The sequence below is a fragment of the Phocoena phocoena genome, chromosome 10, assembly GCF_963924675.1.
Source record: "Phocoena phocoena chromosome 10, mPhoPho1.1, whole genome shotgun sequence".
In the NCBI taxonomy this organism is placed as follows: Eukaryota; Metazoa; Chordata; class Mammalia; order Artiodactyla; family Phocoenidae; genus Phocoena; species Phocoena phocoena.
Genome location: NC_089228.1, coordinates 50,948,060 through 51,020,148, shown reverse-complemented (window position 1 = coordinate 51,020,148; position 72,089 = coordinate 50,948,060).

The window sequence follows — 72,089 nt, the reverse complement described above, 5'->3', positions numbered from 1 at the left end:
CCAAAATCCAAGTTGTAAGCCACTGTGGTTTATTACCTTGTATAGTGGAGCTGACAAGTGAGAGGTGGTCAGGAGGAATTCTGGAGATGAGTTCATATGTGTGCAGTAAACTTTATATTGTCTCAGAATGTGCCTAATGCTGCATTTGAAAGGCCAGAATGGGATAGACAGGCTTTACAGTGACTACCCCTCATGGGACTTGCAGAAAGGCAGAGACTGACGGAAAGTCTCCACTCTGACATTAACTTTCTTGGTGTGTGAAATATATCATACACATAAAAGAGTGTATATAACATATACTATGAATGTAAGGAATAATAATAATAAAACACCCCTGAACCCACTATTTCACTTAGAAACAGGTCATTATCAGGACCAAAGAAACCTCCCTGAGCCCCCTGGTCCCATTCCATTCTTGTCTCCTTCCAAAATACCCCATTATTCTCCATTTAAATGAATATTTGCCTTCCTTTTCTTTATAATGTATGACATATGTATGTAATCTAAACAGTATGCTCTTTAGTTTTGTCGTTCATATGAATGGAATAATACTGCTTCGGTGACTTGATTTTTTCTTTCTGCATCAAATCTTTGAAGTTCGTACACCTTGCTAAGTCTAATGGTAATTCATTTCCATTGCTGTATAATATTCCATTTGTCTGAATATTATCCAGTTTATTTATTCATCCTGTAAATGGGCATTAGGTTTGCTTTAGGTTTTAGTCTGCTGAGGGCAATGCTACTATGAACATTTCTATATGTGTTTCATATTATGGAGCACACATGCAAGAATTTCTTTAGGAAATATTTTTATGGGTGGAATCCTTGCCCATAGATTGTGAACACACTGAACCTTAAGAGGTAATGCCAAAGTACATTTCAAAGTGGTTGTACCAATTTACTTGTTCACCAGCAGTGTCTGAGGGTTGGTAAGGCTCTATATCCTTGCTAACCCTTGATGTCGCTGGGTGAGTGGATTTGATAGGCTATCTCTTTGTGGTTTTAATTTACCTTCCCCTAATAACACTTGAAAGTTTTTTCGGGTTTTAATATTATTGCCTCAGACTCTTCTTAGTTACTATGGGTGAACGTCAAATAGACTCTTCAATGGGAAAACCTCACTGTACGTGCCTTATTTATCTCCATCATACTGGTAGGGTTGGTGGATGAGCAACCCAAACACAGAAATGTCCTCCTGGGATCCAGGTGGACACATTTATGTCTCCACATCCATCAAAATTCCATTCATTCTTCTGGGTTTTGGAGGCAGAGGGACTCAGGCTTATTCATACCTCATTCCCACCACAAACCAGCAGAGGGAACTTAGGCAAAATTATTTCACTTTTTGAAACTCAGTTGCCTAAATAATAAGATGAGCACAGTAGCATCTCTCTGTGCTGGAGGTTGTCTGTTGATTCTAAGTTCTTCCTTGTTTTGCGGGGGCTGGAAGGCTGAAAACTACATTTTCCAGGCTCCTTTGGTCAATAGGGTTCTGGTTTGGATCCTGCCAATGCAAGACATCCATGCAGACTTGGAAGGCACAGAAGAGGAGAGGCAGTCATTGCTCTCTGCTTGTTCAGGATGGCCACACAGATGTACAGTGAACATGATGTTTGCAGTGACTTGAAGGTGAGCTTCTGGAAACCCCCACTTCATGTGGCACTCAGGTGAGATCATTGAGATCAGGTGAGATCACAGGGGCTTCCTGTGATTCAAGTATTTTCTGATTTCAAAGTCAGCAGTAGTTCTCACTGACCATCAGTCCCCTGCCCTGTATTTAAGAATCTCTGTTAATACAAACTCCCTTTCTGCTAGAATACCTAGAGTGGATCTATTCATCTGACTGAAATCTGACTGATACACACTCCCTTATACTACCTAACTACTTCAGGCTGTTGTGGAGATGAAATGGAATAATTCATGTAGAGCACCTACGATGAGCCTGGCATGTAGTGGGTGCTCTATAAGCATCCATCTTTTTTCAGAAAAAGGATCATCTCCCACTTTGATGTACAGAAATGGAAATGAATAGAGAATGGTGAAGGATCTTGCTTCAGACAGTAGATAGGAGACCTTGAGTAAACCTTCATTTAAAACTTTGTTTCCATGACACCCAGGCCAAGGCTCTAACACAGCTGCTTTAGCACTGCCAGATCTGCGGTGAGACTCCCAAATGTCTGGAAGCCAGCGTTGCGTGCCGCTGGCCAGGCTCGGTCTCCACCAGGTGTGTTGGAGCGCTAGCATCCTTCCCTAGCTGTGATGGTGCCGTTCTTTATGATGTTCACTCTGAATCTCATTAAAACATCTCTACCCAGAGTTATCCCTTCATCAAAACCCTGCTAATACCTGCCAGGAGATTTTCTGAACAATTTTCTAAGTTGAGTCAATGAATAGAAACCACCTCCCTCCATACTGTTGAAGCATCACCTGGAAGCAGTTGGTGCAGCTCTGGTTCATTTCTCCACTGGCCTCACGCAGCTTTGAAATAGAACACACTGTGACTGGTTAACAATCAGAAATGCCAACAGGTCTGAACTCACTTCCACAGGCACCTTTGCTACTGTGTTTTGGCATTTTTAGAGTCCTTCAAGAACAACCGTAGAAAAGCTGGGCTGCAAATCAAATTCTATCTGACTTCAGAGTTCTTACTTTTTTACTGTTGGAAGAAAATGCTCCACTGAGAGAAGATGTCACCCTCTCCCTTTCTCAGCACTAGCCAACTGGATTCTAATCCCCACCCTCTCCAGGCAAAGCCTGCCTTTGTTGTCCGCAAGTGCCTCCTTTCTGAGTCCCCTCTTCTCTGTTAGAAGCCCCCCACACTTCAGAGATTCAGGGTTCTCGAGTGAACTTATATCACGGTGCCCCCCCCTCCAAGGAACACCTGCATTTTAAGGCCTGTGCCCCCTGCTGTGGAAGATCTGCTTACACATTCAACGGCCATATAAGCGCCTCGTGTGTAATGGGCACTGTGATCGGCAGCAGGGACAGGACTGAGCAAGCCTTCCTGTTCTCCAGGAGGTTAGTAGGAAAGACACTGCTGGGCAGTGCCAGCTTGGCTGTGAGAGTTCAGGCTTGGGGGGTCACGGCTGTCAGGGAATGCGTGGGCTTGAAGGGAGATTTGGGCAAAGCAGGGAGGCAGTCCACACCGAAGGTGAGGAGCCGTGAGTTTTTGCCACACCTTGGCTGCTGAAACACCTCATGAGATACTCGTGACCTTTCCAGCTCAGGGGACATGTGGGCAGCAAATGTGGGGTGGCCTTGTCTGACAGTCCAGCTGCAGGACAGCCTCATGCTGAGGGAAGCTGGAGGGTGTGCTCTTCACATGCAGGGAGGGGCACCACCGGGAGAGGGACTCACACAGGGAGGCTGTGGGAGGAGGAGCTGGGAAGAGATGGATGGGGAATGATATGTGGCCAATCTCTGTTTCGGAACAAGAGAGGCTGCTCATGTCAGCAGAGGGCATCAGTGGCCAGGGGCCTGTTGGTTTGTCCATCTGTGTGTCTGCAGTTATAAGAAACCCTATTCCAGAAATGGAATCCAATCCCTTGCCCCGTTTATGTTAGCTTAATACAAGTCAAAACCAATGATGTGGGCTGTATCTTCTGTGTTTTATCACTGAAGTTTGGTATTTATTGCTTAGTGTTTTGAGAATACCTACTTTATGGGGTATTTACAGGGGGAACTAGTTAGACAGTTTTTGATTATAGAGCCATCTCATTTCCTGGCAAAATACTCCATCTTTTCCTGCTATCTTTTTTTTTTTAACATCTTTATTGCAGTATAATTGCTTTACAATGGTGTGTTAGTTTCTTCTTTATAACAAAGTGAATCAGTTATACATATACATATGTCCCCATATCTCTTCTCTCTTGCATCTCCCTCCTCCCCACCCTCCCTACCCCACCCCTCTAGGTAGTCACAAAGCACCGAGCTGATCTCCCTGTGCTATGCAGCTGCTTCCCACTAGCTATATATTTTACGTTTGGTAGTGAATATATGTCCATGCCACTCTCACTTTGTCCCAGCTTACCCTTCCCCCTCCCCGTGTCCTCAAGTACATTCTTTACGTCTGTGACTTCATTCCTGTCCTGCCCCTAGGTTCTTCAAAGACATTTTTTTTTAATTTTTTAGATTCCATATATGTGTTAGCATATGGTATTTGATTTTCTCTTTCTGACTTACTTCACTCTGTATGACAGACTATAGGTCCAACCACCTCACTACAAATAACTCAATTTCATTTCTTTTTATGGCTGAGTAATATTCCATTATATATATGTGCCACATCTTCTTTATCCATTCATCTGTCAATGGACACTTAGGTTGCTTCTGTGTCCTGGCTATTGTAAGCAGTGATGCAATGAACATTGTGGTACATGACTCTTTTTGAATTATGGTTTTCTCAGGGTTTATGCCCTTTAGTGGAATTGCTGGGTCATATGGTAGTTCTATTTGTAGTTTTTTAAGGAACCTCCATACTGTTCTCCATAGCAGCTATATCAATTTACATTCCCACCAACAGTGCAAGAGGGTTCCCTTTTCTCCACACCCCCTCCAGCATTTATTGTTTGTAGATTTTTTGATGATGGCCATTCTGGCAGGTGTGAGATGATACCTCATTGTAGTTTTGATTTGCATTTCTCTAATGATTAGTGATGTTGAGCATCCTTTCATGTGCTTGTTGGCAATCTGTATATCTTCTATGGAGAAATGTCTATTTAGGTCTTCTCTCCATTTTTGGATTGGGCTGTTTGTTTTTTTGATATAAGCTGTGTGAGCTGCTTGTAAATTTTGGAGATTAATCCTTTGTCAGTTGCTTCATTTGCAAATATCTTTTCCTATTCTGAGGGTTGTCTTTTCGTCTTGTTTGTAGTTTCCTTTACTTTGCAAAATCTTTTTTTTTTTTTTTTTTTTTTTGCGGTATGCGAGCCTCTCACAGTTGTGGCCTCTCCCGTTGCAGAGCACAGGCTCCAGATGTGCAGGCTCAGCAGCGATGGCTCACGGGCCTAGCTGCTCTGCCGCATGTGGGATCTTCCTGGATCGGGGCACAAACCAGTGTCCCTGCATCAGCAGGTGGATTCTGAACCACTGTGCCACCAGGGAAGCCCTGCAAAATCTTTTCAGTTTCATTAGTTTCCATTTGTTTATTTTTGTTTTTATTTCCATTTCTGTAACAGATGGGTCAAAAAGGATCTTGCTGTGATTTATATCATAGATTGTTCTGCCTATGTTTTCCTCTAAGAGTTTGATAGTGTCTGGCCTTACATTTAGGTCTTTAATCCATTTTGAGTTTCTTTTTGTGTATGGTATTAGGGAGTGTTCTAATTTCATTCCTTTACATGTAGCTGTCCAGTTTTCCCAGTACCACTTATGGAAGAGGCTGTCTTTTCTCCATTGTATATTCTTGCCGCCTTTATCAAAAATAAGGTGACCATATGTGTGTGGGTTTATCTCTGGGCTTTCTATCCTGTTCCATTGATTTATATTTCTGTTTTTGTGACAGTACCATACAGTCTTGATTACTGTAGCTTTGTAGTATAGTTTGAAGTCAGGGAGCCTGATTCCTCTAGCTCAGTTTTTCTTTCTCAAGAGATTGCTTTAGCTATTCGGGGTCTTTTGTGTTTCCATACAAATTGTGAAATTTTTTGTTCTAGTTCTGTGAAAAATGACATTGGTAGTTTGATTGGATTGCATTGAATCTGTAGATTGCTTTAGGTAGTTTAATCATTTTCACAATGTTGATTATTCCAATCCAAGAACATGGCATATCTCTCCATCTACTTGTATCATCTTTGCTTTCTTTCATCAGTGTCTTATAATTTTCTGCATACAGGTCTTTTGTCTCCTTAGGTAGGTTTATTCCTAGGTATTTTATTCTTTTTGTTGCAATGATGAATGGGAGTATTTCCTTAATTTCTCTTTCAGATTTTTCATCATTAGTGTATAGGAATGCAAGAGATTTCTGTGCATTAATTTTGTATCCTGCTACTTTACCAAATTCATTGATTAGCTCTAGTAGTTTTCTGGTAGCATCTTTAGGATTTTCTATGTATAATATCATGTCATCTGCAAAGGGTGACACCTTTACTTCTTCTTTTCTGATTTGGATTCCTTTCCTTCTCTGACTGCTGTGGCTAAAGCTCCCAAAACTATGTTGAATAATAGTGGTGAGAGTGGACAACCTTGTCTTGTTCCTGATCTTAGAGGAAATGGTTTCAGGTTTTCATCACTGAGAATGATTTTGGCTGTGGGTTTGTCATATATGGCCTGTATTTTGTTGAGATAAGTTCCCTCTATGCCTACTTTCTGGAGGGTTTTCATCATGAGTGGGTGTTAAATGTTTTGAAAGCTTCTTCTGCATCTATTTAGATGATCATATGGGTTTTCTCCATCAATTTGTTAATATGGTTTATCACATTGATTGATTTGCATATATTGAAGAATCCTTGCATTCCTGGGATAAACCCCACTTGATCATGATATATGATCCTTTTAATGTGCTGTTGGATTCTGTTTGCTAGTATTTTGTCGAGGATTTTTGTGTCTATGTTCATCAGTGATATTGACCTGTAGTTTTCTTTCTTGTTACGTCTTTGTCAGGTTTTAGTATCATGGTGATGGTGGCCTCATAGAATGAGTTTGTGAGTGTTCCTCCCCTGGTATATTTTGGAAGAGTTTGAGAATGATAGGTGTTAGCTCTTCTCTAAATGTTTGATAGAATTCGCCTGTGAAGCCATCTGGTCCTGGGGTTTTGTTTGTTGGAAGATTTTTAGTCATAGTTTCAATTTCCTTTCTTGTGATTCGTCTGTTTATATTTTCTGTTTCTTCCTGGTTCAGTCTCAGAGGTTGTGCTTTTCTAGGAATTTGTCCATTTCTTCCAGGTTGTCTATTTTATTGGTATAGATTTGCTTGTAGTAATCTCTCATGATCCTTTGTATATCTGCAGTGTCAGTTGTTTCTTCTCCTTTTTATTTCTAATTCTGTTGATTTTAGTCTTCTCCCTTTTTTCTTGATGAGTCTTTCTAACGGTTTATCAATTTTGTTTATCTTCTCAAAGAACCAGCTTTTAGTTTTATTGATCTTTGCTGTTGTTTCCTTCATTTCTTTTTCATTTATTTCTGATCTGATCTTTATGATTTCTTTCCTTCTGCTAACTTTTGGGGGTTTTTTGTTCTTCTTTCTCTAATTGCTTTAGGTATAAGATTATGTTGTTTATTTGAGATGTTTCTTGTTTCTTGAGGTAGGATTGTATTGCTATAAACTTCCATGTTAGAACTGCTTTTGCTACATCCCATAGGTTTTGTGTCATCGTGATTTCATTTTCATTTGTTTCTAGGTAGTTTTGATTTCCTCTTTGATTTATTCAGTGAAGTCTTGGTTATTTAGTAGTGTATTGTTTAGCCTCCATGTGTTTGTAATTTTTACAGATTTTTTCCTTTAATTGATATCTCGTCTCATAGTGTGGTGCTTGGAAAACATACTTGATACAATTTCAATTTTCTTAAATTTACCAAGGCTTGATTTGTGACCCAAGATATGATCTGTCCTGGAGAATGTTACATGAGAGCTTGAGAAGAAAATGTGTTGTTTTTGAATGGAATGTCCTGTAAATATCATAAGTCCATTTTGTTTAATGTGTCATTTAAAGCTTGTGTGTCCGTATTTATTATCAATTTGGATCATCTGTCCATTGGTGAATGTGGGGTTTTAAAGTCTGTTACTATGATTGTGTTACTGTTGATTTCCCTTTTATGGCTGTTAGCCTTTGCCTTATATATTGAGGTGCTCCTATGTTGGGTGCATAAATATGTACAATTGTTATATCTTCTTCTTGGATTGATCCCTTGCTCATTGTGTAGTGTCCTTCTCTGTCTCTCGTAATAGTCTTTATTTAAAGTCTATTTTGTCTGATATGAGAATTGCTATTCCAGCTGTATTTTCATTTCCATTTGCATGCAATATCCTTTTCTGTCCCTTCACTTTCAGTCTGTATGTGTCCCTAGGTTTGAAGTAGGTCTCTTGCAGACAGCATTTATACGGGTCTTGTTTTTGTATCCATTCAGCCAGTCTATGTCTTTTGGTTGGCGCATTTAATCCATTTACATTTAAGGCAGTTATCGATATGTATGTTCCTATTACGATTTTTAAAATTGTTTTGGGTTTGTTATTGTAGGTCCTTCTCTTGTGTTTCCTTTGTAGAGAAGTTCCTTTAGCATTTGCTGTAAAGAGGTTTCGTGGTGGTTAATTTTCTTAGCTTTGCCTCTCTGTAAAGATTTTAATTTCTGTGTCGAATCTGAATGGGATCCTTGCTGGGTATAGTAATCTTGGTTGTAGGTTTTTCCCTTTCATCACTTTAAATATGTCCTGTCACTCCCTTCTGGCTTGTAGATTTTCTGCTGAAAGATCAGCTGTTAACCCTATGGGGATTCTGTTGTATGTTATTTTTTCCTTGCTGCTTTTAATATTTTTTTTGTATTTAATTTTTGATAGTTTGATTAATATGTGTCTTGGCGTGTTTCTTCTTGGATTTGTCCTGTATGGGACTCTCTGAACTTCCTGGACTTCTTTTCCTTTCCCATATTAGGGAAGTTTTCAACTATAATCTCTTCAAATATTTTCTCAGTCCCTTTTTTTTTCTCTTCTTCTTCTGGGACCCCTATAATTCGAATGTTGGTTCATTTTATGTTGTCCCAGAGTTCTCTGAGACTGTCCTCAATTCTTTTCCTTCATTTTTATTTATTCTTCTCTGCAGAATAGTAGTTATTTCCACTCTTTTATCTTCCAGGTCACTTATCTATTCTTCTGCATCAGTTATTCTGCTATTGATTCCTTCTAGAGAATTTTTAATTTCATGTATTTTGTTGTTCATCACTGTTTGTTTGCTCTTTGGTTCTTCTAGGTCCTTGTTAAGCGTTTCTTTTATTTTCTCCATTATATTTCCAAGATTTTCGATCATCTTGCTATCATTACCCTGAATTCTTTTTCAGGTAGACTATTTCTTGTTCATCTGTTAGGTCTTCTGGGTTTTTACCTTGCTCCTTCATCTGCTGTGTGTTTCTCTGTCTTCTCATTTTGCTTAGCTTACTGTGTTTGGGGTCTCCTTTTCACAGCCTGTAGGTTCATAGTTCCTGTTGTGTTTGGTGTCTGCCCCCAGTGGCTGTTTGTTTCAGTGCATTGTGTAGGCTTCCTGGTGGAGGGGACTGGTGCCTGTGTTGTGGTGGATGAGACTGGATCTTGTCTTTCTGGTGGGCAGGTCCACGTGTGGTGGTGTGTTTTGGGGTGTCTGTGGCCTTATTATGCTTTTAGGCAGCCTCTCTGCTAATGGGTGGGGTTGTGTTCCTGTTTTGCTAGTTGTTTGGCATAGGGTGTCCAGCACTGCAGCTTGCTGGTTGTTGAGTGGAGCTGGGTCTTAGCCTTGAGATGGAGATCTCTGCGAGAGGTTTCGCTGTTTGATATTATGTGGAGCTGTGAGGTCTCTGGTGTACCATTGTCCTGAACTTGGCTCTCCCACCACAGAGGCACAGGCCTGACACCCATCCGGGGCACCAAGACCTTGTCAGCCACATGGCTTAGAAGAAAAGGGTGAAAAAAAGAAAGAAAAAATAAAGTTATTAAAATAAAAAATAGTTAGTAAAAATTAAAAAGTAATAAATAGAAAAAAAAGAAGGAAGAGAGCAACAGAAGTAAAAAACAAATCCACTAATGTTAATACATGCTATAAATTATACTTTGGAAAAAACAAAAATAAAGGACAGACAGAACTGTAGCACAGATGATAAAAGTAAAGCTATACAGACAAAATCAGACAAAGAAGCATACACATACACACTCACAAAAAGCGAAAATGGAAATATGTATCATTGCTCCCAAAATCCACCACCTCAATTTTGGGATGATTCATTGTTTATTCAGGTATTCCACAGATGCAAGGTACATCAAGGTACATGGAGATTTAATCTGCTGCTCCTGAGGCTGCTGGGAGAGATTTCCCCTTCTCTTCTTTGTTCGCACAGCTCCTGTGGTTCAGCTTTGGATTTGGCCCCACCTCTGTGTGTCGGTCACCTGAGGGCGGCTGTTCTTCACTCAGATAGGACAGGGTTAAAGTAGCAGCTGATAGGGGGCTCTAGTTCACTCAGGCCGGGTGGAGGACGGAGGACGGAATGCTGGGCGAGCCTGCGGCAGCAGTGACCAGCATGACGTTGCAACAGCGTGAGGCGTGCTGTGCTGGGAAGTCGTCCCTGGATCACGGGACCTTGGCAGTGGGGGGCTGCACAGGCTCCCGGGACAGGAGGTGTGGATAGTGACCTGTGCTTCCACACAGGCTTCTTCGTGGCTGCAGCAGTAGCCTTAGCATTTCATGCCCCTCTCTGGTGTCCACGCTGATAGCTGAAGCTCACGCCCATCTCTGGAGCTCGTTCAGGTGGTGCTTTTAATCCCCTCTCCTTGTGCATCCCGAAACAGTGGTCTCTTGCCTCTTAAGCAGGTCCAGACTTTTTCATGCACTAGCCCTCTTCAGGCTCTGTTCATGCAGCCAACCCCAGTCCCCTCCCTGGGATCTGACCTCTGAAGCCCAAGCCTCAGCTCCCAGCCCCCACCCACCCCAGTGGGCGAGCAGACAAGCCTCTCAGGCTGGTGAGTGCTGATTGGCACCAATCCTCTGTGCAGGAGTCTCTTCACTTTGCCCTCTGCACCCCTGTTGCTGTGCTCTCCTCTGTGGCTCTGAAGCTTCCCCCCCGCCACCCCCTGTCTCCGCCAGTGAAGGGGCTTCCTAGTGTGTGGAAACTTTCCCTCCTTCACAGCTCCCTCCCAGAGGTGCAGGTCCTGTCCTTATTCTTTTGTCTCTGTTTTTTCTTTTTTCTTTTGCCCTACCCAGGTACATAGGGGTGTTTCTTGCTTTTTGGGAAGTCTGAAGTCTTCTGCCAGCATTCAGTAGGTGTTCTGTAGGAGTTGTTTCACATGTAGATGTATTTCTGATGTATTTGTGGTGAGGAAGGTGATCTCCACGACTTACTCTTCCACCATCTTGAAGGCCTTCCTACTGTCTTTTAGGGCAAGAATGAAGGGTGGTAATTTTTTTTTTATACCAGGGAGAATATTAGAATTGTGTTAAGGGAAATGGAATACATTTGGCCTTGCCTTTCAAGTCCCTGTGTGGTTTTCCTCATTTGTAAAATGGGAATGGTGCCATCTATGTCAGAGGGCGATTGTCCATAAATAATGAGATAATGGATCTGAGAAGACTTCTATACTCCAGTGTCAGGCTGGCTCCAAGGAGAGGAGGTCCCTTGATTCTAGGAACATGGAAGATCTTTGTCCAGTGGGTGTGTCAGAGCAGGGGTTAAGTTAATAAACAGCTTTACTCTAACCCACATGGAGCCCAAGGATACTCCTGTGCAAAGCAAGAGCCCTGTGAGCAATCTAAATCCATCCATCATGTGACCAAAAACTTTGTACTAGAAAGAGGGAGAAAGAAGTGGGCCTGGCTGAAGGTGGGAAGTGCTAACAATATGTTTGGTTGGAAGGCCTGCTCTGCCAGATGCCATTCTTGTTAGCTGTGCAAGCTGCACCTCACTTTGTCTGCTATATTTCTGTGGTGGGCATTGCTATTCTCATTCTAGAAAAGCTGTGGCTTAGAGAGTAACTTGCCCAATGGTGGAATATGCATTTGAGGCCAGATAGGTCGGACGCTGAAGCCCACCCTCTTTCTTCTGCATGGTACTGCATCTGCTGCTGCCCCAGGAGAAAGAAGACTGTATATAGCCACTTAAAGGAGCCTACAGTTATTGTTCCCATGCTGCTCTTTTGTCATGGAAGCAGGAAACACAGGAGGCCTTGCTAATGGCTGAGAGTCACAGGCACTTGACTCACGTGTCTGGCAACATGGTGATGTTGATCATCTTTTCCTGTGTCTGTTGGCCCTCTGTATGTCTTCTTTGGAAAAATGTCTATTCAGGTCTTCTGCCCATTTTTTAATCAGGTTGTTTGTTTTTTTTTTGATGTTGAGTTGTATGAGTTCTTTTTATGTTTTGGATATTAACCCCTTATCAGATATATCACTTGCAAATCTCTTCTCTCATTCGGTGGGCTACCTTTTTGTTTTGTCAATAGTTTTCTTTGCTGCACAAAAACTTTTTCATTTGACGTAGTTCCTGTTGTTTATTTTTGTTTCCCTTGCCTGAGAAGACATATCCAAAAAAATATTGCTAAGGCCAATGTCTTTGAGGAGTTTTATAGTTTCAGGTCTTATGTTTAAATCTTTAATCCATTTTGAGTTTATCTTTGTATATCTCGTGAGAAAGTAGTCCAGTTTGATTATTTTGTATGTAGTTTTACAAGCACCACTTATTGAAGAGGCTGTCTTTTCCTTTTGTATATTCTTACATCCTTTGTCATAGACTAATTGACCATGTAAGTGTGCATTTATTTTTGGGTCCTCTGTTCTGTTCCATTGATCTAAGTGTCTGTTTTTGTGCCAGTACCATACTGTTTTGATTACTGTAGCTTTGCAGTATAATTTGAAATCAGGGAGTGAAATTCCTCTGTGCTTGTTCTTATTTCTCAAGATTGTTTTGGCTATTTGGGGTCTTTTGTGTTTCCATACAAATTTTAGAATTATTTATTCTAGTTCTGTGAAGGATGCTATTGGTATTTTGATAGGGATTGCATTGAATCTGTAGATGGCCTTGGGGCAATATGGTCATTTTAACAGTGTTTATTCTTCCAATCCATGAACACAGTATGTCTTTCCATCTATTTGTGTCATCTTCGATTTCTTTCATCAGTGTTTTACAGTTTTCTGAGTACAGGTCTTTTACCTCCTTAGTTAGATTTATTCCTATGTATTTTATTCTTTTGGATGCGATTGTACAGATTAAATTAAAGAGGATTCTAATCATGCAAACAGAATAAACAGTAACAAAATGGCAAGGCGATACTCCTGCTTTTTCACCAATATTATGATATTAAAAATCTATTCAAAAACTGTTCTAAAGTAATTAGAACTTCATATACTGGGTGTGGAGATTAATTATTATAGGGGCTTTTGACCTTAAACAAATAGACTGCCAGTTTTTCACAAGTTCCCTGCAAAAATGAAGAAAGGAGCTCTTTTATAGAGGGAAAAGGAAGTTGGAAGGGAAGTTGGGAGCCTGTGCTGGCTTTTTTATGCATGCCACCCACCTCGGGCCCATGGAAAACACAGACACAACCTTTGTGCTGGTAAAATCTGGGAATACACACCTATACCAATGCATTCAACTTTAAAAGCCACTAAATCAATTTGCATATCATGCTTCCTGCCCTGTCCTTGGGCACAAGGGTCATATTTCTGTCCACTGAGTTTTACAACCTCCAAGAGACACATATTAGACTGAGTGGTCCAGGCCCCTCAACTTGAGTCTGCACACTTGAGTGAATGAGAGAAGCCACCCCATCAGTCTATTTCCTCTGGTCCCCTCAGGGACTTCCCCAGCAGGTCTCTGGCTCATCTCAGGCTCAGGGATTATAAAGAGTCAGTATGGCAAGCTCCATCAGGGTATAGACATGAGGGGAGGATGGTTAGCATCTTAACTTTTCCTCAGCCTAAGTGTCTTTAGAAAAGTCAGAAGTCCTTTAGAAAACAAACTTATGGCTGCCAAAGGGAAAGGTGAGGGTGGGAGGAGGCATAAATTAGGAGGTTTAAATTAGCATACATACATTTATATAGAGAAAAGGCATAATCAATAAGGACCTACTGTGTAGTACAGGAAACTTGACACAACACACTGTGATAACCTCAAAGGAAATAGAATCTGAAAAAGAATATATAGACGTCTCTGTATAAGTGATTCAAGTTGCTGTACACCAAAAAGAAACACAATATTGTAAATCAACTATACTCCTCTATACAATTAATATTAAATGACAAAAAACAAACAAAACAAAAACAAATATTCAATAAGTCTCTCAATAAAAAAATATTTTGCAAAAGAAGAAGTCTTGCCATAGACAACCTGGTCTTATTTCTGTCTTCTCTATACTTCCTTCCTGAGATCAACAGCCCCCAAATGACCAGGGTGAACCAGGCTTGGAAGTTGGCTGGTAGTGAGGGAAGACTCTGGTTACATTGACACTGATTCCCTGGCTGGTCCCTGATTAAAATACTGTTCAGGGATATTGTCTTCATTAAATAAGTTGCTGTATGCAGAATAGAGAAAAAAATGTGTGTTGTTGTTCTCCTCTGTGCTCCCCAGCCCCACTGCTCGCTACAGATATTTTGGTAGGATTTGAGAAGTTAAAAACCACTTGAAACACTAATAAGAATAATTTTTGAAAGAATTAATCCTGGGGAAGTTAAACAGGTGATCGCCCCTTTTGAGAGGGCATTAAAAGGACACAAGAAGAAGCTACTTCACTGAGGTCTCAATGGCACGTAGCCTATGAAATAAACAACCAGATTCTGAGAAATGTCTGCAAAGTTCTAAAAGTTCTTTTGGAACTTAGTTAACATATATTATTGACTCCAAAAAGAATGCCCAAGAGATACTCTCAAAGGGCTCTACTTAATTCTTGCACGGTCCTCCTCTGAGCTCATAGGCTTTTTACATAGCAGATGAATATCAAGCATTTAGATGATGCTCCAGCAGCATGACATGGCTTCAAGGCAGCTAGCCATCTGCAAAATGTCTAGAAAAGCAAGTGTGTACCATCTCCTTTCTTTCTGGCCTCTAATTTATTGGCAGAGAAATGTTAAGTGGATTTTTTTAAGAGTCACCATATTGTAGAAACAGATTGAAGGAAGATGGATTTGGGAGAGTAAAGTTTGCAGGAGGGAATCCAGGTCTCAAAAGGGAAGGCATGTGGCTAATGTCACAGCCCTTACAGCCTCCCTAAGTAGAGTGAAAGCCTCCTAACTGTAAAGAGCCACAGCACCAGCAGTATTTATTGAGCAACTACTTTGTACTTGCTTTTTAATGAATTGTTTCATTCAATTTTTAACAAACATATGAGTTGATTACTAACATTATTCCACTTTTCTAAGTGAAAAAATATAAGTAATCTTCCTAAGGTTACACAGCTGTGAAGTGGTAGAGTCAGAGTTTGAAACTATGGTCAGTCAGACTCCAAGTTATGGAGAAACTTAAAATGAAAACAGACATTGTTCAAAAAATTCATTAACCCTATGTTATGGATTTCATTGTGTCCCCCCCCACCCCAAATTCATATTTGGAAGCCCTAACCCCCAATGTGATGTATTTGTAGATGGCCTTTAAAGAGGATAATTAATGTCAAATGAGGTCATAAGGGTGGGGTCTGAATTCAACAGGACTGAGATCCTTGTAAGGAAGAGGAAGAGACACCAGTAGCATGCACGTACAGAGGAATGACAGGGTAAGGACGCAGTGGGAAGGTGGACATCTGTAAGCCAAGGAGAGAAGCCTCAGGAGACACTGAATCAGCCAGCACCTGGATGTTAGACTTTCAGCCTCCAGAACTGTGAGGAAATAAATTTATGTTATTTAAGCCACCCAGTCTGTGATATTTTGTTATGGCAGCCCTTAGCAAACCAATACACCCCACCATCGTTAATGGGTGGAGCATACTTTGCCATTCCTTGACTTACAGTTTAGTCATTATGATTTACTTTGGTCAGTGGAATGCTAGCTGACCTGATGTGAATAGAGGCTTAAAAAACATCTGGGTGGTTTGATGTTTGCTCTCTCGTGCCTGTGCTAGTGCCATGAGAAGGACATGTTCCTTTCAGCTGGTCCAAGGAGAGTGAGTCACACATGGAGTAGGGCCTTGCAGCTTGAAGTAGAGCCACCTGGCTGAATGTGGTCTAAGTCAGGCAATGCCAAGATGCTGTACTTTGAAGACAAGTCACCCCAACTGAGCCCCATACCCATGACAGTAGATGCTCATCGTCTTTAGCTCCTGAGTTGTTGTTAGGCAGCATTATTGCAGCAATAGCTAACTGTTACAGTAGTCAAAGATCAGAATAAAGAACTTTACATAATTTCTGCACAATAATTTCTCAGCCATTCATTAGGGGTTGGGATGGAAGGATATTTGGAGAGAAGGTAGACAAATGGCAGCTCTAATAATTCTCTCAGCTGTCAAATTAGGAGAAGCTATATTTCTCTAAAAATATGTATAAGGTGGAATAGAACCATTTTTTCCCCCTTCCTCCAGGACAATATTTAAATGACAAAAAACACACCCACACACTCACATAGATAAACAGAGAGAAAATGGGCTTGGTCTTGTTGCACTCAGTTATACTGAGTTTAGTGTCTTGAGTTTGTGACTTACTAGCTATGGGTGACCTGGCACGAGTTACATAACCTCACTGAGTTCAGTTTTTCTATCTATAAAGTCGGAATGCCAATGATATCCTTCACACCCATATACAATTTTGTCTCCTACACATTTGTTCTTCTCCCTCAGTTGTAAAATTCTGACTCAGAGCAGTACTCTTTATATTGCTTCATTATAATCCAGAAATCTTGAAGGGCTGGGGTAGGATAGAGAAGATTTGAGAAACACAAACCTTTGGGGAGGTATTTTGCTATCTGGGTGTTTGGAGATATTTAGCCCAGAGGGGCCAGCAGGACAGGTTGAGTTGCCTTCCTCACTGCCTTGGGTTGATTATGAAGTCTTGAATCCGAAATATGTGGCCTAATGAGGGAAGGTGTGGAATCCCAGACCATCAGCGCCGAAAGAGCCCACAGAGGTGATGAGTAATAGATAAGTTCTAGTTTGACAAGTTGGAGCCCTGATTAATAGTTCAGATTCCAAGTTCCAGAATTTCCTTGTTCTGTGCCCTGGACAAGTTACTTAGCCTTTTTGAGTCTTTGTTTCTTTATCTGTAAAGAGAGAGTAATAGTAATGTGTATCTTTTAGGGTAAAGCTCTCCATTATTATGAAAATCACATTAAACCAAGATTATCTAAAGCCCTTGGTACAGCATCAAGCTGCAGATAAGCACTCACAAATACAATCTTGGGATATTTAATTTATCCACTCCAATCCCCTCCTTTTGCTAATAAGTAAACTGAGGCTCCCTGAGGTGAGCTGACCTTCTCCAAGTCGCAGGCCTATGAAGTGTCAAAGCAGGACTAGACAGGAGAAAATTTTTCCGAGTGACATATACCTAAAGAAGAGGCATCCTAACCTGTTCAGAACTTAAGATAAATTATGTAGACTGAAGGCCCAGGAGAGAGGGTTAGATCTATAAATTCTCATTATTGAAAATGATCCAGCATCTAGCTTGTCATTGTTGCAAGAATACTCTCTAGTTTCTACTGGTAGCTTGGCTTCTTCACCTGTTATACCACCAGTGACAGGAAGCTCGTCACCTACTGTGACCATGCATCCCATCTGGAAGAGCTTATTACCAAGCTTTTCCTTATGTTGAGCCTTAATATAACGTTTACTTCTGGAACCACATTAGAATGAATCTAATGCTTTTTCCATAGCCTAGTCTGACTATTTGAAGACAGCTCTGTGTCTCGTGCTCTCACTTACTCTGCCATCCACACATTCATTCAACGAGTGTTTCTTGAACAGCATATTGGGATTCTTTTAGTGGTAATAAACAGGAAACTCAACTTAGACTTAACATTTCATTCATTCATTCATTCATCTTTTTGACAGATTTTTAGCGGATACATTTTATGTTCCAGGCACAGTTCTAGATGCTGAGGATAGAGCAGTGAATATAGCAGTCTCAACCTGTATGGAGCTTGCATTCCAGTGTGAGAAGATAGACAATGAACAAATAAATATATTCATCTCAATGAATAAACATATAATAATTCAAGTGAAAAGTGCTTTGGAAGAAGAAACAAAAAGAAGTAGTAGAAGAATGAAGGGTACAGAGAATCCCAAGGGGTTGGGGTATGGGAATATGGTACCATTTAGCTGAAAACTTCAGAAGTAGGGCACAACTCAGCTCTCCATCTTTTATCTGTGTTCCTCTCAGATCTGCTTTGTGCTAGACTAGCTCTTCTCATGTTAGAAATATGTCTCCTGGTGGACCAGGGCTATGTAGTTTCTCATTTACATTCAGGAGGAGATGGGCATTAGTTTCTATAGCAAGGCAACAGAATTTCTAAGCTCCACTCTGACAGAATCACCCCTGAACCCTGTGTCCAGAGGGGAGATCATGCACTGATTAGCTTTGGCCTTAGTATATTCCCATGTGAACTTTTAGAGGGACGTGCCCACTTCTAACGTTAGAAGTGTGTTCATTATCACCCAAAGCATATGACTGCCATGAAACAGGCGAGAAGGAACCCTATGATAGGGAGGCTACTATAGCATCTACTGCAAATACTATATGCAGGCACTTAGGGCTTATGGAGATAAATAGAACGTAACCCTCATCTTGCAGAGGTCACAGCTTAACGGATGGGTATGAATGAATAGATAATTCTGTAACAGGGATTACCATTCAAGCTGGTCCAAGACAGTTGTCAACCTTAGGGCAGGGGTATGAAAATAAAGGTCCTAGAAGGGTCATTCTAAAATAGTCAATATTATTCAGGATTTCTGTGTTCCCAGCTCTTCACTCTGCTGTCATTAACAACCCTACCCATGAAAATTTGCAGAGCTCTCATTTAAGGGGGGTATACTTCTCTGCCCTACATGATTTGCTTTGGCCAATGGGATATTAGCAGACCTGTAGCCAGTGGAGGCATTAAACATGCTTGAATATTTGGGCTTCCTTCCTGCACTCTGCCTCACTTTGAGAATCATGTACCTGGGTTAGCCTGCTTGTTTCAGGAGAGAGAAGAGAAACAAGTGAGGCAGAATCACCCCAGCTGAGCCATCTCAGTGGAACCCAAATTCAGTCAGCTAACACCACTCAACCTTCACACCCATGAGCTAAATAAATGCTTATTGAGGGTACCCATGAGGTTTTCTGGTTGTTTGTTATGCAGCATTATTGTGGCTGACAGATACAGGCTGGAAGAACATCTTTGTAGAATTTGAAAACATTCTAAATTATTTTAGTTCCTATTTAATATAACAAGAGGTAGGTATGGTCATCAAATTTTGTGTACTGGAAGTCTTTGCAAATGAAGAAGAGACAGGGAGAACAGCCCACTCTTTCTAGTCCTGGCAGATGTGGGAAGAAGACAGGAAATGGACATGTGGTCAGAAGTGGCAAATGGCTGGAGGAGTGAATGGGCTGGAGTTGGCATCCCTGCACTTTGGTCCTGTGGTCCTGTGGAAGGAGGCAAGAAAACCCTATAGCAGGGATGGATCCAGACATGGTAGAGACTCTGAAGGGTCTATGAGAGGAGTCAGTGAGAGGAAAGGCCAGTCAGCCGGAGAGCACCAGCAGGTCTTGAAGAAGCTGAGAGAGGCCAGTTGACATGTCACAGCAACCAGAGGTGTTCCGGCAGGTGTTGGTGGGCTTCCTGGGGTGGAACTGGCCTCACCTTGGGGGACATCATTCAGAAGGCAGCCCAGCCCTGCCTCTCTGTAGCCTAAACCATGGAGGATTCAGAGGGTACCAGGTCTGTTCAAGGACACTCCACTCTCCCCATCCACCGGCCCAAGGATACACCAGGAGGGGACGGGATGGAGCCTGGAGAGGGGCTTCACAAATCTGAGAGTCTGAGCATTTTCACCTCAAGAGACGACACATTTAGTTCAACAGATTCTTCAAATCTAGGATCAGACCCAAGAGCAACAGCTTAAACTAAATTTAGTTTTCTTTCTCTGCTTTACCAGCTGGGAGCGGGGCTTGTGAGGAAGAACAGGGCAGTTACTGACCGAATGAAGAAACCACATTTTCTTTGTACACAGAAGAGTAATGGGGATGGATTTTCAATCCTGCCACGATTACCATCCAGGGTGGTGAGGTCTGAAGTGGTGGAGAGCTCTGGGGTGCTGTGGGAGCTGCAGAGACCATCTCTGACTCAGAATGAAGAGGGGCAGGGCCGGGGGCTCCTGAGAATTAAGCACTCCTAACAAGCTGAATCTTACAGGATCCACAGCAGGTGCCCAGATGAAGAACCAAGGCAAAGGAGGAACTGAGGTGGGGAGCGGCCCGTGCAAAGGCCTGGGTAGGGGGAGGACACCTATAATTTCTCTGGCTGACTTGTATGGGATGACTTTTGAGTGTCCTTGTCGCCAGGGCACTGCAGGGATCTGAGAGCAGGGGAGGTAGGTGAACACATCCTGCCTGAGGCAGAGACTGCCTTTGCCTTCTCTTTCCTCCTCTCAGCCAGCTTGTGTAAATTTCCGAGGGATTTCACTTTACTTGTAGGAAACAGCAGGCGTGTGGGGCAGAGGTGGGCTGAGACTAGGGCAGTAGGTGAGACACTGCGCACACATATCTCATTTTATCCCCACAGCAGCTTTCTCATGCTGGTGTCAGTCTCTAATCCATCAGCATATTCTCTCGACTCTTATTATATTCAGAATACAACCAGAATCAAACCACTTCTTGTAGCTCCATCACTTCCCAACTTGCCCATTGGTCCAAGCCATAGCTATCTCTCACTTGGACTATTTTAATAGTCTCCTAACTGGCCTTCCTGCTTCCACCCTGCCTCCCCATCCTCCACACACGGTCAGGGAGATCCATAAAACACGCTGAAGTCTGGTTATGTCATTCCTCTGCACAAAGCCATCCAAAGGCTCCCCGCATGACTCACAATAAACCCAAAGTCCTCGTGGAGGTCTGCAAGGCCCTCCATGATCTGGCCACCCTCCTGCTTCCCAGTCTCATCCCCTTCTTCCCCCTGTTCTATCGACCCCAGTCACTCTGACTTCCTTGGGGTTCCTCTCACTGTTCTTAAACATGACAGGCACAGTGGAGTCTCAGGTCTTCTGCACTCTTTTCCTCTTCATGGAATGCTTTTTCTTCAGACATCCTGAGAATGTCTTTACCCTCTGCCATCACCCTGCTGTGCTGCTCCCATGCCCTTGTAACTACTTCCTGCCAATTAGGAGGTAAGGTCTCCAATCAGGAGTCTGAGCACCAGGGGGCTGAGCTGGTTGGGACTTCTGGTCAGCCCTTCATTTGAGCACTTGATCATTATGCACTTGGATGCAGGCCAGTGCAGCAGCCCCATGAGGAGCAGGGGCAGAGCCAGGCCCTGCTCCCCTTGTCCCCTCCCCATCCCCATCCTCATCCTCTTGGGCTCACCACTGTCAAGGGAAGCTCTAGTGGGCAGGAACTGTCAGTGCCTTCCTTAGGCCCATGGGATCTGGCCATTTGGCAGGCACTGGAGATAAACAAAACCATTGATGACTTCAGAGATCCTTGAGCAAGAAACAAAATGCTAGCATAGTGTGTTTATGCAGTAGTAGATGTCTGTATTAGTTGCAGCAGTATCAGGAAAGAGAAAGTGATGCTCTCTTAGGAGGAATCACAGAGAACATGTTGTCTGAGCGAAGTCTGCAAATGGAACGGCTTGGGAAGTGAACCAGTTGGGACCAGAGTGGGGATGAAGAAAAGAAAGCCAGTACTAAACTTCATGTGCAAAAGCTACAGAAAGATACAAACATTTGGTGATTGACTTGAGTTAGAGGCACCTGTGAGAGCCCTGGGTCTTACCGACAACTAGACACGCAGAGCCAGATCAGTGGGGACCCAGTGATCAAGGCTGGAGGCCGTATATAGGGACCGTTGGCAAACGCACAGCAGGAGACTTGATGGGAGGATTCGGAGATCTCACAGCAAAGAGCGCTGGAACAGAACCCTGGGGAACACCAAACTTCGAGTATATTCAGACAGAGACACCTACCAACAAGGCCCAGCAAAGAGACTATGGGGAGAAACTGGATAGAATCATGTTGCTAAAGACACAACTGAAAATGTCAGCGAGGAGTGGCCAAGAGCTAAAAATCCTGCAGGGAGGCCATGTTCAGACTGTGCATAGAATTTAGCGATTAGGAGGTCAGTGGTGACAGAGGGAACCACACGGCAGTCAATTAAGGCGTGTGGAACGGCTTTGAAAACTGTGGAGAGCCACTGGAAAGCAATGTCAGAAGAAGGCAGGCATCGGCCACCTTAGGCTGATCGGTTCAGACTGTGCAGTGAGATGGACGCCAAATTCATCACTCCAGATTTACAGCCTCTCAGTTGCACCCTGTGCATCAGTATTTTAAATAGACACCCCTGTTCTCACAATGAATGCTTTTTAACACTTTTACGTCCTTATCTAAAAATTAGCTTCTTGTTGGCTCCAGAAAATTGCCTGGAATTTGTCGCCTAGGAGCAAAAATAAAATGGGGGGCATAAGAAAGAATGAGAGAGAGAAACTGCGAGTTATGAGGTCGTTGCTATGCGGGAGTACATAATCCTGGCGACTGGGTAGCAGTGCCAAGTTGTAGAATATAGCCTCTGAAGAAACAAGCTTCAATCTTAAAGTCTGTTTTGGATAATGCCCATAGGGAAAGGGCTTCCAGCAGGACAAAATAGATTTTCTAACTAATACTTTTATCCTGTAAAAAAGAAAAGGAAACTAACAAAATATCATAAGAAGTAATGGCTGTTGAGAGAACCATAGCTAGAGGCTATGTGAATTTCAGTGAAGCGGTGCAGACATCCTAGTGGCTGCAGGTGACTGTGGCTGAGTGCAGCAAGGGGACAGCTTGGGAGAGGGTCATGGCACCCTGAGTCTGTCTGATTTGTAGTATCTCCTTATGATTGTAACTGAGCTCCATGCGTATATCTAGAGGGAAGTCATATGCGGATGTACATCGCAGCCATGACAAGTGTTGTTCCTGACTCAGGGCGGGGACATACCAGGCACATTCCTGCCTTGACACTGACTCTTCTGCTTGCTGTTTGCTCCTGTTTGCTCATCCCCAAATGTCCACATGACTGTTGGCCTCGCCATTCTTAGGCCTGTGCTTTAAGCATTGCCGTCTCTGTGAAACCCTCTCTGACAACCCTATTTAAAATAACACCTGCCTCCATCCACCTGCCCGCCTTCTCCTCTTCCCTGCTGTATTTTTCTTTGTAGCACTTATTACCTTATGATATACATTTTACCAGAATGTTAGCTGCTCAAAGCAATGGTTTCTGCCTGTTTTGATCACTGCTGTATCCCCCATGTCTAGTAGAGTGCGTGGCACCTAATAGGCACTCAGTAAATATTTTCGGAATGAATGAAGGAATGGACTTTGGCAGCCTGCCACGTTTTCGGTTCCAGATTGGAATCGTCAAGCTTCTAGAAAAGTGCTTCCCTCAGAAGGGTCACCATCAAGTCACCACTCAGCCTCCTTTCACCACCAGCTCTGTTAATCCTTCCTCTTCCTTCGAAGCGTGAGCAGCACGGCTCAGGTTTGCCAGGAGCTTCCAGGATGTTCATTCTGGGACTTTTCTCTACCATCATATAAACCTGTCCTCCTTTCAGAGGCCTGGCATTCCCAGACTGGAGCCATTCCAGAGACCTATGGGTATTTAGAACTTCAGAGCCTGAAGGAGCCTGGAAAGCCCATCTGTCCAATCTGCAGTTCTCTAGATGAAGAAACTAGAACTCAGAAAACTGTCCTAATATCCCTCATGCCACCCAATTCATTGGGCGAATGGGGCTTGCCAAGGAGAGGAGAGGATGTCCCGTGTGTTATCATGTGTGAGCCTTGCAAATGGTGTGGGTCTGGTATCACAAATCCCATGGATGGGTTGGAAAACAGAGGATCTAAAATGTTAAGTTACTTTCCCAAGGCTGCTCAGTTGCTGAGTGTTAAAGTGGGGATTGGGACCCAGGTTTCCTTTAATTCTAAACTCATGCTCCATGGACTAGATTCTGTTTGTGCTGGCATTTGGGGGGAAAGTCACATCCTGGGCCGCTGCACTTGACAGTGGGTCAGTGAGTATGCAGCCATGTCCTTCTCTGCTGTCAGTCCCGTTTGTATTTCTGAAAGAGGGTTTTCACCTTTCTTCTTGTTCTACCAGAAGAGGTGTTCCTCTTTTCTGTCTAGGGGTCAGTCCCCTGCTAAGTCATTTTTCTTTCTCTCTTTCCTCCATCTGCATCTGCTCTTCCTCTCCCTGGCCTCTCCTACCAGCTCTTAAACATGTTTGGTTTTATGTATGTCTCATAGTACAAAGGAACACAGCTGCCCGGTTATCCTACAGTCTCCTGTGGTGACAGTCTTTGTTCCTTCTTCTTTAATTCCAGGATTCCTGGATGCATCCTCTGCATTTCCCATTCCCTTTTCAACCCTCTGAAGCTCTGTCCTTACGAGTTTCAAAGCTCCCTCTGTCCTCCCCCATCCCCTGGTGGCCACCATTCTATCCTCTACTTCTAAACCTTTGACTATTTTAGATGCCTCATATGAGAGGAATCATGCAGTGCTTGCCTTCCTGTGACTGACTTATTTCACTGAGTATAATGCCTCCCAGGCCCATCCATGCTGTCAAAAATGGTAGGATTTCCTCCTTTTTTAAGGCTGAATTATATTCCATTGTATGGTCTCTTACTAAGTGTTCTGACTATAGCAGAAAGAAAGAAAGAAAAAGAAAGGCAGGGAAGCAGGAAGAAAGAAAGAGAGAAAGAAAGAAGGAAGGAAGGGAGAGAGAGAGGAAGAAAGGAAAGAAGGAGGGAGGGAGGGGAGGAAGGAAGGAGGAATGGGGGAGGGAAGGAGGGAGGGAAGGAAGGAAGGGGTGAAAAAAGGACAAGGAAACTTCGGTGATGATGGATATATTTATTACAGGGATTGTGGTGATGGCAACATAAGTGTGTACGCATGTCCAAACTTACCAAATTGTGCACATCAATTCCGTGCAGTTTTTCTGTATACCAATGATACCTCAGTAAAGCTGGGGGAAAAATAAGATACCTATCACGAGACACATTACCTATTTAAATAAAAGTTAGTTGCACACATGGAAAAAAGAGCCTTTCCTGCTAAGAACACTAGCAACCTTTGTTGGTAAGTCCTGTGACCTCTCTTCAGACTTATCTTACTTGACCCTTCTATAGCATTTGACATGGGAAACTATTCCGTTGTTCTCCAAACTCAGTTCCCTTGGATTATATATCACCATACTCTCAGGCTTTCTGCATACACCTCTCCAGCATAGCTGTTGTTTGCTGGTTCTCTGGTAGATTGCAAAGATAGCGTCAATCATCTCTTCCATTCCAGGGTGTGTGCCCCTGTGCATTGCGCTTTGCTGATCCTCGGTCAAGACATTGTGTTTATTTCTGTATCCACTGAATCTGGGCATGGTCACATGAGTTGCTTTAAGGAAATTAGCAAATAGGATTTAGAGAAATTAGCAAGCAGGGTCTTAAAATTGCTTGCACATTGGTGCTTGTCCTTGTATGACTGTGACTGGAACTCTGAGCCCACAGTGTGAAGGAACTGCAGCTAGCCTGCTGGAGAGATCATATAAAAGGGAACCAAGATACCTTGGTCTGCTAATTTCCAGGCAAGCAAGAATGTTTTAGATCAATGAGTTCATTTGAGTCATCAATTCACTGTAGCCATACGACCACAGGTAAAACCAGCACAGGAAAAAAACAGAACAAAACAAAACACCAAAACGAACCAGACCGAATTGGCAAACTGCAAACTATGCAAATGAAAGCCACTAAGTTGTGGAGTATTTGTTATGTGGAAATAGATAACTGATATAGCCTTCTATTCCATCTATTCCTTCCATTTCTGTGGTTTTTAAAAAATCTGCAAATGTCACACCCTCTTCTCCAAATATTTCCACTAATATCCACATTCTAACAATTCCTTGAAACAGTATAGCCAAACCAAATATTCTTCTGATTCCTTGATTGTAAAACCAACTGCCTGCTGAAACTTGGCTGTACCTCATGGAGCTCAAAATTATCACATTCTATGTGAAATTCACCCCTGCCACCCTAAATCTGCTTCTCCTACTATCCCTAACTCAGAGAATAGAACAAAAATCTGCACATTTTTCAATCTGTAGAGTCGATCTCTTCCTTGCCTGCTTCCAACTCTCACACTCAATGTTTAATCAGTTATCAAGTTCTATGAATATTCTTCCTTGATCTTTCTTAACATAATTCACCTCTCCCTGTCCCCATTTTCACTACGTTAATTCTGGCCACCATAATTGTCTGCCAGAATTACTTTCAGCATCTTCTTAAGTAGACTTACTTTTACCATCTGATTGTCAAACAAGTAAGACTTACTCCAAATATCCAGCTGCCAACCAAGCCATTCTTGAAAACAATGTATATTCTGCAATTTTGGGCTATAGCATTTCACCTAAGTCCATTATATCTCCTGTATCTAACTGCCTTTCCCCCTCTACTTATCAGTTATGGGGATATATGTGTTAAAATCTCTTGTTATGGAATTGTCTAATTCTTTGGGTAGTTCTGTCAGCTTTTGAGTTTTATATTCTGAGCCTATGGTTTTTTAGGTGTGTGAAGTTTCAAGGTGTTATATTTGAATTGTCTTTTATTATTATGAAGTAACCTCCTTTATTGCTAATAATACTTTCTACTTTAAATTTTATTTTGTGTAATACTATTTTATGTGCTGGTATTTGCTCCATTTATTGTTTTTATAAATTTATCTTACAATTTTTCTTTGCCTTCACATTTTAGATATATTTTTATCCAGCCTGACCATCTTTATCTTTAAACTGGTGGGGTTAGTACCTTTCCATTCATAGTGATTACTGGTGTATTTTGATTTATTCCCAATCTTTTATTTTACACTTTCCATTTGTTTAGTTTAGAATTTATTTTTCTTTTGGATTGAGTGAGGCTCCCTCTGTACTCCATTATTTCATTAGTTTTCTGCAATTATTTTGGGAGTTTTTCATTCTATTTATATTATTTAATTGGTTGCTCTAGAAATTTTTACTCCATATTTAATTTTAATAAGTCTAAAATCAATAAGTCGGCTTTCTTCCCTCAAAATGTAAGAGATTTAAAATACTTTATTCCCAAGTATTCTCCCAGAATGTATATAATATTGTTACTTAACAACTTTTTGTACCTTGTTTATATTTTATCATACAAATGGGGCATTGCTTTGTAAATTAAATATTCTTGGGTTTACCATTTTCTCTGCTCACTGTGTTTTATTAAATCTTCAGTCTGTTTGAAATCATTTTCCTTCTTTCTAAAGTATATACTTTAGAAGTTCCTTTAGTAAAGATGTGTTGGAAATTAACCCAGTTTTTTCTTGTCTGTAACTGCCTTTATCTTGCCCTCATTCTTTAAACATTGCCTTAATGGTTCTAAAATTCCTGGTTGACAGCTATTTTACTTCAGCAATTTAAGTGGTTTCCATTGTTACTGCTGGGAGTCATCCATCAGTCTAAGTGCCATGACACTGGAGGTAAGCTGTTTTTCTCTGGGTACCTTTAAAGGCTTTCTCTGTTTCTTGGTGTTTGGCAGATTCATTGCACTGTATCTCAGTCTGGGCTTCTTTTTATTATCCTATTCAGACTAGGGATGAGAGAGCTCATGCCTTGCATCAGTTCTGGAAAATTGTGAGCCATTGTCTCTTCAAATATTATCTATCTACCAGTCCATTATTTCCTTTTAAAATCCCTATTATGTGTGTCTTAGATCTCATTGCTTTATTTTCCATGTCTCTTAACCTCTAATTTATACTTTTTGGTTTTGTACAGTATTTTAAATTATTATTACTATTTATTTTTTGCATCTGTCTTCCTGCTGAGTAATTCTCTTAATTCTGGACTACTTCCAGTTCAATAATTCTTGCTTCAACTGTGTCTAATCTGTAATTTAGACTACACTTTGAGTTTTTATTTTTATTTACTATATTTTCCATTTCTATAAATTCTCTGGGAATCTTCATTTCAAATATACCTGGTTATTTTTGAGACAATCTCAATCACTTATTTCTATAAATGTATTACCTATATATTTTTTAGATTCTAATTCTAACCATTCTAAAATCTGAAGACATTGTGCCTTACTTTCCTCATCTGGAAAATGGGAGTAAAAATAATTGCCATTCAATGGACTGCTTTGAGGATTGAAATGATTAAGTATATGTAAAGTTCTTAGAGGAGCTCCTAGCACAGAGTAACCTATACAAGTGTTAGCTATTGTTGCTATTACTGTTGTTGCTGTTATTTGTAGAACTGATTTTGTTCTTTGCTGACTCCCTCCAAATGGCTTGTTTTTCTCATGTGCTGAGTAATTTTTGATTGTGAGCTCATGTTCCTCAAAACATTATCAGGAGAAATTTCTTAAGGCTTGTATATGTGTAAGCTGCATTTCTCCAGGGAGGATGGCTTTTTCCAAGCCATGGAGGTACTACCAATTCCAACTAGTTTAAATCAAAGTCTTGCCTTGTGTGTTTTCATGCTACATGGACAGTGTGAATTACAGCCCTAAATTTGCCTGAGGGTTCTATTGTGGTTATGAATTCTCAGGGAAGACTTGTTTCCCCTTCACCCAGAGATGGACCAAGATAGGCAAACTTCCTTAATGCCATTCTTTGCGAGGTAGGTTCTTTGCTGGTTTGCCTGGTGAGATTTTCACTCGTTACAGTCCCAGCATTGGTATGAGTATCAATGATTGTGAGTCCCACTGTGTGATGATCCAATATCTTCAGGGAGAAGAGAAATGGCCCTGGATCATACACGAGCTTAAGTATTTACTTATTTTTGAGAGTTCATTCTTCCCGGTCATTTTTGACTACTTTTCTTGCTGTCTCAGCCTTCCTTTAGAAATGTATTTTGAATGTTCTATCCAGGATTGCTGACGTTTTGAACTTGGAGATTTTCTTCTATAAAGGGCTAGATAGTCAATATTTTAGGCTTTGTGGGTCATGTGGTCTCCATCGTTACTAGCTGTGCTGTTGTAGCATAAAAGCAACCATAGACAATTCATAACAAGTGGGGATGATGGGTTTCCATTAAACTTTATTTTCAAAAGTAGGTGACAGACTGGATTTGACCCATGGACCTTAGATTTTCAACCCTTGTTCTACGGCATAGCTGGTAATAGAAGACAACAGAATAATGTTGCCTCCAAGACTCCTGGCAGCCACAGCCAAAGGGAAACCAGTGTTGCTGCCTGATTGAAACTTTCATTTTTATTTGGAGCTTAAAGTCTTAGAGGAGAAAAAACCTGTAGTGGCTTCCAAGGAGACAGCCCATGGGACGGGAGTTTGGGCAGAAGCTAGAGTTAGGATGTGGGGGAAACTTGAAGTGTTTGTTTGCCATCCAGGTTCTTTCTGATACAGTCTCCTGTCTGGTGCCTGTAGTGAATCTTGCTGGATCACAGATGCTTAATTTCTAAGTTTCTTCCATCCTTCCCATAGTTCATTAATGTCTGTACAACCTCCAAACATGCATGTCCCTCCTCTGCTGACAGAGTATCTTCCATGTCTGCAGTGATGGTTCAGGCCAGGATAAGTGCTTTTTCTTTTTTCATAAGTCAACTTAGGTCCTCATCATGAATTAATGCTATACTTTTGATTGACTCCTTGGGCCTAAACAATAATGTTATTTGTCATGTGAACTTAAAAGGGGGTAGAAGTGGGAGGTGACTGTATTTTATAATTTCCTGAAATCTGACTACAGAAACGTCACTTCTACAACAAAGGCAGCTTTGGTATACTTTTTGGAAACATAAAGGTTTTGTTGAGCTTGTTGTGAAGTCTTATTAGCTGGAGAGAATTCAAGCCTATTTTTGTGGTTACAGATGCTGATCTTGTAGGTAGGAAGGTGGGAATAGAACCTGAGGCTGCAGGGGCAAAGAAAGATATTTACTGAGACCCCAGCTCTAAATGTAGTTGCTCTAAATGTAGAAGCTGGGCTTTCCCATTCCCTTATTTGAAGCACTCTGAAGAGCTGGTATTTCCACAGGCATCTTTGTTAGTGGTGAGCTAGGAAGGCCTGTCAGCCGAGAGGTTAATCTTACTAATTAACAGAAAGTACACGTGCCTCAGAAAGCACCTCAGCAAGCTGGCAGAGTTTCCCTCTGTTTCATCAGGGTGACTCTGAAAAGGTTGCAGGCAAATGGCACCTTTCACTTTAAAAACCTAAACCATGGCTTTGTAACCATTTTTAAAATTAGAGTTTGAGAAGTCCATGGTGGTGAGAGTATGGACAATTGTGGCATTTTTTCAGAAACTTGTCCAGTGGAAGGGCTGCATTTGTAAGTGCATCATTCTTGTTCTCCAGTCCCCTTTGCCTAGCTTTTTTCCTTCTTTACACTTATTTTAAAAGGCTTTCTCCCCCCTCCTTCCAGTGAAAACCCACGTCTTATCTCTGAGTCTGTTGTGGAAGAACAGACTGGAAGACATCTGCCTCTTGCCTTATTTTTTTAAATTCCTCTAAACGATAGCGCCAAGTCTCCACCACAGAGCTCCGGCTCCCTGAACAAACCAAATGGCGGCTGTTGGCATCGTAGTGACAGCTTGTTAATGGAGGAATCCTTGACAGTGTGACAACCTGTGTGGGCTGCCTCGGGAAGCCAAATCCGCCCCCATACAAACCCCAGTCATTAACAGGTGGGGAGGAATAGCAATGAACTGCTGAGGAGGGAAAAATACTCCACCAAATGCATTATGTATATTAAAAAATAACTCCAGTTTGGTAATCTCTTTCCTAGTTCTTGTTAGCATTCTCTACTGGAAACTGCTTTGCTTTGGGGGTCAGAGGAGCCTGGATTTGAATCTGAGTTTGGCCACCTCCCAGCTGTGTGACTTTCTGGAAATTCCCTCACTGAATCTCAATTTGTGAATAGGAGTATGATCAGAGACTATTTGAAAAAGCACAGTCGTGGATGTCACCTATCTGTGTTCAATGGTTAACATCTCTTTTTAGGATGATTGATTGGCCTAACTGTTCTTGTAGTTCTGTCAAAGTTTGATTTTTAGATTTTGAGGCAATGTTGTTTCAATGCATTGAGTTTGAAATAGCTTTGTCTTCTTGGTGAATTGGGCCTTTCATCATTAGAAAGTGACCTCCTTTATCTCTAGTCTTTTTGTCTTAAAATTATTTTGTGGATGTTATTTGATATGCTGGTAGCTCAGTATTTATATATATATATATATACACACACACACACATATATATATACACACATATATATACACATATATGTATATGTGTGTGTGTGTATACACACACACACACACACACACACGGCTAATTCCATTTATTTTACAGTATTTCTGTGCCCTTCTGATGCGGCTATAGAGAAAGGGCAGGCTCGGGTTGGCTGTTTCTTGGTCAAGGCAGTCACACTGGTTGGGCTGACTCCCTTGCTATCCAGCTCCTTGAAGCCCCAAATATATATTTTTATATATACACACATTCTCTGAAAGAAAGCCTCTTGGAGCCTGCATGTGGTGGTACCACTCACGCCAGCCTCCGAGCACTTCTCTCCCTGTTCTGACCTATACTAGAAAGGATATAGAATGAATTTCTTAAAACTTATATCTGTAGCTCTTGGTATATGTCTAAGGACTAAACTTAACTTAGGAGACATTCAACACTGTTTAAAATAATGGTTTCTAAGCTTCCTTAGGTCTCAGGTCCCTTTGTGAATGTGATAAAGGCTATAGATTCTCTCCTCAGAAAAAATGCACAAATACAAAATTTTCAAACAATTTCGGCCTGTCTACCTCCTAACGTTCCAGAAGCTCCAGGTAAAGGAGCTTTTCTTTAAATACTCATGTTATAAAAATAAAGGGATAAAAGACAGGATAAAACATTTTTAAAAATGCAAACTTCTATGTCAGAATGGCAACCTGTGTAGCCCTGGCAGAAATTCATTGCCTCCTGTGGGCTAAGGTGGCTCAGACTTCGCAGGAAGATCATGCCCTGGGCTGGCTCTGCATGTGTGCACTGGAGACCTCAGCTGAGAATTAATCAAAGGGTCTAGAACCGGTGAACCCTATGACTCCCGCTGAGGCTCCCAGGAAACATCCTGCGAGGGAGGCCTTCATCAACCGGGGCATGCCCCAAGCTCCCCCTGAAGAAAATCCCAATTGAAGCTGAGCTGAGGAGAAAATGTAAAACACTGAAGAAACACCACCACGAGAGGTGGTCAGTAGGTGCAACAAATGGAAGCATAGATTCCTGAGAAAGCAGAAGTAATAAAGTCAGCTGGAAAAGTACATGCACACCTCGTTTTACTGTGCTTCAAAGATATTGCAGTTTTTACAAAATGAAGGTTTGTGACCACCCTGTGTGGAGCAAGCCTATTGACACCATTTACGGCATTTGCTCACTTTGTGTCTCTGTGTCATGTTTAGTGATTCTAACGATATTTTGAACTTGCTCATTGTGATTATATTTGTTATGGTGATCTGTGATCAGTAATCTTTGATGTTACTGTTGCAAGAAAGATTAGGCTTGCTGAAGGCTCAGATGATAGTAACATTTTTAGCAATAAAGTATTTTTTTAACATCTTTATTCTAATATAATTGCTTTACAATGGTATGTTAGTTTCTGCCTTGTAACAAAGTGAATCAGCTATACATACACATATATCCCCATATCTCTTCCCTCTTGCATCTCCCTGTCTCCCATCCTCCCTATCCCACCCCTCTAGGTGGTCACAAAGCGTGGAGCTGATCTCCCCATGCTATGTGGCTGCTTCCCACTAGCTATCTATTTTACATTTGGTAGCGTATATATGTCCATGCCACTCTCTCACTTCATCCCAGCTTACCCTTTCCCCTCCCTCTGTCCTCAAGTCCCTTCTCTACATTTGCGTCTTTATTCCTGTCCTGCCCCTAGGTTCTTCAGAACCATTTTTTTTTTAAGATTCCATATATATGTGTTAGCATATGGTATTTGATTTTCTCTTTCTGACTTACTTCACTCTGTATGACAGACTCTGGGTCCGTCCACCTCACTACAAATAACTCAATATCATTCCTTTTAATGGCTGAGTAATATTTCATTGTATACATGGGCCACATCTTCTTTATCCATTCATCTGTCGATGGACACTTAGGTTGCTTCCATGTCCTGGCTATTGTAAACAGAGCTGCAATGAACATGGTGGTACATGACTCTTTTTGAATTATGGTTTTCTCAGGGAGCAATAAAGTAGTTTTCATTGAGGTACGTACATTGTTTTTTAAGGCATAATGCTATTGCACACTTAATAGACTACAGTATAGTGTAAAGATAACTTATATATGCACTGGGAAACCAAAAAATTAATGTAACTCGCTTTTTTGCAATATTCACTCTATTGTGGTGTCTGGATCCAAACCTGCTATATCTCTGAAGTGCGCCTGTACTTTCATTATAAGTGCGTTTAAAATATTCAAAGTTAAAGAAGAATAGAAACTATAAAAATGGAGTTAATGGAAGAGGACAGATAAATTCGAAAAAGTAGCTATTTTTAGAAATGAAAAATACTGCCATGGGTGAGAGGGAACCTTAAAGGTTAAAGGATAGTTTAAAGAATAGACTAGACATGACTAAAGAGTGAATAAATAAGTTGGAAGAATTGCCAGAGGAAATCACCCAGAATGCAGAAGAGAGGACTAAAGAGTTGGGAATTATGAAAGAGAAGGTGGAGAAAGGAGGAGTCAGTGTGAAATTTGACCCTAGATGCACAGTGATGAAACGACAGTAGTCATGCATAAGGCAAAAGTTCTGAAAGTTACTAGGCAGAAAAGACAAATTACTTAAAGAAGTCAATGTCAGGCAAAAGGCAGACTGTCATCCTCAGTAACACATGCCAGGAAATAAAAAAGAAAGAAAGATAAATATCTCCAAGGCACTGAGGCATAATTGTGTGTGTACATATTTTACTAATGTAAATGATGCAACCCCCCCCCCCCAGGTGCCCCCCCCCCACAAACCACAAAGTACAGTCTCTTCAATAAATGGTACTGGGAAAACTGGACAGCCACATACAAAAGAATGGAACTAGGCCACTGTCCTACATCATGCGCAAAAACTAGCTCAAAATGGATTAAAGACTTAAATGTAAGACCTGAAACCATAAAACTCCTAGAAGGAAATAGAAAGGAGTGGTAAGCTCCTTGACATCAATCCTCCTGACATTGAATTTTTGTATTTGACTTCAAAAGCAAGGGCAACAAAAGGAAAAATAAGCAAATGGGACTACATCAAACTAAAAAGTGTCCGCACAGCATAGGAAACGATCAACAAAATGAAAAGACACCCTAGTAAATGGGAGAAAATATTTGCAAATCATATCCAAAAAATGTAAAGAACTCAAACAATTCAATAGCAAAAAACCCCCAAACAATCTGATTAAAAAATGGGCAGAGGATCTAAATAGACTTTTTTTTTCAAAGAAGACATAGAGATGGTCAACAGATACAGGGAAAGATGCTCAACATCACTAATTATCAGGGAAATGAAAATCAAACCACAATAAGTTACCACCTCACACCTGTTAGAATGGGTATAATAAAAAAGACAAGAAATAACAAGTGTTGGCAAGGATGTGGAGAAAAGGGAACCCTCGTACACTGTTAGTGGGAATGTATATAAATTGATGCAGCCACTGTGGAGAACAGTGTGGAGTTTCCTCAAAAAATTAAAAATAGAACTACAGTTTGATCCATCAATTCCACTTCTGGGTGCTTCCCCAAAGAAAACAAAACCACTAATTTGAAAGATATATGCACCTGATGTTCATTGCAGCTTTGTTTCAATAGCCAAGGTATGGAAGCAACTTAAGTGTCTTGATGGATAAATGGATAAAGAAGATGTAGTATATATCTACAGTGGAATACTGCTTAGCTATAAAAAAGAACAAAATCTTGCCATTTGTGACATGGATGGACCTTGAAGGCATTATGCTAAATGAAATAAGTCAGACCGAGAAAGACAAATACTGTATCATATCACTTATATGTGGACTCCATTGATAAAAAGTCAAACACATGAACAAACAAAACAAAATGAAACTCATACATACAGAGAGCAGATTGGTTGTTACCAGAGGGGAAGGGGGTTGGGAGTGGGTGAAATGGGTGAAGGGGGTCAGTTGTACGGTGACAGATGAGAACTGGACTTTTTGTAGTGATCACTTTGTAGTATATACAAATATGGACTTACTGTGTTGTAAACCTGAAACTAAGAAAATGTTATATACCAGTTTTACACCCCCCAAATAAAAAACTCAAACCACGAAACACAAAACCAACATCCACAGGAAATATACTCAAGTGTTGAATTATTCTTTTTGGTAAATTAAAAGTGGTTTTTTTTGTTTGTTCGTTTTTAAGATGTTAGGGGTAGGAGTTTATTAATTAATTTATTTTTGCTGTGTTGGGTCTTCGTTTCTGTGCGAGGGCTTTCTCTAGTTGTGGCAAGCGGGGGCCAGTGTTCATCGCAGTGCGCGGGCCTCTCACTATCGCGGCCTCTCTTGTTGTAGAGCACAGGCTCCAGACGCACAGGCTCAGTAGTTGTGGCTCACGGGCCCAGTTGCTCCGTGGCATGTGGGATCTTCCCAGACCAGGGCTCGAACCTGTGTCCCCTGCATTAGCAGGCAGATTCTCAACCACTGCACCACCAGGGAAGCCCCAAAAGTGTTAGTTTTATCTTAATACTTCGGCACTATTCACATTTCCTACAATAAACACGATTAACTTATATAATACAAATAAATTGTAAAAAATAATAATCTTTGTTGAAAGAATAGGAAACTTCTGTCTGTGTCTGTTCAAATTAAGCCCATTCTTTAGGGATTAGCTCCAGTGACACTTTATCCACAAGGCCTTGCTGCTGTTCCTTCACCTCTGCAGGACGGATTCGTCCAGTAGGCATAGGGAGCACAGTGCCCAGGGCCCCTGATAATATTTTAATTTTAATGCTTTTACAATCAGAAGGAAAAGCTGAATATAATAATAATGAGCATATGATAGGTAATACAGCCTGGATTGTATTTTATTTTCATTTTTATACCAATGCAGTGGTTAAATGTAATTTAAAATATATATTATATATTAAATATATGTATTAATTATCTTATTTTTAATGCAGAAGGAACCCATGAAGGCAAAAGTGCCCAGAGCCCGTGGAAGTCATAAAGCAGCCCTGTACCTCTGACTTCCTGTCTTAATTTTGGTTTCCCCAGAGGCAGGGTCTGAGAAAAGCCACTGCAGGCAGATTATTTGGGAAATGATCTTAGCAAGCAGACGTGAGGGAGCAGACAGAGAGAGAGAAAGACAGAGAGGGATGAAAAGCCCATAAAAGCTTGTGTTCTTAAGGTCACAGTTGTAGGCAACAGGGTTTAGTTTCTCCAAGATGTCCACTCCTAAAGATGTACAGAGTGCTTCCCAGTATTTCCCTCCCGAAGGATAGGCTGCCAGGCTATTTATCCACTGACTGGTGTCCTCCATTTTTTGAGCAATGGCCCCAAAGTCTCTTAACTTCCTTCCATGAGGCTTGTGTAAGCTGATTGGCTTCTGGTACTGGGGCAGAAAACCAAGTGTTAGCTCAAGGCGAGATGCTGTGAGCATGAGAGCAAGATTGCATGGCTAAACACAGCTGAAACGAAAACCAGAGCAGGGCCAAGGTGATATGGCTCAGATGGCCAAAAGTGTCTGCTGCTGTTCGCCTGGAATCAATCTCACATAATCACCATGCTCCCAAATGGTTTTATTCATACGTCTGTAAGAGCTCATTTTACATTCAGCCATGTTTCATGCATCCCGTAGTTCCTTTTGTCCTTGAAATAGAAATTCCTTGAGGTCACAAGCTATGGTCATGGCACAGAACCTTGCACATAGCAGATACTCAATACATATTGTTGATTCCATTTAACTTAAGAGGGTCCTGGACTAGGATTTAAGAGAACTGAATTCCAGTCCCCACTCTGCAACTAACGCACTGCTTGATTTTGGGCAACCCACTCAATCTCCTTGGATCTCATAACTATATCTGTAAAATGAGGGGCATGTACAAGATCTTCTCCAAGGTGCCCTCTGGATCTGTTGTATTATTCCCATCCATGCAATTCCGTTCAGCATTAAGAAAGCTCCAACTGCATTCTAGGCCCAGTGTTAGTTGCTGGGATCATAGAGGTAAATGCAGCACAATCTCACTGTGTGGAAACGAAGTGTTTCTTTGAGGAGAAAGACAAATGAAGAATATAGCACGATGTGGCAGAAGTAAGCCAGAGAGCTGAGGACACACAGTGGGATTTGTAAACAGATCTGGGATGTGTCAGGAGGAATTCTTGCAGAGATGACTGCTGAGATGATTCTTAAGAATGGGTGATAAGTGATGGGGAGAATATGGGAAAAACAGGGGAGGACACGCCAAACAGAGCTGGTCCAGGGAAGGGAGACAGGGAAGGGAGACATCTTCCACAAGGCTGAGGACAGCTTGCCTAGGGCAAAAAAGGGACGCTCCTAAGGCTCTCTGACTTTTAGACCCACACTATTCCCGTATCTCATTTTGCCTTTCCGAGGGTAATTGTTTGATACCGTCACATACAACTTTTAATGTGTGTGTTGGCTCCAAGATTGGGAGAGGAGAACTAGTTATGTAGACAAACTACAGCATCCATGGTGGGAGACAAGACATATTTTTCTCTGTTTGCTAGGAAAGGAGAATCACCTTCACTTTATTCCATATTTATTATTAAGCAACACTGTGGAAATGGGTTTTTTTTTACAGTGTAGCCATAGACTAATGGAGAGAAGAGGATATATTAGCCACTAGATGGGTCTTCATTCAATTTATGTATGTTCAATCAGTCCAGTGTTCCACTCTTTGATAGTAATGAGTACCTCTCTTTCCAGAAGTCCAAGTCCCTGTTATTTTCTCCCTATTTATGATGATTGGGTGTTTGTGTTACTCCAGGTAAAATACACTGGAGGTGGCTATTAGAAGCAGCTCTTCATGCTAAGTTCACCATGGGAAGCACACACTACAGAGACCCCAACCCTCTGGATGTAACTGCTGACATTTCCCCTTCCTGTTCTGCCTGAGTATGAGATCACCCCATAATTGTACCTCCTGGAATCATTTGCTGCTTTGGGAAGAAATGCTCTTTGCTGATAAACATCCCACTACACATAAATGTCATGCTGAAAAGGTTTCTGTTTTTGGAGAAATGGCCCCAATTTCAACAACCTGCTTCATTACAGAAGAGAAACAGATGACGAAACTTGCCAGAGTAGTGGCTGGAACACAGTCTTCCCAACATCTCCCTGAATGAGGAAGCAGGAGAATGCTGGAGAGAGACTTTTTTTTTGTAGAGAAACTCATTTTTTAGAAAAGTTTGGTTCAGAATATAAATTTGATGTTCAGTACAGGTATGAACACTGATTCACTGGTGCTGACGCCAGTCCTGGACATACAGTCGCTACTCAAAACTAAATCTGGCTGTCACCATTTTTCAACTGTACCATGGATATTTAGTCTTAGTAAAAGCCATCTGTGATCTTACAATGGAGGGGAACAGCATGAAAAGAATGTATTCGTTGAGACTCTATAAGTGCACTGGTTATTTCATCTTTTCTTTTACTAGTGACTGGACGAAGCATTTTACTTATGCTATCAATTCAATCAACACACATTAATGAAAACATGGAGTGAGTCATTTACTGTGAGGGTTAAAATATCATCTCATTCAGTCTTCACCTCAATATCAAGAAGTTAGGCATTTTATTATCCAAAGTTTGGAAATCCATTTCCACAGTGTTTCTTAATAATAAATATAAAATATCCAAAGTTTGTAGATGGGCAAATGAGGCTCAGAGAGTTTAAATCGATTGCCTAAGGGGGCAAAACTTGTAAATGACAAAGCTGGGATCTAAACCTGGGTTTGTCTGACTCCAAAGCTCATACTTAGGACCTCACAGATCACACTGTATTCACCCAGTAAATGCTTGTAAAACTGGACTTTTACAGAAGCAATTATGGTGACCTGATTGAGGATGGGCACAGGGCATGAGGGAGTAATAATCCTCAGAATCCCCGTTCTTTCTTCATTCCTTGATTCATTTATCAAATACTTCTTGAGTCGATATGCCTGTCAATACGCTACATTATCAGATTCAGAGATGAACAACGTGTGCTTCTTATCCTGGACTGCCTAGTCAGGAAAACAAAGAGAACCACTCCAAGTGCAGTAACCTATATACCAATTCAGGCACGTTCTACTGGTCAATGGCTGAGTCATCATCAGTCCAAAACTTAGTGTCTTAAAACAGTAGTTGTATTATTATCTCTTATGGTTCTATGGCTGTTGGACCCCTCTTGGGACCCCTCATGGTTTTGCCCACTGATGGTGGTTGAGACTGTGGTCATCTGGTCATCTGAAGGCTTTTGTATTCACAAGTCTGGTTCCTGTGATGGCTGGATTAGCTGGGGGCTGTTCTCACAAATACCACATGGGTTCTCCACATGGCTAGCTTGGGATCCCTCACAGCACAAAATCCATAGCAGATGGATTTCTTCCTGGTGACTGGCTTCCCTTGGAGCAAACCTCCCAAGAGCAAAAGTTGGAAGCTATGAAGCTTTTTCTGACTAAGCCTCAGAAATCAAACAGTGTCACTTCTGCATTTTGCTGGTTATAAGCGAGTCTCCAGTTCAGCTCAGATTCAAGGGGTGGTGCTATACAGGAGCATGAATACTGAGAAGCATAATTCACTGGGGGGCAAATTTGGAGACTAGATACCACATACTAGGTATCTGGCAAGTTTGAGAGCCTTACCGAGGGACAGACCAAATTTACTCTTGGGCAGAGGAAGCTCAGCCTGACTCTTGACAAAAGTAGAATAGTTCTTGTAAGCCAAGAGGTTGGAGTCTGGGGAAGCCCAAGCAGTTGGGTTGAATAACAGTGTGTGTGTGTGTGTGTGTGTGTGTGTGTGGTGAGTGGGGGGGTGAGTGGGATGAGGTGTATGGCGAGTGGCACAGAGAGTCCACAGATTAACAACGGCCAGTTGCCTTGTGGCCGTGCGGGAAACATAGGCTTTAACAAATAGGAGAAGAGGAATCACTGAAGGTCTAAAACACCAGGGAGTATCAGGATGAGATTTGCACATTAGAAGATCCGTCAGGTTGCCGTGGGGAAAGTAGATCTGAGAAGGCAATGGTGGAGTCAGGGAAACTGTGGAGTTGGGAAGAGGAGAACTCTCTGGTTGCCAGAAGCCACCCTCCTTAGAAGAAAGTAACACATTGTGAGTTAGAAGTTATGAACCAGTTAGCTGAAGAGGATGAGTTGGGGAAAGGACCAGGGGGCTTCTGCACTGGGCAAGTCTGTGGGAGGTGGTGCTATGTGCTATTCAATGTGGTGAAGGATACGGAAGCAGGAAGTGCTGATGCATCCGGTCTTGAACTCGTTGATTCAGAAGTACCTGCGGGAGAATCAGATGGAGATGCTCTCTATGCATTGTTGTGCACACCATTGGTGCCCTGCCCAGATTCCCTTTACGGGGCCAGCCCATACCCCCCGTAACTGCGGTGGTGGCTGGCTGTTCGCACCTGCATCCTTATTCTGGACATTCTCCTTAACCAGAATAGCTTGGGGGGTTGTGCTCCGCTCTGGAGGCAGCCCACAGCCAACAACTGACTGCTAATAGGGCTGCAAATTGTCATCCCCTTGCCACCAGGTGGGCCAACTCTGTGATTCCACTTACACCCCGAGCTCCCCAGGGGCTCAGCCGAGGCTAGAGTTCAGCTGAGATCCCTTCTTTGTGCAGCCTCTTCCCCTGCCCTAACTTGCTGCCCTCACACCTCCTCCCCTCTCAGTAAATCACATGCACAAGAGCCTCAGACTCAGGGCTACTTTGAAGAAAACTGACCTGAGACAGGCCTTTAGAAGGTGTACCCGTGGATAGGCTGTTTGGAGGCACAACGGGCGCTTTGCAGTGAAGTCTGTTCTAAAAAACAGTAGGGCTTCTTGTAAAGTTGAGTTGAATTGTGACGTGGGGCACATTTAAGAGGTGTTCTGAAAGTGTAGCTTGTACCAAGGTGCGTGAATTCTGGAATAAGACTACCTGGTTTTAATCCCAAATCCACTGCTTACTAACTGTAGCATCTTGGCAAGTTTTCCCATCTATAAAATGGGAGAATAACAGCTCTCTACAAAAGAACTATTTTAAAGAGTAAATTATTTAGTGAATTATTATCACCAAAATGTAAAAACACCATAAGAATAATTTTATCTACTATTTTAAAGAGTAAATTATTTAGTGAATTATTGTCACCAAAATGTAAAAACACCATAAGAATAATTTTATCTACTATGTTCAATGCTGTATTCTCAGCACCTAGGATAAGGCCTGTCACATAGTAGATTCACAATAAATACATGTAAAGCAATTAGAAGAACACTGGGCACAATTTCACTCCTGGGAGTTTATCCAAAAAAATATTGGGTTGGCCAAAAATTTCACTTGGGTTTTCCCGTAAAATGTTATTGAAAAACCCGAACAAATTTTTTGGCCAACTCAATATATTCACAATAATATAAACCAACAGAAAGATGATTAATTACAGAAATAACAATAGCTTGTTGAAAGCAATAGCTTGTTTGAAATAGTAAAAGATTGGGAAAATAAACAATCTACTATATAAATAATGTTTCTTCCTTCATTCAGTGGAATACTATGCAGTCACTAAAAAAATGAGGCAATGAAATGTACAGATATGGAATAATCACCAACACGTATTGTGGAAAATGTAATGTGTAGAAATAAGGTGATGCGTGTATAGCATATCATCATTCATGGAGGAATATAAGTACGTATTTGTAAATGTTTATGTATATGTGCATATATATGCAACATGTGCATACACGCGCACACACAGTCTCTGGTAGCACTTCCAGGAATTTGGCAGCAGTGTTTTACTCAGGAGGGGGCAGGAGACTTAAGGTAAATCTTTTTTATTTTTGTTCCACAAGCAAGGCAAGTCCATCTTATTTGGAAACTAATCAAACAATTCACAATCTTTAAAAGAAAGAATTGATATTAACAGAGAGTTGGCTGCCTAGGGGCGGATGAGAGAGTGGGTCTATTTGCAATCATCTAACAGAGCCGCAGGCATCTTGCTGAAAGTACGGGTGTGGCCATAGGGCTGGTAAAAGTGTGGAGTTTTTCTGCACAAGGGGGCGCCAAGTCCTTTACTTGGTAAATCCCCTGTGAATTGACCTCTAAAGATTGATTACAGCTCAGCCTTCCACTCCTCTGGCTTGGAAAATTAGATTGAATACCATTATTAATTTTGATTATCAGACCTGAATTCTCCGTAAGCTCACTTAGCAGGCAGACAGCCTCTAGCCTTTTATAAATAATGCCCTCGAGATCTGCCTTCTTAGGGGATGGAGGGCGCCGAGGGTAGGACAGAAGTGCCCACTACGTGTTAGGACCCCTGATGAGTAGCTGACTTGTGCATCAAGTCAGTTAATCCTCTCACCACGTCTCTGAGTTGGCATCGTTATATATGTCCATTTAAATAGGAAACAGACTTTGGTGGTTAAATGACTGACTTGCTTATGGGCATAGAAAAGTAAAGAGAGAGGAGGCACATAACTACACATGGCCTCGTGAATAATCACTATTTTGTTTGAAGGGGAAATGCACAAGAGACCTATAAAAAACACCAAGAAGAGGGAAGACATTGGTCTGCCAAAACTGTTCCTGACGACCAGGAAAAAGGTGCTTTCCTTGGGTAGAACACCTTCCCTTGATTCCTCACATGCTAGGGGGACCACGATGTCTGAGAAGTAAGATCTGTCACCTGAGTGAATCCAGATGGTGCTGAAGGGCTGCACCTTCCATGCTGACTGAGAAATCATGGCACTTTTCTGAGAAGGAGCAACCTTGGACATCCTCTCAACTTGGGCAGGTCACACTTGTTTAAAGGTGGGGGCTGTGACCCATGGAGGGGAAAAGAAAAAGTCAGGTCACACAGGCTATGTTGTAAGTTAGGGCCATATGCTAGGTCTTTGGATTTTGTTTTTCCAGTTCTTCCTAAAGCTGGATCTTACCAAAACTTTACAAAGACCACATGACTCTTGGATCTAATCTTGCAGACCCTGGAACTCAACCCCCTTATTTATTCTGAGTTCCCTTCCCTTTGAGTCACTGTGTTCTTCATTGGTGACTCGGCCTATGAGTATGGAAGTGACCTATCAATTTGGAAAAAAATTTTAACTACTAATTTTTACCAGTAGTAATTTCCAGCTTTCTCCAAAGTACATTGGAAGTGTCTGCTGACAAAGGACTAAGTCTTTTATTTGCTTTGGCCTTTTTAGACTTCTGTTTTTTGCCAGGCATGACAGTAGGTACTTATTCTGTTATCTAATTGAGTAGTGATCTGGCCTCCATTTAAAAGACCTGCACAGTGACTTCCCTGATGGTCCAGTGGTTAAGACTCTGAGCTCCCAATGCAGGGGACACAGGTTCGATCCCTGGTCAGGGAATTAAGATTCCCCATGCCACGGCATGGCCATATTAAAAAAAAAAAAGACCTGCACAGAATCCAGGCATGCCGTCACATTGCTGTATGGATTAGCAGTATAATATCAAACGTGAACCTGAGAACTACAAGTTGGAAAGTGGTATTGATTCTGTGGTAGGGAGAGTTCTCAGATGATCCCCAAGATTACACCTGTTTGTGTATGTTCTGTGTAGAATCCCTTCCCATTCACTGTGGGCAGGACCTGTGAATGTTATGGATGCCACTCCCATGGTTACATTTTACAGCAAAGGTGAAGGGATTTTACAGATATAAGTAAGGTCCCTAATTAGGTTGACTTTGAATTAATCAAAGAGAGATTACCTGGGTAGACCTGACCTAAATGGGTGAGCCCTTTTAACGATGGCTTAGACCTTCCCTGATGTCAGAGAAATTCCCCTGTTGGCCTGGAGTTGTTCAGCCTCAAGGAAATAAATTCTGCCAACAATCATGTGAGTTTGGAAGAAGATCCTGAGCTTCAAACGAGACCCCAGACTGGCCAGTACCTTGATTACAGCCCAGTGAGAGCCTGGGCAGAGGACTCAGCTGAGCTGAGCCCAGACATCTGCCCTGTAGAAACCGTGTGATAATCAGTGGGTTCTAAGCTGCTAAGTCTGTGATTTGTTACACAGCCTAGAAAACTAATAAGGCGCCCGTGTTTGTAGAAGGAATTTAGGACCTACATTGTGTGGCTGACAAATTGTCCCACACATAATTTCTTTCATTTTTTGTTTCTCTTCTTAAATTTGAATATATTTTTTCATGTGACAATATTAGAGAACAAGAACCTTTACAACTTCAGGTGACTTCATAAGATATTTTTCAAATTACTTAATTTCCTCATGGCTCCCTTTGTTAGCCTGTGAAACAAGAGTGGCTCTGTGGCTGGCCTGTCAGCAGGCCTGCTAGGCAGCACTCGCCAGGAAGTAGGGGCAGTGAGGGGCTTCTACAAACAAAACAATAATCTAGGGGGCTTATCAGATGGATAAGAAGCTATGGTGGATTGGAAGGAGAACTGGATTTGCAGTCCAGAGAGCAACATTTACATTCTTATTCTATTTAAAAGCCACGTGACTTTAGGCAAACCATTTAATTTTTCTGATCCCTGGCTTTTCCATCCCTAGAGTAATGGATCATAACAAGCTGGTGGTGAGGACTAAATGAGCTACTGTGTATGATTCATTTTGTCACCCCCAGGTTGATTTAATGTTGTCCTGGTCAGTTCCTCCCTTACAGACTTTGGAGTGTTCTCACCCTCCTGATCTCTTGGATTCTTCTGGTAACACTGGGAAGAAGCTTTGCAAATGGGATTTTATTGGGAATGGGAAATTAGGTGACAAAGACAAGGAAAAATTTCCATTTCCTTTCAGAGCAAAATGTCACCCTATTCTGTTTCAGTGAAGAATAAAGGAATTTGAATAAAATGTCAGTTTCTTTCTGAACTAATTTGGGAATTATAATGACATGCACAGTCTCCATTGAGCACATGAATATTCATAATTAAAAGTGAAATTGTCCTTTTTTTCAGATTGTAAAAGTGAACAGAACTCCCCAGGGGTGCCCAGGGCCAGAATAGCTGTTCATTTTAAGAAAAATTCTATGATACCAAAGCAATATATTCAAAACTGCAACAGATGCCAGGCGAGGGTTGGTGAAACACTGTTAGACTGATGATGTCCCTCCCATCCTCTCTCCGTGGCTCAGAGGACACAGGAGTTGTTCCCTTGGGGAGGGAAGGAGCTTTGAAGACATGTCCTGGCTGCTTGCTCCCCCATCCCACCCCACCACCCTGCCTCTAGGCAATGCCTCGGCTCACACACACATGTCTGGTTTTCCAGACATACTGAAGCTCTACCTCTTCAAAGTTCAGCGTAGTGGAACAGGCATACATTAAATAAGTAAAATCTAGAGGAAGGGTAGGATGCTCTCGGGCATTCAGTTAGTAGTTACTATGTCCACGTTATAGAGAGACTAAGACTGAGATTGTTGTGTGTGCTGTTCTTGGTGACATATGAGAAGATTTAGTCTCCTAATTTTATTTTTTAATGAAAGAGTCTTTTCAGGATATTTCCTTATAGTTAGCACTAATAGAAACCCACGTTGTTGTGGGGGAAGAAATGGACAGGCTGTAAGTCTGAGGTCTAGACTATGTGGCCTTGGGTGAGCTTCCAGTTTCTGGATGCTCATTCTTGCTTGGACGATTTTGTAGTTGAATTAGATGACCATTACAGAGATGCTTCTAGCTCTACATTCTGTGGCTGTGATTCCTCTCCCCTACATGTTCTAGTTTTCTAAACATTATAAAGATGTTCATTTCTCTGGGCCCAAGAGAGGGAATCATTTTGGGGAGAAAAGCCAAGGCTGTGTCAATTAGAAACTTTCACCCTAAATAATCTGCTTTGCTTTCTGCTCAAATCCAGGGAAGTGATTGCCTCTGCTTTGCCTTAGTAAAATGGGGAGAACTGTTAAGGTGACCTGTTCTAGGTTACTGAGCTTAATTGAGATATACCTTCCTTGATTGAAAAGGTACAGAGGTTTAATTAGCCTAGCAACTCTGCAGTATCTTCCAGAAGCCTTGGGAGCATGGGTTTCTTTTCTTTCTTTTTCATCCACTTGCTTCTTCAGAGTTAATGGTTTCTTCCTGTAACTGTGCCATGATCGACTTTCCTGGACACCACCCACATCCATTATCCCAGTGACAGTGCCTTAATTGAAATGACATCTTAGAATTATTTCTTTAAAATTCATTGTTTAATTCAGTAAATTTAGTATTAATTAACGCCAACTGCCTGGGTGTTTTGGTCCCCCATTTGTCACTCTCTCAGCTAAGTACTGGAAATAATAGGTCTATTTCATTTTATAGGACTTATTTCACTTTATAGTTCAGATTTGCTAGTGTAGCAGGAATGGAAATTCAAAATGGCTTGGTATTTTGTAATGATCGTGCACTTGGAAGAGAAGGAGAAGGAAGAGAGGAGGAAGAGAAGGAGAAAGCTTGGTTGCCAGATGTCACTCATCCGTGGAGGAACCTTGAGTCAAGACTCGGGTACACGATTGTCAATCAGGGGCTCAGGATAACCTGAGAGAGCTATACACTTCAAAAGGCTTCTTCTATCCATATAACATTCAAAATGAGATTGTGTGTGTGCATGTGTGTATATATGCAAATACAGTTAACTCTGTTTTCCAGCCCTGTGGGAAAATGATATGTGTAGTTAATCAAATAATGTTGTAACAAAGAATTATCATGCATCCTGTTAATACAGTCACATTTTGTAAGAATTCGGCTATGCTGGGAATATAGATATTGAGTCTTAGTGGTTAAATACGGTCTTGGGTTGCGATTCCCCAGAACACATTGGGTTCAGGATTTAAGAGCAAGTAGCTTATCTGAGAGGTGATCAAAAGAAGCACCCAAAGGGGAGGCATGAAAGGGAAGATAGCCAAAAATGGTACGTTTTAGACGGTTACCGCATGGGCACCTGAGCTCGGCTCTACTGGGGAACTCTGGGAGATGGGACAGAACACGTCCTGAGTTATGCCTCCCAAGGGGCGAGGAAACTGATGTTTATCTTCCAGATCCCATCTGTCATCACAGAGCACTAACCCCCTGGCCCTCCTATCTTGCCCAGTGTATGTGGGCTGGGAGAAAGCTCCTGGGGATGGAGGGGCAAGTGCTTGCTTTATGTTAACAGGTATGAAATGGAAAGGTGAGTACCAAAGGGACATAGGTCGAGCACCAACAGTGTCTGTCATGTTTAATATTTCATGTGTTGACAGGCTCAAGTAACATCTAAGATTGGAATTGGAGGCTTTCAGATCCTAGGGCAGGTGGCTTTGGCGTCATGGTTACCACGAGGGGTACAAGTACTCATCATACTTTAATACTTCTCAGCCAGGTACAGTTTATCTGGGTGGTCAGTGTTCTGCCCAGATCCCCACTACACCCATCCTTGGCTTCCATGAGTGTCGGCTGCTCAAGGCTTGCAGTTGCCCCTTTGTCTAGATGATGGCCCTTGGCTGACAGAGCCACCTGACCAAGGAGTTTACGGCTCTGAGGGCACAGCCCACAACCAGTAACTCAGAGCCCTGACTTAGCATTATGTATCATCTGAGAGGATTGCCGTTCTGTCTATAACAGCAGTCATCTGTTTATACCCCAAGTAGTGTTGATGCCCTGTCTGTGCATTTTGGCCTCACTTTTTGCCACCCGTGAAAATGTCTCTTTGCTACGTTGTAATCATTTCATAGTACTTAAGAAGACCACCAGGTACCAGCAGAGTGGTGGGTGGATGGAATTCATGTGTCTATATTTGGGCCCAGAGTGTGTACTATTAATGCATCCTAAGCCAGGGACAGAAGGTGGTGCCCATATTTTTACATGAGAAAGATCTATTATCCCCATTTTAGAGGTAAGGGCACTGAAGCCCAGTTATCTGATTAACTTGCACGAGCTCATACAGTTTGTCAGTTGGTAGATCTGGGATTTGAAGCAGGTCTTTCTAGACACAAGGCCCATGTCTTCTCTAATATACCACAGTGTCGCTCAAAGATAGCTTCGTGTTTGACTGGAAACTTGAAACAAAGAGGCTTGGTAATGCTCTCTGACTGGCTGACCTGACTAACATATACCAATGGAGGGTCCCTGGGACTCCTCGCTCACAGAGACTGATCACCCTGATTCTCATTTTTTAGTTCAATCCAATCTCTTATTTATAACTTAGAAAGGCCTCCTAGTGTCTTGGGGCCAGTGTAATGTGTGCCCTTAATTAACAGTGTAATATGGAGAAAGATTCCTTTACCAGAAGGCCTGCTGAACTCACACTGTCAGACGAGAAACAGGGTCTCCACGTGAGGCCTCCATGTTTTGGAACCAGGACGGCTCAAACAACATGGGGTCTACAGATGGTTTCGGGAAGTGATTGTGTCTGCTCTAGGCTTTTTTACCTGACTTTCATTTAAATTCTTACAAACATTTGCTGAACACCTACCAAGTGCCAGACACCACTCTAGGCCCTGGGGGGACTACAAATATAAAGAAGATGTCTTGCTTTCATTCTTGTAGAGGAGCTTACCAAATAAACAAACAAGTATTACACGTGGCAGAAAGAATCAAGGGCTAATTAGTCATTTCTGCACCCAGCTGTGGGAGCCCAGAAGGACAAGTGGTTAATTCTGACTGCAGGGGATTTGGAAGTGACATTGAAGGATGAACACAGTGTTGATAGACAAGGAAAGGGTCTAGATCTATTTACCATCTCAGCAACAACAGAAAAGAGGAAGCAGCCGTTCTTAAACAGTTTTCCTACAGGAGAACTACATATGTAAGTTAGCGTGCGAAGATCTATTTTTGTGGAGGAAAGATTCACTGAGACGCAAGGGAAAGAAGTACCTCACGGCTGGCAGAACTCCAGCCACAGAGGAATTATTATGTTTATCACCAGTTTCCTCCTGACTTAGTCTTAAAGGGCCAGCTTCCCACGTGCACAGCACAGGCAAAGCCGTGACAGAATGATTTTACTAATATTTCTGATCATCTGTATAAACTTATTATGTGGCAATTATCTGGACCGAGTACGTCCCGATGCAATTTGGTTGTTAGACAGCTGACATAGACTGCTGGCATTTGACGGTTTTAGTTTAACAGACCCAGGCTGTGTTTATGTTGAGCAGAGAAATAATAAATGATTTACAAAACTGTCACTCTGCACTTCTGCAGATTCATTTGAAAGAGATTTGGTAGGATTCTGTTTGTTAGCAGGAAAGGAAGAGAACAATATTGCCCCAGTTTTCACCACAGAGAATAATGGGAAATGACAGCCTAGAGGCAGGCTGGAAAGGTGACAGCAGAGATAGTTCCCTGGTAAATGAGAAGGAGAATGATATTTATTGAACACCTGCTATGTTCCAGGCACCATTCTAAGCATGTTTTATGTATTGTTTCATTAATTCTGGAAAGGTACAATGGAATTATACATGTGAAGGTGCTTTATAACATGCTCTACAAATGTTAGGCATAATTAATATTTTCCTTTATTGTAAAGCCTCCTAAGATTCATTTGAGACCATTCCCTGCTTTCTGTTATCAGATGTTAATTTATGTTGAAGCAACAGCAGGTCAGCTTTCTCTTACTCAGAACGTTTAAGTAGGAAAAGGTGATGGGAGAAGCAGGTGGATTGGCTCATGGGACCGTGGGAATGTGTTCTGGAAGGGGTCTTTGTTAGATTCTTGTTTTCAGTTCCTCCATTGACTTTGACCTTATGTGCTGCTGGTACACCACCAACCGTGCTCTCAGAGGTGAGCAGCCCTTTTCCTCTGCCATGTGGTCTCATCCAGGGCTGGAGAGGGAGTAGTGGTGGAGATTAGTCTGGTCCCTCTAGCGTAGGTAGATGACCTCCTGGGTTCCCTGTTCACCTTATTTCACCCTGCTCCAGATTCTTTTTGGTGAGTTCAAAGACTACATCCTCTTAATTTTGGAGAAGTTGTACTCAAACAAGTCGTTTCTAATTTCATTCCACATGCCAGCCCTATTGGACCTCAGCAGCATCCAGATAGGAAAGGTCTGCCAGTTGAGAGATGGTCAATGGAAATGGACCGCCCATTCCACAGCTTAAAGGGGCTGATATTCAGCTTTCTGCCCTGCAACCAGAAACAACCAAATTACTTTCCTACTAGGGAGCAAATGGCTGATATTGTACTATTTTAAACCCCTAGGAGTGGAAGGTACCTCAGAGCCAGTCTTTCTCTTACCAAGTTCTTCCCCAAAATAAAAGTGAAAGAAGGCTAGAGTAGGCCTATTCTTTTAGAATAAAGACACAAACAGAGAAGCTGGAAGAACAAGAGGCACATCTCACTTTCCTTGACTTCCATTTTGCATCAGCATCTCTCACTATGTATCTCAAAAAGTCTTCAGTGGTTTTCACCGTTTAGAGTCAAGTCTAAATTCCTAAGTACAGTATATATAGCCTTAAGATGCTTCATCAGATGCCCCAACTGAGACCCCAGCCTATCTCTCTCTCAGTAATCCCATTGGGGTACCCTTCATTATAACCAAATTGTGTTTATGTCTCTTCTCTTCCATATTTTTGTCTTAACATTCTCAGTCCCTATGATACCTTCTCCTTCTCCTTGGTACATTCAAGTCCTATTCCTCTTTTTAATTCCCTCTCAGCTGCGACCCTCCCATGAAGTCTTTTCAGCTCCCTAGTCTCTTTTCCCCAGGTGTCCCCTTCCTTTCTGAAATACATCAGCCTCAGAACACTTCACCCAAAGCACTTCACCTTCATTATGGCAGGCTTTACACTGTGTAATATTTGATTCTTATTTGTATATGTATCATCACCTTTTATAGATAACATTTTTACTACTCACTCATCTTTCAAGATCAGTCTTAGCAAGGCTCTTTGCAATCTTGCCTTTCTTGATATGAGTTAAATCTCAGAATCGTTCAGGACCCTGTGTGATAATGCATTGTAATCTCATGGCTGAGTCATAGTGCAGAAGAGACCAGGTGCTTTGAGTCAGACCTGGGTATAAGTCCCATTTGTGCTATTTTCCATTTCAGTGACGGTGGACCAGTTATCTAAACTTTTGGAAACTCAGTTTCTGCTCTTCACATGAGACAATCACACTTAGCATCGTTGGTTATTGCAGTGGCTTGAATTGTGGCCCCGCAAAAAAATGTGTCCACATCCTAAGCCTGGAAACCTGTAAATGTTGCCTTATTTGGAAACAGGGTTTTGCAGATGTGATTGAGTTAAGGATCCTGAGGTAAGGAGATCATCCTGGGTGTTTTGGGTATGCCCTAAATCCAATGACAAGTATTCTTATAAGAAACACACAGAAGAGTGTCAGATACAGAGGAGAAGGTAATGTGAAGATGGAGGCAGAGATTGGAGTGATGTAGGTACAAGCGCAGGAAGCCAGCAATCATTAGAAGCTAGAATAAGCCTGGAACAGATTCTCCCCTAGGGCCTCTGTAGGGACTGTGGCCCTGGTAACATCTTGATTTTTAGACTTCTGGCCTCCAGAACTGTGAGAGATTAATTTCTGTTGTTTAAACCACCTACTTCATGGTAATTTGTTATGGCAGCCTTAGAAAATGAGTACAGTTTTTATTATGCTATGTTGCTATCTGTCTATCCCATGAAACTGTGAGCTCTTCAAGGGCAGGGACTGTTCCTCACCCCTCCCCAGACCACCTACCCCTGGGGCTAGCTCAGTGTTTGCAGCAATAACACGTGGTTGACAAGTTATATGGACCATACTTTATGACTAGCCCTCCAACAGACCCTGTGGAATTAAGATGGTAACTAAAAAGGAAGAAAACCCTTAAAAAAATAAAAAGAATTAGAGAAAGATTTAGAGGAAGAAAATCCCTGCACTTTAAGAATTTATGCTCCAAAGTGTTTTTCTTTTATCCATTTATTACCAGTCTCAAAGAGCCAGCAGTCTTAATGTATAATTTAGATCAGAGGCAATGGGATTTCTCTCATTTTCCTTCAGTCATCAATTAGCATTTATCAGGTGCCTACTCTGTGCAGAGGCTTGCAGCATTAGGCACTCCTAGTATCCATTTTTCAGTTTCTTCACTGACTATCAACCTCTAACTCCTATGACTCACACAGATAATGTCCACCCTGTTCTGGGGAGACGGCATCCCTCCTCTTTTGGAATAGGGTTTTGTCCATGGTGCTGAACGGCCATGCATATTAGAACTATCACAACCACCGTAGTAACTCTATACAAAATATACACCTGTAGCAGCAGGTGGGTAGGTCATTACAGTAAGGTGTTTGTTTACTATAAAGAAGGATTTCTAGAACTCTTCAAACATCTCATTCATTCATCTTTCCTCCAAATACTTATCGATCCAGTCCTCTGTACCAGGCACTCTACTAGGTGCCTGAGAAAATGGATCCTGTGATGAAAGTGGCCTCTGTCTAATGGGGGAAAAAAGCACCTACTTAAAATAGAGAAAGGCTCATGTTAAAATAGATGGATTTTGGTTACCAAGGCTAATGTGGTCATAGCCAAGAAAACATGAAAGAACTTGAATGTCTTGTTTCCATTTGTTTGTTCATGTCTTTAGTCATTCATTCCTTCATTCAATATCGATTACCTGGTGCAGTAGTCAGCTTTTAGCCCTCATGGGGGATTGAGCCCTGGCAGCCAGGGGTCCTTTTCTCATGGAGCTCTTTCTGCAGTAGTTAGATGTTTGACACTGATGGTATCTCATTCCTTTAGAGTTCTAAGGTTATAGATTTCCATTGTCTAAAGTGAAAGGAACAGAGAATAGGACAAAAGAAGGAAAGGGAATTAATTTCTATTAAGAAATGCTAGACTCTATTTATGCTATTCCATCTAATTTTCCCCAAAGTCTATGGAATCTGGTAGGATTTTCTGATTTTACCAGTAAGGTAGAAGGTACTAATAAAAATTAAATAGCTTTCTCAAGGTCACATAACCAGCAAATGGAGGAGTTGAGATTCTAACAATGTCCATCTGAACTCACAACCTGAAGGTACTCTGAACTATCCCCCATACAGTCAGACTGGGGATGCATTATATGTACTGTTACAGATGAGGCTGGGGTACAGTTGAGGCTCTTCTCACACTTCAATTACTAAATCCCCTTGGTTTGTGTACAGGATGTCTTTGTGAGTTGTGATATACTGAGGCCACTGTAGATGCTGTCCAATAGCTTGAGTGCCCATAAACACTGGCAGTCAGGGACTTGGGGATGAAGGTTGACTGTTAGCTTTTTCTCTGGGAGAGGACCTGGTATCAATCTCTAGGTAGCACTCAGTGACAGCTGTCCTAAGTGGTAACTCTTTTTGTTTTTTTACTGAAATAACTCATCATGATGTTCTATTTGTCACTTGTCAAGGAAATCAATATAGTCTAGACTTGTTACCTTTCCAAGATCTGTATTGGACAATTTATGGTCAAAGGAAAGTCTAACAACAGAGCAGCAGGGGCAGAGCTGATAAAAGGATCTCAATCTCCCTGTAAAACATTGAGAATTTAGAGCCTTCCTCCAATGGTGGGGGAAGGAAGGGGGTGAAGCTCAGGTGCCCTTGGTGAAATTAAGGAAGGGAGGACATTCACAAAAGGAAGGAGGCTGAGAAGAGGAAAAGGAAGATCTTTAAAATAGGGATGATCATATTTGCTTGGCGGTGCTGTTGTATTCAGTGAGATACTTAATATGTCATGTATAGTGTCTAGCACAGTGCCTGGAACAAAGCAGATCATGAACGAGGTGTAACCATTCTAGTAGCTGTAGAGGAAGAGGGAGGAAAAGACCATGAGTAAAAATAACATCCACAGCAACAGCACAGAAATCTCTAGTGCCAGGAGTGAAAAGAAGCAAATTGTCAACATGAAGGGTAGAAAGCACCGTGTTTCATATCCGTTGGTCATTAAATTGTTTCATTCATTCAAACATTTATCAAGCAGCAAGCACTGTGCTAGGTGCTGGGGGAAAAGAAACAAATAAGCAATGGTGTTGCCCTGCAGGACTGCAGAGTCTAGTTGAGCAGATAGATGTAAACACACAATTGAGTTGGAGGTTGACGGATGCTGTTATAGAGGTGGGAAAGGCTCAGGGCGGGGATGCTGTTCCTTCCACAAGCACAGGGTCCACATTGTTTGCTCTTCGCTCATCAAAGTAACATGCATGTGGAAAAGCCTCAATAATATCAGTTGAATGAGTCAATATTGAATAAAAGGGTGATCTGGGTGCTGAAGGAAGGCTTCGTTGAGACCAAAATATTTGAGCTAAGATACTTAACATTTGAAGATTAAGAGTCTTCAGGGCAGATGAAGATGTGTGTGTGTGTGTGTGTGTGTGTGTGTGTGTGTGTGTGTGTGTGTTGGGAAATGCGGAGAAAGATGCCAAACCAGTGGAGAAAGTGTATGAAAGACACAGCAGGGGCCACTTGAGAATAGGAAGCATTTGGGTGTGGCTGGAGCACAGGGAGTAATGGAAGATGAAGCTGAATTGACAGACGGTGGTGGATTAAACTATGAGCCGATTCTACTGATTCAGTCATTCCGTCACTTAGAAGGTATTTACTGAGTGCTTACCTGTGCCAAAGACTGTTATAGACCTTGGGGATATGATACTGATCAAACCAGGCAAAAATCCCTCCCCTCATGGAGTGTACATGCTCACAGGTGGGGACAGATAGTAAAAAGCATTGAGAACAGTATACAGTATATTCAACTGTAATTAGTAATATGGAGAAAAGTGAACCCTGGGAGGGAGGCATGGATGGCTGGGGAGAAGGCATATGGAAACACAGCTCGTGGTACCTGGTGGTTGCATACTCTGCAGTTCTGTTTTAGATTTAAATTGGCAAAGCCATGTGACATTTCTCCCCAGGCACTATGACTTTAGTTGAACTTGTGGCTTCCATGTGAAATCTGATGCCTGGAGTTTATAATTACATGGTTAACTTGGCAAGGTCCTCTGGACCCCTTCAGCCCTCTTTAGCCATCCTACATATAATTATAATATCATAGGCAGTTTCTTTTTCCTGTTTAAAAAAATCATTGATTTATTACTAACTGGGACTTATAAACACTGTCATCCATATTATGGAACTAGATTTCAATATACTCAAACCCTTCTACTAAGTCTCTCACATCAGCATAATTGAACACTGATGTTCCTTATCTCTAAAAAAGAAAAGAAAAAAAGAGTAGTGTTTCTTCTGTTTCCTGCTTCAGGCATAGGAAAGCCTTGGTTGTGGTCTCCATATCGTCTTCTGGTGATGGGATTGGGGGTGCAGTAGTTCCACACCCCTTGCCTACTCTAATTGCTCTAGCATGAAATCCTTATCTGAGGAAAGAAGGGAAGTAGCTGGATTATTTTTTTGAATTAATCACCTTAAATCCTTTTGGGTCGACATAGGTATAAATAAATGAAAGAGCCTCCTAATTAGGATTGGGATCTGCTCTGTTCTCTGATGTACAGTGAGAAGTTTCAGGTTATCGAATGAAAACAGAAGTTGCGTTTTTTTGAAAAAAGGCAGAGTGTGAATCTGGCAGTTTGCTCATTTTCATAATTTCAGACAGTAATGTCAAGTGACATAAAATCAACTCTACACGTCCTTCAGAGAGCCTTCTTTGGTTCCCCAAATACAGCCGGGGTGGGCTCCCCTGTCCCCACCTTCCTCCACAATATTCCAATAAGAATAGGACTGCCAATGCTGAGACTTCGGGGTTCTTTGCTCACCCTTACCTCCTGCCTGTCTATCATCCCTGCCTTCTGTTTTTCAACACTTCCCTCACAAGTTCTTTCCCCTCAGTTTGCAAATATTCTCAAGCTTATCCCATATTAACGAAAGACAATAAAAGAAAGAAACTGTTCAACCACCATATCCTACCACTGTCCAAGCTTTCTCCTTCCTTTCACGATATAACCTCTTGAAAGTGTTGTCTATATGCCCTACTCTCCCTCGCTTTCCTTTCCTCCTTGTTCCCTATCACATCAGAAGTTGTGTTTGGCAACATCCTTCCATGACACACTCTACAGAGATTGTTCCTGGTTGAGATGCCCATGATCTTTCATTTTCTTTTCTTTCTTTCTTTCTTTTTTTGTTTTGGAGTATAATTGCTTTACAACGTTGTGTTCGTTTCTCCTATACAATGAAGTGAATCAGCTGTATGTATACATATATGTCCTCCCTCTTGGACCTCCCTCCCCCACCCCCATCCCACCCATCTAGGTCATCACAGAGCACTGAGCTGAGCTCCTTGTGCTATACAGCAAGTTCCCACTAGCTATCTGTTTTACACGTGGTAGTGTATTTATGTCAAACGTAATCTCCCAATTCATCCCACCCTCCTCTTCTCTCCCTATGTCCACATGGCCGTTCTCTATGTCTGCGTGTCTATTTCTGCCTTGCAAATAGGTTCATCTGTACCATTTTTCTAGATTCCACATATAAGCGTTAATATACGATATTTGTTTTTCTCTTTCTGACTTACTTCACTCTGTACGACAGTCTCTAGGTCCATCCACAGCTCTACAGATGACCCAGTTTCATTCCTTTCTATGGCTGAGTAATATTCCATTGTATATATTTACCACATCTTCTTTATCCATTCCTCTGTCGCTGGACATTTAGGTTGTTTCCATGTCCTGGCTATTGTAAACAGTGCTGAAATGAACATTGGGCAGTGACTTTTTGAATTATGGTTTTCTCAGTGTATATGCCCAGTAGTGGGATTGCTGGGTCATACGGTAGTTCTATTTTTAGTTTTTTAAGGAACCTCCATACTGTTCTCCACAGTGGCTACATCAATTTACATTCCCACCGACGGTGCAGGAGGGTTCCCTTTTCTCCACACTCTCTCCAGCATTTATTGTTTGTAGATTTTTTGATGATGGCCATTCTGACTGGTGTGAAGTGATATTTCATTGTAGTTTTGATTTGCATTTGTCTAATAATTAGTGATGTTCAGCATCTTTTCTTGTGCCTCTTGGCCATCTGTATGTCTTCTTTAGAGAAATGTCTATCTCGGTCTTCTGCCCTTTTTTTTTTAACATCTTTATTGGAGTGTAATTGCTTTACAATGGTGTGTTAGTTTCTGCTTTATAACAAAGTGAATCAGCTATACATATACATATATCCCCATATATCCTCCCTCTTGCGTCTCCCTCCCACCCTCCCTATCCCACCCCTCTAGGTGGTCACAAAGCACTGAGCTGATCTCCCTGTGCTATGCGGCTGCTTCCCACTAGCTATCTATTTTAGCTAGTTGGTAGTATTTATAAGTCCATACCACTCTCTCACTTCATCCCAGCTTACCCATCCCCCTCCCCATGTCCTCAAGTCCATTCTCTACATCTGCGTCTCTGCCCATTTTTTGATTGGGTTGTTTGTTTTTTTGATATTGAGCTGTATGAGCTGCATGACCCTGCTTGCATATTTTGGAGATTAATCCTTTGTCCCTTGCTTCCTTTGCAAATATTTTCTACCATTCTGAGGGTTGTCTTTTCATCTTGTTTATGATTTCCTTTGCTGTATAAAAGCTTTTAAGTTTAATTAGGTCCCATTTACTTATTTTTGTTTTTATTTTCATTACTCTAGGAGGTGGGTCAAATTAGGTCCCATTTGCTTAATTTTTTTTTATTTTCATTATTCTAGGAGGTGGGTCAAAAAGGATCTTGCTGTGATTTATGTCAAAGAGTGTTTTTCCTGTTTTCCTCTAAGAGTTTTATAGTGTCCAGTCTTACATTTAGGTCTTTAATCCATTTTGAGTTTATTTTGTGTATGGTGTTAAGTAGTGTTCTAATTTCATTCTTTTACATGTAGCTCTCCAGTTTTGCCAGCACCACTTATTGCAGAGGCTGTCTTTTCTCCATTGTATATTCTTGCCTCTTTTGTCATAGGTTAGGTGTCCATAGGCGTGTTGGTTTATCTCTGGGCTTTCTATCCTGTTCCACTGATCTATATTTCTGTTTTTGTGCCAGTACCACACCATCTTGATTACTGTAGCTTTGTAGTATAGTCTGAAGTTGGGGAGCCTGATTCCTCCAGCTCTGTTTTTCTTTCTCAAGATTGCTTTGGCTATTTGGGGTCTGTTGTATTTACACACAAATTGTAAAACTTTTTGTTCTAATTCTGTGAAAAATGCCATTGGTAATTTGATAGGGATTGAATCTGTAGATTGCTTTGGGTAGTATAGTCATTTTCACAGTATTGATTCTTCCAATCCAAGAACATGGTATTCAGTTTCTTAAAGTGATTTGTCATTTTATTTGTTGGTAGCATTTGGCACTGCTGACAGTTTTCTTCTCCTTTGCCATTTGCTATACCGTCACTCTCCTCTTCTCCTGCCACCTCCCCAGTGACTGTGGTTTCCTCTCCTTCTTCATTGGTCTTACTTTCCCTCTACTTGCTCTTAAACACTGCTTGATTTCAATTACTGCATTTAATCGTTATGCCAATAATGATTAGACCCATATCTAGAGCCCACATGTCTCCTAATGCAGGGTTCACTTAATTGTGTGCTGGTCATCTCCACAGTGGCCTTGGCTTCATTCAGTAATCACGTGGCTATGTTTGTATTGGAAAGTTTGCCCTTACATCAACAGTCTCAGCTTCCAACTTATTCAAAGCAGCACACAGTCTGGGCTGTACAGATCTCCAACCCGTCACCCTCTTTCCTCCAGATGTCTTCTTTCACAAGGTGTTCCTTGGGATAACGGCTCATATGCTTGTAAAAGGGGCCAGGAGTCCCTGGAACTTTACTGTCCATGCCGACCCTCTGGCTCCCCATGGCAGAGACTGCCTAGCTTTTCACCAAATCCATTTTTTTCTTTTTGGGGACATAGTTGGAACACATTTACCAACCTGCTTTGCAGTGACTGAATGGAATGTGATGTAAATATTTCCAGACCTGTTCCATGAGCACCTCCTTTGAGATTTTCCATTTCTTCTCTTTGTCTCCCTGTGGCTGAATGGGGAGGGCTCAGAGGCCCTAGGGGAGGATAGAGATAAAAATAACTGCACCGTGCAGAGCCTGACCTTTCTGTTCTGACTCTAATTGAACTTTTCAAGGCAAGAAATAAGCATATTGTAGTAAGCTACCAAAATTTGAAGTTAGCCTATCTTAAATAACATACCTCTATTTCCTAACAGTTAACGATTATGTAGCACTTAACATTCTTGATCAATTCATCTTTATTAATTTTAATATTCTCAAAAACTAGATAAAGTATGTATGAATTATTAATGCTCTTTTAAAAATGAGGAGGGACTTCCCTGGCAATCCAGGGGTTGGGACTTCACCTTCCAATGTAGGGGGTGCAGGTTCTGTCCCTGGTTGGAGAGCTAGGATCCCACATGCCTCGTGGCCAAAAAAACCAAAACATAAAACAGAAGCAATATTGTAAAAAATTCAATAAAGATTTTAAAAGTGGTCCACATCAAAAAAAATATCTTTAAAAAACAATAAAAACGAGGAAACTGAGGCCAGAGAAGTTGAGTAACTTGATTATGCTCATATAGCTGGTAATTGGAAGAGCTGGGATTTGGACCTACACGGTCTGCTTCCAGAGTACATGCCCGTAACCACTAAACAGAGATTCAAAAGAGATGTGTAGAAGACAGAATAGTGGCTCCCCAAAGATGCCTATGTCCTAATCCCCAAAACCTGTGAACATGTTACTTTATATGACAAAGGGGCTCTGAAGATGTGACTGAATTAAGGCTCTGGAGATGTGGAGATTACACTGGATTATCTGGATGGACTCTTCAAAAGTCCTTAAAGGTGGAAGAAGGAGCTGGAAGAGAAGATCAGAGTGATGCTATATGGGAAGGACTCACTCCACCGTTGCTGGCTTTGAAGATGGGAGGGGACCATAAGGCAAAGAACGCGGCAGCCTCTAGAGCTGGAACGGACAAGGAGATACCCCCTAGACCCTCCAGGAAACAGGCAGCCCTGCTGACATGTTGATTTTAGCCCATTGAAACCAGTGTCAGTCTTCTGACCTACAGAAATGTAAAATAATAAATTGTGTTGTTTTAAGTTTGTGGTAATTTGTTACAGCAGCAACAGGAAACCAATATAAGATGTAACAGAGGAAAATGTCCTCTCACCATGGGTGGCATTCAAATTTCTCGCGAGTTTCTGAAAAGGAAGCTTGTTGTTACGATAATGCTACTCAGTTAGTAGACTATCAAGACCTACTGTGCCCCATTTCTTTTATTTTGTTTTCAGTTTAAGGCAGGAGGAATATTTTTTCCATTTAATTATTTATAAAATTTACATGTTAGGAATGAATAATCATGAACATTCTATTTTGGTTAAAAACTTTCACATAGTGATTTTTTTTTTTTTTTTTTTTTTTTTTAAACATCTTTATTGGGGTATAATTGCTTTACAATGGTGTGTTAGTTTCTGCTTTATAACAAAGTGAATCAGCTATACATATACATATGTTCCCATATGTCTTCCCTCTTGCGTCTCCCTCCCTCCCACTCTCCCCATCCCACACTTCCAGGCTGTCACAAAGCACCGAGCTAATATCCCTGTGCCTTGCGGCTGCTTCCCCCCAGCTATCTACCTTACTACGTTTGTTAGTGTGTATATGTCCATGACTCTCTCTCGCCCTGTCAAAACTCACCCTTCCCCCTCCCCATATCCTCAAGTCCGTTCTCCAGTAGGTCTGCGTCTTTATTCCTATCTTACCCCTAGGTTCTTCATGACATTTTTTTTCCCTTAAATTCCATATATATGTGTTAGCATACGGTATTTGTCTTTTTCTTTCTGACTTACTTCACTCTGTATGACAGACTCTAGGTCTATCCATCTCATTACAAATAGCTCAATTTCATTTCCTTTTAAGGCTGAGTAATATTCCATTGTGTATATGTGCCACATCTTCTTTATCCATTCATCCGATGATGGGCGCTTAGGTTGTTTCCATGTCCTGGCTATTGTAAATAGAGCTGCAATGAACATTTTGGTACATGACTCTTTTTGAATTTTGGTTTTCTCAGGGTATATGCCAAGTAGTGGGATTGCTGGGTCATATGGTAATTCTATTTGTAGTTTTTTAAGGAACCTCCATACTGTTCTCCACAGTGGCTGAACCAATTCACATTCCCACCAGCAATGCAAGAGTGTCCCCTTTTCTCCACACCCTCTCCAGCATTTATTGTTTCTAGATTTTTTGATGATGGCCATTCTGACTGGTGTGAGATGATATCTCATTGTAGTTTTGATTTGCATTTCTCTAATGATTAATGATGTTGAGCATTCTTTCATGTGTTTGTTGGCATTCTGTATATCTTCTTTGGAGAAATGTCTATTTAGGTCTTCTGCCCATTTTTGGATGGGGTTGTTTGTTTTTTTGTTATTGAGCTGCATGAGCTGCTTGTAAATTTTGGAGATTAATCCTTTGTCAGTTGCTTCATTTGCAAATGTTTTCTCCCATTCTGAGGGTTGTCTTTTGGTCTTGGTTATGGTTTCCTTTGCTGTGCAAAAGCTTTGAAGTTTCATTAGGTCCCATTTGTTTATTTTTGTTTTTATTTCCATTACTCTAGGAGGTGGGTCAGAAAGGATCTTGCTGTGATTTATGTCATAGAGTGTTCTTCCTATGTTTTCTTCTAAGAGTTTGATAGTTTCTGGCCTTACATTTAGGTCTTTAATCCATTTTGAGCTTATTTTTGTGTATGGTGTTAGGGAGTGATCTAATCTCATACTTTTACATGTACCTGTCCAGTTTTCCCAGCACCATTTATTGAAGAGGCTGTCCTTTCTCCACTGTACATTCCTGCCTCCTTTATCAAAGATAAGGTGTCCATATGTGCGTGGGTTTATCTCTGGGCTTTCTATCCTGTTCCACTGATCTATCTTTCTGTTTTTGTGCCAGTACCATACTGTCTTGATTACTGTTGCTTTGTAATATAGTCTGAAGTCAGGGAGCCTTATTCCTCCAGCTCCTTTTTTCATTCTCAAGATTGCTTTGGCTATTCGGGGTCTTTTGTGTTTCCACACAAATTGCGAAATTTTTTGTTCTAGTTCTGTGAAAAATGCCAGTGGTAGTTTGATAGGGATTGCATTGAATCTGTAGATTGCTTTGGGTAGTAGAGTCATTTTCACAATGTTGATTCTTCCCATCCAAGAACATGGTATATCTCTCCATCTATTTGTATCATCTTTAATTTCTTTCATCAGTGTCTTATAATTTTCTGCATACAGGTCTTTTTTCTCCTTAGGTAGGTTTATTCCTAGATATTTTATTCTTTTTGTTGCAATGGTAAATGGGAGTGTTTTCTTGATTTCACTTTCAGATTTTTCATCATTAGTATATAGGAATGCCAGAGATTTCTGTGCATTAATTTTGTATCCTGCTACTTTACCAAATTCATTGATTAGCTCTAGTAGTTTTCTGGTAGCATCTTTAGGATTCTCTATGTATAGTATCATGTCATCTGCAAACAGTGACAGCTTTACTTCTTTTCCGATTTGGATTCCTTTTATTTCCTTTTCTTCTCTGATTGCTGTGGCTAAAACTTCCAAAACTATGTTGAATAAGAGTGGTGAGAGTGGGCAACCTTGTCTTGTTCCTGATCTTAGTGGAAATGCTTTCAGTTTTTCACCATTGAGGATGATGTTTGCTGTGGGCTTGTCATATATGGCTTTTATTATGTTTAGGAAAGTTCCCTCTATGCCTACTTTCTGGAGGGTTTTTATCATAAATGGGTGTTGAATTTTGTCGAAAGCTTTCTCTGCATCTATTGAGATGATCATATGGTTTTTCTCCTTCAATTTGTTAATATGGTTTATCACATTGATAGATTTGCGTATATTGAAGAATCCTTGCATTCCTGGAATAAACCCCACTTGATCATGGTGTATGATCCTTTTAATGTGCTGTTGGATTCTGTTTGCTAGTATTTTGTTGAGGATTTTTGCATCTATGTTCATCAGTGATATTGGCCTGTAGTTTTCTTTCTTTGTGACATCCTTGTCTGGTTTTGGTATCAAGGTGATGGTGGCTTCGTAGAAGGAATTTGGGAGTGTTCCTCCCTCTGCTATATTTTGGAAGAGTTTGAGAAGGATAGGTGTTAGCTCTTCTCTAAACGTTTGATAGAATTCACCTGTGAAGCCATCTGGTCCTGGGCTTTTGTTTGTTGGAAGATTTTTAATCACAGTTTCAATTTCAGTGCTTGTGATTGGTCTGTTCATATTTTCTATTTCTTCCTGATTCAGTCTTGGCAGGTTGTGCATTTCTAAGAATTTGTCCATTTCTTCCAGATTGTCCATTTTATTGGCATAGAGTTGCTTGTAGTAATCTCTCATGATTTTTTTTATTTCTGCAGTGTCAGTTGTTACTTCTCCTTTTTCATTTCTAATTCTATTGATTTGAGTCTTCTCCCTTTTTTTCTTGATGAGTCTGGCTAGTGGTTTATCTATTTTGTTTATCTTCTCAAAGAACCAGCTTTTAGTTTTATTGATCTTTGCTATTGTTTCCTTCATTTCTTTTTCATTTATTTCTGATCTGATTTTTATGATTTCTTTCCTTCTGCTAGCTTTGGGGTTTTTTTGTTCTTCTTTCTCTAATTGCTTGAGGTGCAAGGTTAGGTTGTTTATTCGAGATGTTTCCTGCTTCTTAAGGTGGGCTTGTATTGCTATAAACTTCCCCCTTAGAACTGCTTTTGCTGCATCCCATAGGTTTTGGGTCGTTGTGTCTCCATTGTCATTTGTTTCTAGGTATTTTTTTATTTCCTCTTTGATTTCTTCAGTGATCACTTCATTATTAAGTAGTGTATTGTTTAGCCTCCATGTGTTTGTATTTTTTACAGATCTTTTCCTGTAATTGATATCTAGTCTCATGGCGTTGTGGTCGGAAAAGATACTTGATACAATTTCAGTTTTCTTAAATTTACCAAGGCTTGATTTGTGACCCAAGATATGATCTATCCTGGAGAATGTTCCATGAGCACTTGAGAAAAATGTGTATTCTGTTGTTTTTGGATGGAGTGTCCTATAAATATCAATTAAGTCCATCTTGTTTAATGTATCATTTAAAGCTTGTGTTTCCTTATTTATTTTCATTTTGGATGATCTGTCCATGGGTGAAAGTGGGGTGTTAAAGTCCCCTACTATGAATGTGTTACTGTTGATCTCCCCTTTTATGGTTGTTAGTATTTGCCTTATGTATTGAGGTGCTCCTATGTTGGGTGCATAAATATTTACAATTGTTATATCTTCTCCTTGGATCGATCCCTTGATCATTATGTAGTGTCCTTCTTTGTCCCTTTTAATAGTCCTTATTTTAAAGTCTATTTTGTCTGATATGAGAATTGCTACTCCAGCTTTCTTTTGGTTTCCATTTGCATGGAATATCTTTTTCCATCCCCTTACTTTCAGTCTGTATGTGTCTCTAGTTCTGAAGTGGGTCTCTTGTAGACAGCATATATAAGGGTCTTGTTTTTGTATCCATTCAGCCAATCTGTGTCTTTTGGTGGGAGCATTTAGTCCATTTACATTTAAGGTAATTATCGATATGTATGTTCCTATTTCCATTTTATATATTGTTTTGGGTTCGCTACTATAGGTCATTTCCTTCTCTTGTGTTTCGTGTCTAGAGAAGTTCCTTTAGCATTTGTTGTAAAGCTGGTTTGGTGGTGCTGAACTCTCTCAGCTTTTGCTTGTCTGTAAAGGTTTTAATTTCTCCATCAAATGTGAATGAGATCCTTGCTGGGTAGAGTAGTCTTGGTTGCAGGCTATTCTCCTTCATCACTTTCAGTATGTCCTGCCACTCCCTTCTGGCTTGTAGGGTTTCTGCTGAGAGATCAGCTGTTAACCTTATGGGGATTCCCTTGTGTGTTATTTGTTGTTTTTCCCTTGCTGCTTTTAATATGCTTTCTTTGTATTTAATTTTTGACAGTTTGATTAATATGTGTCTTGGCGTGTTTCTCCTTGTATTTATCCTGTATGGGACCCTCTGTGCTTCCTGGACTTGATTAACTATTTCCTTTCCCATATTAGGGAAGTTTTCAACTATAATCTCTTCAAATATTTTCTCAGTCCCTTTCTTTCTTTCTTCTTCTTCTGGAACCCCTATAATTCGAATGTTGGTGCGTTTCATGTTGTCCCAGAGGTCTCTGAGACTGTCCTCAGTTCTTTTCATTCTTTTTTCTTTATTCTGCTCTGCAGTAGTTATTTCCACTACTTTATCTTCCAGGTCACTTATCCGTTCTTCTGCCTCAGTTATTCTGCTATTGATCCTATCTAGAGTGATTTTAATTTCATTTATTGCATTGTTCATCGTTGCCTGTTTCATCTTTAGTTCTTGTAGGTCCTTGTTAACTGTTTCTTGCATTTTGTCCATTCTACTTCCAAGATTTCGGATCATCCTTACTATCATTATTCTGAATTCTTTTTCAGGTAGATTGCCTATTTCCTCTTCATTTGTTAGGTCTGGTGGGTTTTTATCTTGCTCCTTCATCTGCTGTGTGTTTTTCTGTCTTCTCATTTTGCTTATGTTACTGTGTTTGGGGTCTCCTTTTTGCAGGCTGCACGTTCGTAGTTCCCGTTGTTTTTGATGTCTGTCTCCAGTGGCTAAGGTTGTTTCCGTGGGTTGTGTAGGCTTCCTGGTGGAGGGGACTAGTGCCTGTGTTGTGCTGGATGAGGCTGGATCTTGTCTCTCTAGTGGGCAGGTTCACGTCTGGTGGTGTGTTTTGGGGTGTCTGTGGCCTTATTATGATTTTAGGCAGCCTCTCTGCTAATGGGTGGGGTTGTGTTCCTGTTTTGCTAGTTGTTTGGCATAGGTTGTCCAGCACTGTGGCTTGCTGGTCGTTGAGTGAAGCTGGGTGCTGGTGTTAAGATGGAGGTCTCTGGGATATTTCCACCGTTTAATATTATGTGGAGCTGGGAGGTCTCTTGTTGACCAGTGTCCTGAAGTTGGCTCTCCTACCTCAGAGGCAGAGCCCTGACTCCTGGCTGGAGCACCAAGAGCCTTTCATCCACACAGCTCAGAATAAAAGGGAGAAAAAGTAGGGAGAATTAGTAGAAGTATGAGTAAAGAAAGAAGGAAAGGAGGAAAGGAAGGAAGGAAGAAAGAAGCAAAGAAGGAAAGAAAGGAGGGAGGGAGGAAGGAAGGAAGGAGGGAAAGAAGGAAAAAAGACAGAAAGAAAGATGATACACTAAAAATAAAATAAAGTATAATATAGTTATTGAATTTAAAAATATTTAGAAAAAAAAAAAAAAGGGACGGATAGAACCTTAGGACAAATGTTGGAAGCAAAGCTATACAGAGAAAATCTTACACAGAAGCATACACATACACCTTCACAAAAAGAGGTAAAGGGGGAAAAATCATAAATCCTGCTCCCTGAGACCACCTCCTCAATTTGGGGTGATTCGTTGTCTAAAGGAGGGAAGGAAGGAAGGAAAGAAAGAAAGAACGAAGGTAAAGTATAATAAAGTTATTACAATTAAACTTAATTATTAAGAAAAAGAATTAAAAAAAAAAAGTCATGGACGGATAGAGCCCTAGGACAAATGGTGGAAGCAAGAGTATACAGACAAGATCTCACACAGAAGCATACACGTACACATTCACAAAAAGAGGAAAAGGGAAAAAAAATCATAGATCTCGCTCCTAAATTCCACCTCTTCAATTTGGGATCATTCCTTGTCTATTCAGGTATTCCACAGATGCAGGGTATATCAAGTTGATTGTGGAGCTTTAATCCGCTGCTTCTGTGGCTGCTGGGAGAGATTTCCCTTTCTCTTCTTTGTTCTCACAGCTCACAGGAGCTCAGCTTTGGATTTGGCCCTGCCTCTGCGTGTAGGTCGCTGGAGGGCGTCTGTTTTTTCGCTCAGACAGGACGGGGTTAAAGGAGCCGCTCCACATAGTGATTTTATCCTAAATAAATACACCCACTTCATAATCTTTATTTTTAATATTCTCGGTTGAACTACTAATGTCTCCTCAACCAATTGTTACCTTCCATTAAAAGTCTTATGGTATTTCATGAATAACCAGATACAAGACGGCACATAGAGAATGCCATGTTTTTCATGCTTCTTAGAAGCTCGAGCAGCTAAAACTTGAATCCACATGGAAAATATCCCCCAAACCTAAATACAAAGGTCAGAATGACCTTCCTCACCCCATTACTACCAAATGCCCCCGCTTTATCTCTCTACGCACCACCAAACATCCTACACCATTGGTTTTTATGTACATTTCTATTAATCCTTTCTGATATTCTCAGCAATGTTTAATGACATTGTTGTCTTTGTGACTATGTCAAAATACAGCTTTGAGAAATTAGAGAAAAATACTGATCATGATGAGAAAGATGAAGGAAGCTGCCAAGATCATATGGTTAGTTAGGGCTGGAGCTGAGATTCAAACCCAGACAGCTGGGCTCCAAACCCTGTGCCTGACCACTGCATGGCACTGCCTTGTGACTGTGCACTCTGGCAGGGAATATAGGTACCTGTTCCAGATGTCTTCCTGAGATCAGAGATCACTGTTTTTAGTCAATGTACTTTTCAGCCAAGGATGCTGAGGCCCTTATGGGCAAAATCACTTGTCCAAGGCAGCATGACTACAGCCTAAGGGCATAGAATCTAATTCTTCCTATTGTACTAAACTCAGTTGACTTGAATTTTTTAGGGAAAGCATCAAGTCAAATAGCATTTATCCCACAGTTGCATTCATCTTTTGGTGCAAAACCAAGATGAGACCAGGACCCCAGAGGTACTTACTCAATCCTGTACCTAATAGGACATATTTTTATGGTTCTCCCCTTTAGCTGCAATCCTGGAAGTGTAAGCATGAATGCTGCTTGTGAACCTTATCAGTGCTTTAGAGTCTTAGGGAAATGAATGGTTGATTGTTCATTTATTCATTCTTCAATGAAAGAATTTAAGCGCCTAGGCACTGAGGCCAGTGAATAAGACACAGCCATCCCCCAAAGCAGCCTGTAAATAAAATATTGTCTCAGCCTATCATAGTGGCAGAGGCACAAGTGTGGAGACAGACTTTCCTAGGCTCTGTGGCTTGTTAGCTGTGTGAACTTGGGCATGTTATTAAAAAATCTCTCAGAACTCTCAGAGCCTCTGACTCCTTTCAAAATGAGAATAAAGATGTCTAATTGAATTGTTGTGAGACTTAAATGAAATGTGACATCCAAAGAACGTAGCCTCAAATTGGATTTCAATAAGCAGTAAATAGATGTGTAGAAGCCTGGATATATGTTCTGTAACAGGAGACGTACAAAGTGCTGGAGAGACCGAGGGTCAGGGAAGAGTGTGCCTGGCCCAAGAGTTATAGAAAAAAGGAATCTTCAGGATCAATGAGCGTTAGCATTTTTCTGTGACTATTTTAAGATCAAATGATCCTAAGCTCATTTTGCCAAGTCTCAGAAACGTGGGCTTTGTGATCGTGTTACATTTGGTGGTGGGAAGGAAGGATAGCTTGGGAGACGGTCCAGCCTCAGCGTTTCTGTCCCTCCCATGCTCTGCAGTAGTGGGGAAGCATCTCTGTTCCAAGCACCAGCCTCTTGTTTACCCAATGGACTCCAATAATGAACTCCATTATTCCCATGTTTTTTTAGCATATCTAATTTAATCCTCACAACAACCCTGAAGAGTAGAGGTTATACTGACTTTTATAAATGATGAAGGGTAAGTGACTCACTTGTTTGAACTCAGGGCTATGGACTGTTCATGAAATGGCAGAAGTAAATGCAGCTCCATTTCCTCAGCTGACTTTTTGCTGTCCCTGGGGCAGCTTTGGGTTTGTACCTGAAATTGGGCTTCAAGTTCTTTGACAAGACTCCCTCTTCTTTGCAAGAGCAACAGGAACAGCCAAGATGGCAACTGGCTCCATGCAGTGTCTGACAGTGATCTTCCATCTTCTCCTACTCCACGGTCTGCTTGGCACAGCCCAGCCCCGAGCCCTGAGTTCCTGGAGCTTATGCGAACAGTGGTATATTCTTGAGTTTGTAGTGTGCCGGTCTCTGGGGTCTGTGCAGAAACTGTCACCAATCAGGCAGCCCTCACACTCTTCAGCAAAGTATGAAATAACCTACAGACAAAATACACTTTCATATTCATACATCGTCTCACAACTAACATACGCAATCTTTTTTTCCTCTGGCAGTAGGACTTACCAAAAACAAAAAGGGCTATGATGAGGTGGTATTGTCAGTAATTTGGAGCCCAATGAAGGGGATACGTGATGCACATTTTACATTATTTATATTACATTATTTACATTTTACAGTCGTTCATTGAGTGCTTACTGTGTAGCAGGCTCTCAGAGTGTGTAAATGTGAAGGAGATACAATTGTTGCCTAGAAATCTCAGTCTATTTGTCAGTAGGCAGAAAACAAATTACAATGCACCACATAGAATGACTGATACTTGACCATTTTGATTTCCAAAAACAGACATTTCATGTGATTCAGTGTGCTCCATGGAAGAGGGAAGGTAGGGAAGTAATTTCAGCTCTGTGGCTCACAGATCAACAGGTACTAAGTCCTTACCATCCTCCAGGAGCTTTATGTGAATCATGGCATGTAATCTGTACAATCACCACCGGCGGTAGAAGTTAGTGTTATTCCCATTCCGAAGTGAGCAAACTGAGATTTAGAAAGAGCAAGTGTGCTAGTGACGTCAGGGCCAGAGTTCTACGCATTCTGACTTCAAAGCATTTGACCTCTCTGTTTTATTTGAGTCCCAGTCTTATTACATGTAAAATGAGAAGAAAGACATGCTTCCTCCTTCCATCATTTTGCAGTTACATTTAATTTTCCTATGAAATAACCCTAGTTTATTTTTTAATTTTTTAATTTAATTTAATTTTATTGAAGTATAGTTGATTTATAATGTCATGTTAGTTTGAGGTGTACAGTATGTGTGTGTGTGTGTGTGCGTGTGTGTGTGTGTGTATATATTCTTTTTTCAGTTTCTTTTCCCTTACAGGTTATTACAAAATATTGAGTATTATTTCCCTGTGCTATACAGTAGGTCCTTGTTGGTTATCTATTTTTCATATAGTAATGTGTATATGTTAATCCCAACCTCCTAATTTATCCCTCCCCCTCCCTTCCCCTTTGGTAACCATAAGTTTGTTTTCTATGTCTATGAGTCTATTTCTGTTTTTGTAATGTGATGCTAGTTTGAATAGCACATATAAATCCTCAAAAATCTCTACGTTATTAAAGCATAAGAAAAGTACACTTTTGGGGGAAAATTAGTATTTCACTTGTGGAAAGAACCCTACGTATATATCCACAGATGCTAATTTTATTTTTTGTTGGCTAGAGGAGGAATGATTCACAGTACCAACCAGGGGTAAAAAAATTCAGAGGCCTCACGATGTAGAGCAAGACTGCTAACAATAGCAAGTGGACGGATCGATAGAGAATCCATTTCAGAGAGCTTGCTCGTGGGAAATATTGATATCTAACTCGGTCATTCCTCCTGTGAAATAAACAGGCACCTGGTCTCTCTGCAAGAAAAACCACACACAGGAGCCGGGGTAATGTTTCTAAACAATTAATTGGATAATTATCGAGGTTTAATGGATTGGTTCAACATATTCACACAAAGTTATCAAGAGACTTGGGCTAGCAGTTTCCTTGTAGCTGTCATCAGAATATATGACAGGATGCAGAAGTTCTAAATTATTATTACTTTTTACAGCATTCTGTGTGCATTGTTTACATTATAAATAGGGCCTATTTGAAAGCCACTGACTGGGTCTTTGGCTTTGTTTCAGACAGCAGATACGGTAGACATTGGGGCATACTCAGTTTCCTAAGGGAAATGATAGAGCAATTTAAATGATAAATGAAAACGTTAAAACTGCTCGATTAGTATATGCATGCAAAATGGTTATCATGCAAGGGTTTATGCCAGAGGTTTGAGAAAGACCGTATAATACACGTGTCAACCTAGCCACTGGGAAAATACAGGTATTTTCTTCATGGGGAAGGAAGGAAGGAAGAGGAATATCATAATGTTTGACTTGCCCTCAGGAATGATCTGTCCTATATATGGACCAAAAAAAACATTGGCCAAGTGAAATTTTTCTTTTTATGGGAAGATACAAACTGATGTAGAGGGAAGACTACAATTCAGTGGAAATTTATTGATTACTCAGTATGTACAGGTATTTCACACAGATTGCCTCATTAATCCCTAAGGCAACCCCTTGAAGTGGGATATCCCATATGTAGGTTGAGGCAATAGTGTTTAAAGTTCATGGGGGCATACTTAAGGTCATATGACAGTTCACTGGGCAGTGGCATAATCAGAACTTGAGCCTTTTGATTTCAGTCTCTTTTCTTTCATAATCATTGTGTCTATTACTGTGAATCCAACTCATTGTTTGAAAGGGTGATGCAAACTAATGGATGGAAGCTGTGAAAATAAGAAAATAGGAAACTCATTTTCTTTCAAGGTTAGAGTTTGGGATGTGGGCACTTTCCTTTGTAGTCCCCAAATCCAGGGCTCAAATATCTAAATGCAAAGGTTAGCAGGAAGTTCTACTTACCCCTTTCAAAGCCCCTGTCATCCTTTACATAGCTCCCTGCTCTTACTAGTGCCTTGGGCTGGTGCAGCACTGGCTCAGCCTGCTGGTCTGGCATTTAGACATGGACTGCTTGGCCAGTGCTAGTACTATGGACTGGTTGAGGGAAGTACAAAGCAGCAGGATTCTTGGATGCAGACCAACACCTGCTCTCAGCATTGGGCTAGGTCCAGAGAAAACCACACCCAGGACTTATATAAAATCCCAAGGGTACAGCCCTTTTAATCACCTTTCCTGGGTTTTCAGAGATGTGTTCTGAGTGGGATAGCTTGTCCTCAAGCACATCTCCATGGAGGGGTCCTTTGATGGAGATTAGTCACACTTCTTTTATGTTGCACATTGATTTGAAGGTTGCAGTTCATTTAAATCATAGTCACAGGCACATTCCCAAGAAATGTAGGTCCGAACAGGTTCCAATGTCTGCTACCTCATAGGGCCAGAATCACTATATCCTTTCTCTCAGCCTGATTGACTTAGTGAAGGGACCAGACCATTGATCTTTCAGCTCTCATGGTAGTAATTATGTTGATCTTTTAAGGAATCAAGATATGTATTTTGGCATAAGAGAAAAGATATACAAGTAAACTGTAAATTGAATAAGCATTCCCTGATATAAACCTTGAAGCAGAACTATCAGATGTTCTCC